The sequence below is a fragment of the Muscardinus avellanarius genome (genome assembly GCF_963383645.1).
Source record: "Muscardinus avellanarius genome assembly, chromosome: 1".
In the NCBI taxonomy this organism is placed as follows: domain Eukaryota; kingdom Metazoa; phylum Chordata; class Mammalia; order Rodentia; family Gliridae; genus Muscardinus; species Muscardinus avellanarius.
Window position 1 is genome coordinate 82,454,552 of NC_137786.1, and position 72,089 is coordinate 82,526,640.

The window sequence follows — 72,089 nt, forward strand, 5'->3', positions numbered from 1 at the left end:
AGCTCTCTGGGGTAACTCGTCTCATAGCACTAAAAATCAAGAGCCAACTGAAGGTGTGCATGCACATTTAAGGCTCCTGCTTGCATCATGTCTGCTAATATTCCATGAGCCAAAGGAAAGCATATGGTTAAATCCAATATCAGTAATTCAGGAAAGTAAAGTCGATTCACAATGCAGAGAGAGCAAAGTGAATAATCCAAATTATCACGTATATTAATACTACAGTCTTATAAATTGTGAGGTAGTTAGAAAAACATTGCTCTCCTTCCTTATGGACTTAAATTTGTATTTTTAAGAACTAATGTTTGTTTGGGGGATATGTATATGTATTTGTACTTGTACTCACAGCCTGGAGATGGCTACTCCTATTTTGCTAAATGAACATTTGAAAGAAATAGGTAGAAAACAGACATATCTCCAGCCCATCTTGGTGGGAAGACTGGAAAGACATGGACACAATTAAACTGGAGCAGTCTCCTGTCCATGTACAATTGATAAAGAAATTGTGAGATATTGTGATATACATGCATAATATAAATCATGGTGTGTGTGTGTGTGTGTGTGTGTGTGTGTGTGTGTGTGTGAGACAGAGAGAGAGAGAGAGAGAGAGAGAGAGAGAGAGAGAGAGAAGAGAAAGAAAGAGAGAATATTATATTATTGAGGCTTACTTAAAAGTGAAGGAGGAGATCCTACCATTTGAAATAGCATAAATGAAACTGGAGGACATGATGATAAATTAAATAAGCCAGTTACAGAAAGAAAAATACTGTATGATCTCACACCTGCAAATGGATCCCAGAAATTTGAGTCAGAAAGTGAGGGCCATATAGGATTATGACAAAAATGACTTTCACTGACTTTGTTGAACATTTAAGTAAGGGAGAGTAGAATGATGGTTACAGGATCAGAAAAAGGGGGAAGAAATAAAGAGATTTTGAGTCAAAGGGGTACAGAGCTACAGTAATGTAGGATGAATAAGTTTTAAAGTCTATTGTATTACGTGAGAACTACAGCTGATCATCTTGTATGCATTTGGGGAATTTTCCAAGGGGGCAGCATTTAGGTGCTCTTATTGCACATAATGAGGAGGAAGACGATGACTTAGATAAGGAGGTAAGAAAGTGAGGGGCAGACAAGTTAATTTTCTTGAATGCAATGATCACTTTTCTGTATATATTGGAACCTCATTTTGTGCCCCATAAATAAATAGATAATGGGGTGGGAACTGGATAAGGACTAATTAAGTGATGTGTGCATGTATGCCTCTACCATCTTGTACTCCACTAAGATGTATGACTACAATGCACCGATAAAAAGGAAAAAAAAATAAGCATCTCTCCTATCCATCCTGACAAAAAGACTTGGGAGATTTATGGACATATGGGAAAAAATCAGTGTGATCCTAGAACTCCTGAAAAAAAATTCTAATTCAACTAAATAACTATAACTTAAGAGAGAGGAATGCATTCTGAGGAAAGACCCATCCTCATGGGTAGTATGGTCAGATTCTGTGTTGGTGAATAGAAATTCCAGGGATGGAGGCCTGAAGCCTGAAGACTGGCCTGAGGACACATTACTGCTGGGAATCAGGGCTTCTGATGAGAGGACCTCTGGGAAGGATTTGATGCTCAGTTTTTCTACTCTGGCCTATAAATGAAGTCATGTTTACTGAACTGTTGCAAATTACTTTTCTTACATTCAGGAAGTCTCTCTAGTTTTGTTTGCTTTTTCCCCCCCTCAAAATTTTTTATAATATATATTTTTATTAGTGCATTGTATTTATACATCATAATGGGGTAAAAAATTTGTGTAGACATAAATGCACACATCACCCAGCCAGCCCCCACCAAGTCCCCACCTCACTCTCTCCCCATCCCTCCCTTCCATGCTTGGTTTAGTGGGTGACTTTGATATGAATAAGTATATTATGCACTTTAAAGAGTTTCCTTCTCCACCCCTCCCATCCCCACAGTTAGGTTGCCTTATTTGCTCCTCTATAGAATCTTCCTTTTCACCTGGAGTTCCTCCTATGATCCCTTTCACCCTAGCATTCACATATTAGGAAAAGTATCTAATTCCTTACTTTTTGCAACTGACTAATCTCACTTAGCATTATGTCCTCAAGATCCATCCATTTCCCTGTGAATACCGCAATTGTATTTTTTTAATGACTGAGTAAAATTCCATTGTGTACAAATCCCACAGTTTTGTAAACCATTCATGTGTTGATGGACATCTTGGCTGGTTCCATAGTTTGGCTATGGCGAATTGTGCAGCTATGAACATAGATCCACATGCATTAGTTTGGTAGTTTGGTTTCCTTTCTTTTGGGTAGATACCCAGTTCAAGATGGATCAAAGATTTGAAAATTAGATCAGAGACCTTGAGGCTCCTTGAAGAGGGCATAGATCCAATACCGCCACACATAGGCACAGATAAAAACTTTCTCAACAAGACCCAAAAGGCACAACAAACTAAAAGGTGAATCAATACATGGGATTGCATGAAATTGAAGAGCTTCTGTTCAGCAAAGGAAACTCTCAAGAACCTCAGTCGAGAGCCACAAAAGTGGGAGGAGATTTTTGCCAACTACCCTTCCAATAGAGGACTAATGTCTAGAATATACAGAGAACTCAAGAAATTAAATTATCATTTCAATTAAAGCTCATCATTTCAATTAAAGCTCAGTTGTACAACTTTGTGTGTCATCTAGAAAGTGAAATCTTGGTTAGTAAGGAAAATGAAACACGACTTATTCAAATAGATTCTTGATTTGCCTCCTAGAAAACTTGTTTTCCTAAAAAGAAATTAACTTTTAATATAAACTTTCAATTTTTTTTAATATTCTATTTGGGAAGTACAGAAAGAGGAGTTCCTGTGTTTCGTTGGAAAAATGAGCTTTTACCTTTTTTGCTTAGTGAGAAACCATTTATTCTTCTGATTTATATATTTTACATATTCTGGTTAATACATCAGGTATATAATGTGGGAGCTCCCTTAAGAATGATACAACACATGTTAAACTCAAGTTATACATCAAATTAGGATATAAGACAAATGTCACTTTTAATATCACAATACATACATATCATACTTTTTTCATTGACAGAGAAACATGCCTTTCAAAAATATTTTATTGGATTAATGTTTCTTATGCTCAGGAAAACTTTTGGTTTTTTAATATAATTTATTATGCTTTTTTAAAATTCTGCTCAATAAAAGCATTGGTACGTTATAAATGCCTGTAAAGAAAATATAGCTTAAAATTCCAAGGGAAATATTATATAATTTTCCTCTTTAACATTTTCACAAAAATTCACGCAGGCACTAAGAAAGACTGACAAAAATATTTTATGTCTAAATAACATACTCCAGGTTGGAAACATTCAAACAGACTTTAATCTAAATATTAAAGCTTCTCTAGAGTGAACCTTTGGCTATAATCAAATGAGTTGATTGGGGTTTTAACCAGGAAAAGAGACTGTGAAGAAGAATTAAAAGAAAGTTTCAAACATTTAGCAATAGATTAGAAATGCAGAAAGGATGAGTTTTAACTCCAGTGCTTTCTTTTATTAATATTCATCATTGAACCTTAGTTTTTTGTTTTGAAGATGAAACTTAATCTAATAATTCTCAGAACCTTTTCACTTTAATGCTTTTTTGCATATTGAAAATTCTACCTAACACTTTGTAGCAAACAACATGTGAAACCTCCAAGGACAAGGGTATCATAGACATTGTTCTGAAAATAACCTTATTCTGCACAAATTCAAATATTTGAAGAAGGGGGATAAAATCCTGTCTTACCAACCATACTTCAAGCCAAAGCAAATAAATTGTTTTCTTGAGCTAGTGTGACATTATGGGTGGCCTTACAATGTTCAGACTTGGAGAAGAGTTTCAAACAGCTACTCAGTGGGAAACTACCAGCATTGTAGGTGACTGGAGCCTTTGGGAGCATATCAAGAGGGGGAGCCTAGGAGGTGGCAATTAGTGAACAATAGAAATGAACATCCAGGTGATGAGATTAAATGAATATATCAAACTAGTTTTCAGAGGTGTTTTCAGGATCCAAATTACCTCTTTTTAACCCATAAATATAATTTGAATGAATTAAATCACAGCAAACTCATAATTGATCATGATGTCGCTTGCCCGAAAGAAGTTGAGGGGAGAGCTTGTTCCCCACTTGATGCATTTATCCTTTGACAAAAATCATTTCGTGGAGGAGTGAGAAAAATCAAATGCTATTGGACCCTCACCAGTATTGAATCAGGTGGATATTGTACGTAGTGTGCAGCAGGCCAGAGGGTCTGGACCTCAGCTCTGCCTGAGCAGCTGCTAACCAGCTGTTGCCAGGAGAGAAGATGGGTCTGTAAATGAGGTTTTATGTAAAATACCATGTTTTCAATAATCCCTCTCATTTTTAAAACATTCTGTTTACCAAACAAAATCTATCAGAGGGACAAATGAAATCTGTGGATGGCCAGTGTGTATTTGCTGATTTGAAGCATGGAAAGAACATGGTGAAAATTTGGGTACTACTAGCTTGTAGATCTTGTTGTGTTCGGGAATGAACACTCAGTTTTGATAGACCAGAACAACTTGTTCTAATGAACACAATTTAAAGAAAGAAACAAAATCTCTCATTGGTTCTCTTATAAATATTTTCTTGCTATTATATTGGTTCTCCATGTTATGAGAGATAGTCCGTTATTAAACAAATTGCTTACGAGTAGGAATTTGCTCAGCCCTCAATGTAGATTTGTTCTGAGAAAAATGGTATAAATTACCTCTTTCAATATTGAGTTTGTGCCTGAGAAAGAAAACTGATAAGGAAAACTTGGAGAAGGGGAAAGAGGAAGATCGGGCCATGTAGCAGGAGTCACTGCCACGTTTAGATCCATGGAGGCCTCTGCGTGGCACACTAAGCAAAGAGAAATATTCTAGAATTTCTTTCACTAGCTAACACAGATTCCAATGTCTGTTGTTAGATCTACATCATACACTCTTTATACAAAATGTTGAAATTGTCACTTCTGAAATTTGTAATGCCATGGAGAAAAAAAGTCCTAAGGTATGTGTCTAATCGTGAAATCTTTTATAAGATACTTTTCAGATACTTGTTTGGCATCACAATTTAAAGAATCAAGTGGCAAAGATACAAACATTTGCTCCCTTCTTCATCTCTGCAAGTTACTTTTTTAAATTAATGGGTTCCCCAGGTTTTGCTTTTTCTTGCAAAGGAATGAAATGGGTGTTCTCAAGGCAGCATTCTAACATGGCATGGGGCCGTGAGTTACTGAGACTCTAGAAGAAACACAACACTTCACTTGTGCAGGCAGAGAAGACATATTTGGAAAGAGCTATAATCAATTCTGGAAGCTGGATATTTTCTATTTGAGCTCATCCCCTTCAAATGTACAGTTTGGGGAGAAAAAGGAAAGAGTACTACAAAGGATATTATAAGCATAGGAATCAATAACAAAACAACCACTTTAGACACAGGCAAAATCTAAGGGAAAGGAAGATGCGTGAATATTTCCAACTTTCAACCACACTAATTTTAATTTTCTTCATTCAGAATGTCCACCAGCGCTTGCAGCAGCCGATCATCTCTGTGCTTGTAAGGTTTTGTGTTATAGAAAACATCCACATAGTCGTTGTATAGACTGTCCTCAGAGTCTTTAAGCTGGGCAGGTTTGTTCAGCTTTTCCAGGGCTTCATAGAAATTTTCATAAGGGATACTGAGCTTGGCACTAGGAGACTTCTTTGGTGACAGTTTTGGAGGTGGGTTTTTGCTGAAAGCACTCTGCAGGAGTCGCAGCATGGCCTCAGAAGGGGTCCCCTCTGCCAGCTCATTCCCTCTTACTTCCACACTGCTGCTGCTGGGGCTTTTGGACACCAGGGGATTCTCGTTGGGGTTCTTTTGTGTGGGCTGCTCCTAAAACACAGAATGCCACCAACAAAGGAAATAAAGCTCATTATTTACAGCCAGGCCACCTAGTCACCGCCTTAGCACCAGCCTACTGCATGTTCCTTGAGAATCTGAGAAGCTAAGAGAACACAAGTCTTGCAGTCACATGGACATGGACTTCAACCCTCAGCTTCCCACTTATTGGTGTACACTTGGCAATCTTTCAAACCTCCCTGAACTTCACCTGCATACTATGATTAAGAGTGTTTCCATTTCTGGTGGTTTAAAGATTGAATAATATAGTAGGTACTCAGTATGTATTGATTTCCATCACTAGCATGTTATAGTAGAATGCATTTTGGAGAGAAGATGATATTAAATACTTTAAAACTCATTTGAAAGGCATCGACCAATTTCTGTAATGTAAGGTCAGATTCTTGCTCTGTCAGAAGCTATCAAGTTATAAGGGAGAGGGGTTCAGGGAGATTGAGGAAGTAGAGTAGCAAGGAGGGAATGGGAAAGATCAGGGAAGCAGCTCTTTGTTAACCATTGTGGAAGTACAATTGTCCTCAGGATCTTCCATGGATACCAGAATCCATGGATGCTTAAGTCCTTTATGTAAGATGTCATAATATTTGCATATAACATATATATATATATATATATATATATATTCATATATACTATCATCTCTAGATTGCCTATAAAATGGAATACAGTGTATATGCTATGTAAATAATTGTTTACTGCATTTTTAGGGAATAATGACAAAAATTTACATATGTCTGGTACAGACACAATTTTTTTCAAAATTTTTTTATCCATAGTTGCTTGAATCCAAGGATGCTGAATCTGTAGATATGGAGGGCTGGCTGTATTTCAGTATCTTAAAAATGGAAGGGTCATGTTAATACTTTTTATGGAATCTCAGAAGAAAAAACACTGAAAAGGTTAATGTGCTTCAGATTATGTGAGGAAGAGGCCCCTGGGACTCAGGTCCTAGAGTGAAGTTGCTTAGCAGAATACAAAAAGGAGCCAGAATCCAGGCTGAAGCTTTCACACAGATAGTTTATAGGTTTCTTGAGCCAATTCTATGTTTCTCTATCTTGAAAAAGACCCAGCACAGTACTGCACCTGTTAAGGCAAGTTATTATGAAAATTAAAAAAAAAACTATGTACTATTCCTGAGGCACTTACGCTAGCTGCTCAGCAGATTAAAAAAAAAAAAAGTGGAACTTCCAGGAAGATGGCGACCGAGAAAAGCGGGGCTTAAGAGCCCCACTAACAATCAATCTCCATTACCACAAAATCAGTGCCTTTCATAGCCAGAAAACACCATCACCAGAGAAACAAAAAAATCACCAGGCTCCAGAGAGAAAGCAGACTGAGAACAGAGCCACAGACGTGGCAGCAGCGCTTTACTGCCGGCGGCAGCGGGGAGTTCACCGGACGGCTACAGCAAGCCGAGGTGAGCCACTGCGGAACAGCCAGGCGGGATTACTCGGCGCAGAGAGCATCTAAAGCTCCCAGTGGCTGAGCTCAGCACACGCTGCAGGGATTAAGAGTGGAAATCAAAACCAAGAAGAAAAACACCAGCCCCACGGCTGAGGATGTAGCAGCGGCGCCATATTGCCACCGGTGGCAACAGCATCGAATTCAGCGAAGCCAGTACAGCTACATCTGTGTACTCAAGAACAGTGAGTCAAATTGCGGGCCACAGAGGAGAAATCCCAGTACTGTACTCCCTGGGACTTGACCCAGTGGAGGAGGGGCGGTGGCAGAGATATCACACCATAGGAGAACTTGCAACCTGGCACCCCCCACAGTCTAAAGCAGCCTCTATCGACTCTCTGGGTCAGAGACTCTGTGATACAACCCAGTAAAGGAGTAGTGGGGTCTGAGATACTACAGACTCGAGATCCAGAACACCTTAAGTGAAGTCATAGTGACCCAAGGGAAGAACCCAGAGAAGGCACAAACTTCCGAAATCATGGGAAAGAGGAATAATACTGGAGCAATGAGTGCCACAACCCCACAACATCAGAACTCAATAAAACAGAAAATCAGAGATTTCTATAAGAGCAAATCAGGAAAATAACTGTAGAAATAATAGAGGTGCTTCAAAAAGAACTCAGAGAGAGCCAAAAGGAGATAAAGGATGCAATTAATGAAGTAAAGGCCTCAATTCAAAGCACAAACAACCGATTAGACCACATGGAGAACAGAATCTTGCTCTTAGAAGATGATCATTCCAAAAATGAATGCATAGTTTCTAATCTAGAAAAAAATATCCAACAGCAGGAATCTGACATTGAAGAAATATGGGCCCATTTTAAGAGAGCTAACCTAAGAATAATTGGAATAGAGGAGGGAAAAGAAAGTGAAACCAAAGGAATCAACAATCTCTTCAAGGAAGTAATAGCAGAAAATTTTCCAGACATAAAGCAAGAGGTTGATACACAGGTCCAGGAAACTTATAGAACTCCCTTTAGAGAGGATCGGAGAAGAGGATCCCCACGCCACATAATTGTCAAAATGACCAATGTGGAAGCCAAGCAGAGAATCTTAAAGGCAACAAAAGCAAAGGGCCAAGTGACATTCAGAGGCAAACCAATTAGAATCACTCAAGACTTCCCAAACCAAGTTATGAGAGCCAGAAGATCTTGGAGTAACATATTCCAAACTCTGAAAGAAAACAACTTCTAGCCAAAAATTTCCTACCCAGCAAAACTTTCTATCAAATTAGATGGAGAAATAAGAAGCTTCCATGACAAACAGAAACTGAAGGAATTTATGTCTTCAAAACCAGCACTAGAGAAAATACTCAAAGAGATTAACTACAAAGAAGAAATAGGTAACATACACCAGAACTAGAGAAACAAGATTTTCCATCCAACAGACAACTAAGATTGGTTATCTGTGGAGATTCATTATTTATGTTAGTCTTTTACCTATCTCTAAAGGGTATTGTTTGCCTTTATTGTTGTTAATTTTTAGGATTTCTAGTTGGAATATTAATATACCTTCAGATACAGCATTTGTGAAATATTTTATCCCATTCTATTAGTAACTGTTAACTCTGTTTACATTGTCTTTGGATATACAATATTTTTTAGGGAGTTTGTATACTCTTCTGTTGCCTGTGCCATTGAAATCATATCCAAGAAATCACTGCCAATTTCAATGTTGTGAGGTTTTATGACCCAGATTTTCTCCTAAAAGTTTATAGTCTTAAGATTTATATTTAGGTCTTTTATCTATTTTGAGTTAATATTTGTATATGGGATTAGGTAAGGGTCCAATTTTATTCTTTTCCATGTAATTATTATTTTTCAACAATATTTAGTTAAAAGATTATTTTTTCCACCACCAAATGTTCGTGGAAACCTTGTCAAAAATAACTTGACAATATAGGGAAGAATTTAGCTCTAGGCTTTTATTTAACTCCAAAGGTTTATATATCTGCCTTTAGAATAGTACTACACTGTTTCAATTATTGTAGCTTTATATGGTTTGAAATCAGAAAATATATATCTTCTAGCTTTGTTCTTTTTCAAGATAGTTTTGGGTATCTAGAGTCCATATTCTATATTAGGATAGATTTTTTTTCCTGAAAAATAAATATATAAATATATGATAGTTTCACCTAAAAAAATAGAAAGAAATATTCTCTGGTAAGAAAGAAAGTAAAAAGAAATATTGAAATGTTATCTTTAAGTCATCAAAAGCTTGGTATCAGACAAATGAAACTGTTATGTGAGATTATCATTTTTAATTTTGGATAAATTGCTATAATACTAGATGTCAACCACTAAGCCAAGCATGGGAGGGAGGGATGGGGAGGGAATGGGGTGGGGATCGGGTGGGGGCTGACTGGGCGATGTGTGCATGTATGTCTACAAAAGTTTGTATCCCACTATGATGTATGAATACAGTGCACCAATAAAAAAAAAGGAAAAAAAAGTGGTTTATGCCCACAGCTGCTAAAAGAGAAGCCAGCAGCTTTGAGACCCAGGAGTGTGAATGACTTCCTTAAGTTATCCTCTGAAAATTTCTGAGAGAGACTATGATTTTAAATCTCCCCTTTTGTTGCCAAAATGTATCCATTAAGTGTCAGTTACTAAATATGGATTAGTAAAAAGAAGCTTACATAAGTGATTTGGCCACCTGGGCCTTGCTATTCTTTCTGCAAAATGGACATACTAATGTCCATCCTTCCTAGGCTACTAGGATTACAGGTTAAAATGAAACAATATGGAAAATGCCTAAAAATGAAGTCTAATACTGTTATAAACACAGAATGTCCCCTGAAAAGCTAATTTATTGGTGTTCAGAGTTAATGTAATTGAGTCACAGGGTTGTAATCTGATCAGCGGCTAAGTCCATCGTAATAGATTTTACTGGATGGTAGGGTGTGGCTGGAGAAGATGGTCTCTTAGGGCATGTCCATAGGAATTGTGCTCTTCTCTTTGAATCCTCTTGCTTCCTTCCTCTCTCTTGCTTTTGGCTTCCATAACGCGAGAGCACACCCTTGCTTGTTCCCTCTTTTTCCTTCCCACCACACCTTGAGCTTCAGACCCAGGCCTTCCATGGACTGAACCCACAATCTCCAGAAAACTGTGAGCAAATAAATCTTCCTTCCTTTAAGTTGCATGGTCAATCATTTTGGATTATATCGGTGACATTGTTGACTGAGATAAAGACAAATATTAGGTATTGTGATACATAAAGACAGCTTTCCTTATAATATGCTATCTGTCATAAATAGATAACATGTCAGGGAATTTAATAACTATTTAGAATTCATGGACCATAATTAATAAATTCAAGATAAAATAACAAAATAAAAAATAAGTTTTCTTCCATCTATTGGGAAATAAACTGCTTATCACTACCACTCCCATCCTCCCTATGCACATCTAACTTACTCCCTCCTTCAAAATAAAGGAAGCTTTGCTCACTGCATTGTCTACTACTGTCCAAAAGAACATAGCAAGAACAGAGCCACACCCACCTCCTGCACATCCACCATTTTCTCCACCCCTCTCCTGTCATTTTGAACGGTGTTGTAGGAGGTGTACACTCGAGGCTGTTTCATGTGCTCTGGTTGAGAAGTGGTCCCATGCAAAATCAGCTTCCAGTTCACAATTCTTCCTTCATTTTGTGTTCTTCCAGACTGGAGGATAAGCATATACATATACATATTTTAGGCTATATTTTGAATAATCAAAGAAATCACTCAAAATATTTTAAAAAGGATTTCATAGTTATAATCTAATTTTAAGATTTTGTGCATTCCATGTTCAGGCAAGGCTCTATTTTAAAAGAAACCATTGGATCCATGCTTGGTATAAACATTGACACAATTTTAACCACTTAAAATTGATTAAATGCCTCAAAATTAAGCATCTAATTTAAAAAGCAAAGATCTTTGTATACATTTTATTTTCCATATTGGTTATGTTCTTAAAAAATTGACTGTACCCGAAATCTTAAATATTAAAAAAACTAAATATGTAAGGTCAAATTTTACAAACTTCAAACTTGATATAAAATAGCCCAAACAGCCTATACTGGTAAATATTTTTCTTAGTTTCCCGATAGTAAAACTCAGTTAAAGAACTGAGAACAAATCAAGAACAGGATGAGCAGTTGGGAACATTTTCTTCTTTCCTTATAGGGACAGAACTTTTTACAACATTTATTTATTTATTTATTTATTTATTTATTTATTTATTTATTTATTTATTTTTGGTGGTACTGGGGTTCCTGGAAGCCCTTCTACCTCCAGGCTACACTCCCAGACCTATTTCTTTTTATACTTTTGTATTTGGAAACAGGGTCTCTTAAGCCAGCATGGTTGGCTTCGAACCGCGATCTTCCTGTCTCTGCCTCCCACGTGCGGGAATTACAAGCATGCGCTACCACGCCCGGCTTACAACTTTTATTTTTAAAGCACAACTTCAGCAATGTTTAGAAGAAAGCCATTCTCAGAGGGGTAAAAAGCAACAACTATATCATTTCTATTAACTTAATTGACATCTTTAACAATTTCTTTTTAAAGAGACCCTGTTTCCAAATTAAAAAAAAAAAAAAAAAAGAGTTATTTAGGTGCCGGGCGTGGTGGCACACACTTGTAATCCCCGTGCTTGGGAGGTGGAGACAGGAGGATCGCGCAGGTTCTAAGCCATTCACACTGTCTTAAGAGACCCTGTTTCCAAATAAAAATATAAAAAATAGGTCTGGGAGTGTATCCCAGAGGTAGAAGGGCTTCCAGGAACCCCAGTACCACCAAAAAAAAAAAAAAAAGTTATTTAGGCACTTATATCTACACTATTGATACTGATTACAGTTTTTTCTCAGAAGAACTTAGAGCTGAAATAGAGGTCATTTATATTCTCATCTATGGAGAATGTTGGAGAAATGATGCATAAGTAAACAATTCAGTAGCATTTAGCTTTCTATTAGACAGTTTATCTGTCCTTTCATTTCTGTGACTGTGTTAAAATTACAGAACAATGTCAACAAGTGTTAGTACAGGTTGTGTATCCCTTATCTGAATTGCTTGGAACCAGAAGAGTTTCAGATTTCAGTTTTTCAGATTTTTGAACATTTGTACAGGCTTGAACAGTTGAGCATACCCAATCCCCAAATCTAAAATCTGAAGGGCTCCAAAATTCAAAAAATTTTAAGTATCATATCAATTCAAAAAATACCATAAAATGCTTTTTTTAAATGACTGAAACTGGAAAAAGTCATGTCAAATAAGGTATTATGCCTAACATGAAGCTACTTCCCAACAGACACTTCAGGATGCTTGTAATAAAGCTTTTATGTACTCCAGAAGAGTGTCAGAGCAAAGTGTATCTGAGTATTTAACTCTTTGCGAATAAGGCCAATTCTAATAGCCACAGGCACATGACTGGTTACTCTCAGACATGGGAACACTGGCATTTGTTTCCTAGTCATTTAGCAGTTTGTCATCACTTGTTATTGATGTATCTTTTCTCTTATAGTGTGGCTGGAACCTAATCCTCTTGGGGAAAAGGGAGATGGGAGAAGGAGCCAGGGGAAAGCCCACCAAGAGCTGTGTGTCTGTATGTCACTATCAATATGATTTATGTTATTTTTTAAATTTTAACATTTTCATTTGCTTTTCCTGTAACTGATGAAATGGATGATTTATATTATGATGTAAAACTATATAATGCACCAAATAATAAAATAGTAAAATAGTAAAAATAAAACATTAAAATGATAAAATATTAAAATAATATTGAAATATTATCTATAACACCAAGTGGGAAGGGTTTGAAACACTACAGGCTTTCCCTGATTAGTGATGAGTCAACCTTTGAAGTGCTTCAAAGTATTTAGAAGTGACCTTGTGTTTCCTTGTCCTCTCATTCACACTTACCATATCTGTAATTCTCAAAGTCCAGGTGCCTACAGGATTCTCTCCCCATGTGTGAACAGACATGAAGTCCCAATTCTTGAAGCCATTGGGGGATGTGTCCCGCTCTCTTTCAGCCAACAACACAGTGCTAGTCCCTATTTTCATGCAACAAACACAAGTGAATTAATGTTCTAGCCACCCTGATAGTTGGATACACTGTCATATTTGATAAATAAAAATAAAATCTGGGAAAAATTAGTCCTAATTTGCCCTCTTATTATAAGATCAGGATAGAGACATTCACAGAAAAAAAATGATGTTTTTACTCATAATTCTTATCATATAATCTGTTATATAATAGTTTTTCAATTTTATATGAAAATAATTATATATGTTGACTAAGGCTTGTTTGAATAAGAACTTAGAGAGCTATACCTATGAATTGGCCTAAGGAAGAGTGTCAAATAACTGAAATATATTTTAGTGAAACTATCATATTAACATGTAAAAGGAAGCTGGGCGTGGTGGCGCACGCTTATAATCCCAGCATTTGGGAGGCTGAGACTGGAGAATCACGGTTTGAAGACAGCCTCAGCTACTTAGTGAGGCTCTCAGCAACTCAGTGAGACCCGGTTTCAAAATAAAGAATAAAAAAATAGGGGGTATAGCTCAGAGGTCGAATGCCCCAGGGTTTCATACCCAGACCTGCAAAAAAAAAAAAAAAAAAAAAAAAAAATATATATATATATATATATATATATATATATATATATATGTAAAAGGAAGAATTGAAATTGAAATTTTAGTAGGTGCTTGAGTCTGAGTCTATAATCTGTTGTAGACATAAAATTAACTTAACCATTAACTTACAATTTATTAATTGCTACTAATTATTTAACTAATAGAGGGATATCTTAATAATGTTCTATCACATAGAAAACTACTACTAGGTGTAACTCTAAACCTTGAAGTCCAACCTTGCTATTGATCAATAAATAGTATTTTATTCTATGTAAAAGGATTTCATGAACTACAAACCCATCAATAAAAATAAGCATTCCACCAATATTTGAGGCTGAATACAAAATATCTAGAAATCATAAGACTAAAATTCACAGAGCCTACTCCAAACCTCAAGAAATTCATATTCTAGAAGGAATCATAGAGGTAGCTTATATTTCATCTATCACCTATAGAAATTAAATTTAGTCAGCTGAATCCTACTAAAATATGAAACTGTAGTGCATCAACTTTTTGGATTGTGGTTTATTGTTCACCAGTTCTCAGCTCATCTGAATTAAGACCCTCTGAGAAAAAGGAAAAAAGTGTAAATAATATATCATGTAGACTTTACATATTACTATGAAAATTATGTTTCATAGTAATATAACATCTTCTCAACCTTCTCTTATGGATCAGAACTTCAAAATTTTCAACTTATTCCTTGAATGTTTCAGATCTATCTGTATTCATTATCAGAACAGCTTTTACTAAGATGATACCTGAGAAACAAGAATGGTAAGTCAGTAACATGGGAAAGTAAAAATAGTTTGAAAACAAATATCTTCAGGAAAGTTTATTAATTATTATTCATTTGAATTATTTGAATTTATTAATAATTTAAATAGGCCATGTTATTTGCATATCTAAGGACCAACTGGAATGAGTAGGACAGAGAAATTCTAACAACAACAAAAAAAACAAGCATGTTTTTAAGACTTGAAACTCCTATAAAGAGACTTAGTTCTATTAAAAACAAACAGCAATTCATTGATTTAAAATGGTTTCATTTGCACTTGAAATTGTAAACAAATGGTTTGAAAAGGTTTTTTGTTTTGTTTTGCTTTTTGTTGTTTTTGTTTGTTTGTAGTTTACCAGCAGCAGAAGTGAGTGTGACATGAAGGTCTCCTCTCCGGGAATACTCAATGGTGGCTTCAAATTGCACGTGCTCCAGTGACTTGATAGCATTTTCTTGTCCTTCACAAGCTCTTGTTGGAATTTCAATGATAACTTCTCCATTAGCTTTCAGGGCCCTAAGTACATTAAAGAATCAGCCTCAAACAAAGTTGCTCTTTTCGTTCATGCATTTTATGCATAAGTGTACATATCTGTTCTCACCAGATACTTATCTAGGCTTATTGTACTCCCTATTATGAGTAATACTCAATTCAAGTTTAACTATAATGAATTTAATAAATAAGGAAATGGTAAGGAACATATATACTTAAATACCACACTACTTGTTATAGAATCAAATTTTAGTAAGTCTGTCTTGAATCCATCAAAAGTGGTCCATTACCACAATATCAGAAAGGCCCTCTTATAAAAAAAGCAATGATATCTATAATGGCTTCTTAAGACATGTTCCCAAGCCTCTTGTGCTTGGATATTTTGTGGGGGTGGGTTGAGTACTATTATGGTTGCTTTGATAGAAATAAAAAACATTCATAGCAGATGGTCACTGCTTCTGTGCTAAGACATAGTGAGTCAGAGGTGGTCTATGTAAAAGCAGCATGATAAAGATCCTACATGAAAAAAAGTCTTGAATCACATAGCTCTGTGGCTGTTTTGAAAGTAGGTTTTAGGTAATACTGGTTGAAAAGTACTGCCTTTCATCAATTTTCAGATGCATTTTTTTATCATCTTTGTGTTTAGAATGAAGCTTCAAAACAATGAGTAATTGATCATAATTTAACTGACAATGTCTTCTCTTATTAATACATAAAACAGGGGTGCATGTTAGACTTAATGCTATGTGGTAGGTGGTCTACAAGCAGAAAATGAAAATATGCTAACATGATTTATACACCTCAGTGATTCCTCTTGGAGAGACACATAGAACAATAAAAAACCCCATTTCCACATACATTAGAAGGGTAGGTGTTAGAAAAGAATTAGGGAGAGTGACAAACACTTTAATTAAGTTATACCAAACACTTAAACATGTTTGCTTAAAATTCCTGGACTCACCTGGGCTCAAAGTCATTGTCTTTTACAACACATTCTTTCTTCTCAGGCACACTGCTCCAGGTCCTGGGATCAGCTAAGTCCACCAGAGCCTTGGCATTTAGCAGGCCAAATCCAAATCGGCTGTTCACCATCAAGCCTGCTCCATTCTTTTTCCATCCTGGGTTATTGGCCAATGGGTCATATTCAGAGGTCCAGACAACCAAATGCTGCATATCTCTCCAGGTGAGATTTGAGCTGGAAGGAAAAGGACCCAAAGCATCTTTAGGGACTAAATGAACTTTCCTTGCCAAAGCAAGCTAAAAAAAAATAAGCTTCTCCATTCAAATATTATGAAGTATCTTAGGGTAATTGCATTCATATTATTCTACTGTATATTTGTGTACTGTGTTATTTGCAACTCAAAAAGAAGTGCTGAAAACCCATAACATGTTAAGCTCTTCCTACAAGTAAAATTCAATGCTCTGCATTGAAGAAATATAAAACTTTTTTCTTGATTGCTAATTATTTACATGTAACTGGAGCTAAACTCTTAACTTATATCTGTCCCATACATGAAACCAGATTACCTCTAGTTTCCTGAGCATGGAAGAGGCAGTGAGGAGTACTGAGCTAGTGACTAGGGCTGTGAGTGGCATAAAAGAGAGATTACATGTTATCCTTTGGGCAGTGGGAAGTAATTCCAATAATTTTTTTTCTTTTTTTTTTTTTGCGGGTCTGGGGATGGAACCCAGGGGCATTTGACCTCCGAGCTACACCCTCTGCCCTATTTTTTATTCTTTATTTTGAAACCGGGTCTCACTGAGTTGCAGAGTGCCTAACTGAGTAGCTGAGGCTGTTCGCAAACCGTGATCCTCCAAGTCTCAACCTCCCAAATGCTGGGATTACAAGCATGCGCCACCACGCCAGGCTTCAAGAATTTTTGAGCAAGGGCATGTTTACATCAGAAGCCTTAGTAAGATCAATTTATCAACAATATAAAGATAAATTGAAGATGCAAAGGATTGTTGTATTTATTATGATAAAAAAATTTTATGACCCTGTTTACAATTTTAATCCTCCCCATATGCTCCTGAGCACTTATCCTGCTATACTTCTTTATTTTCCATAATATTTAATCACTTTATAATGGGAAACTTATCTGTTTTTTCTGTTTTGTCTATTTTAATGTCTGTTCCCTTAGCTAGAATTTAAAGAGAAGAGGCAAGATCTTTATCTATCTTGTTCCCTGATCCAGAAGAATGAAATGGAGGTACCATTCCAATCCTTTAAAAGGAGTTTAAGAAAAAGCCTTTTATCAAGGTGGTCAATAGACAACACACCAATTTCCCATTTGGAACTCTGTGTGTGTGTGTGTGTGTGTGTGTGTGTGTGTGTGTGTGTGTGTATTTAAGGTGATTATGTGGAAAGGTACCAAGGAGACATGGTGGCCAGGAGCTGATAAACATAATAACAATAGATAAAGCACAGACTTTCTGTATTTCATTTTTTTATATATACTTTTATTTGAGGTATTATAATTACATAATATACTGGAGTTTCCAATGATAGAAACATACATGCCCATATTTCTATTCTAGGGAATTTATTTTATATTTAGTTTTGATTCTTAATGTTTTTTAAAACTTTTTCTATCTAGTCTTTGAAAAATACTTAAGGAGCTTCATTGTCATGCAATTAGGAAAGTTAAACCTATTTCCCTACAGAATTATTCCTCACTTATGCAGTTACAAAATGAAAGTGAAAAGAAGCTGCTTATTTCTGACAGTCTTTGTCAATTAGCACTCAACAGCACCCACACTAATTAAAATTTTAAAAACTGCATTGTGTTGCAATTAAAAGATATGTTTACTGAAAATAATGGTTATGGAATTAAACAGTGAAATGAAGCACTGTTTCTTAGAAAAGAAGTAAAGAAAGTAGTTGAAGACAAAATTCTCAAGAGAAAATTCTTAGGGGCTACCTAGTTTAGTCCCTCATCACACATGGGTGATCTCAGATGTTGCAGATTTTCTGATTTGCACTTTTCAATATTTTACAACCCACAAATATTTTGTTGTTGTGATTTTAAGCAGATTTTGTGAAGCATTGAAAGTTTATTGCTCCAAACTTTAATAAAAATAGAAGACTGTTCTCCTGTTTAACACCTCCAAAGCTGTGAAGGGATTCAGTGGTTCTCTTCAGTGTCTTTCTCCCCTATTAAAAATTATTCTGGTTCTTTTGATGGTTGCTCTGAAGACTAAGGCTGCTGTCTGCCAGCTTTCTTGTGTATATTCATTACATGGTAATAATGGTGTCAGAGGCATTTATGCAAGGAATTTATTTCTCTCAGCATATTTATCTCCAGGATATGCCTACTAAGTACCCTAATGGGCATCTTCCCAGACACAACCAGGTAACATCGTAGAAAACAGTCCTTTATAGCAGTTATTTCTCAAAGTTTGGTTAAGCTACTACAAACATTAAAATTGTCTGAGATGCTTGCTAAAAGAGAGACTCCTGAGCCACATTGTAGAAACTTCCGAATCTTCATTGCCAGCCATAGGATCTGGGAATCTGCATGTTAAATAAATTCCCCAGGTGATACCTATGTATGGGGTGTTGAAGAAACATTTGTAGGATTTTTTGGTGGTGAGTTTCTTGAGTTATCTGTATAGTCTAGATATTAGTTTTCTATCAAAATAATAGCTGACAAAAATATTCTCCCATTCTGTGGGCTCTCCAATGTGGTTCTTGATAGTTTCCTTTGCGGCACGGAAGCTCTTCAATTTAGCGCAATCCCATGTACAGGGCCTCATTTTATTTCTTATGCCTTTGGGGGTCTTGTTGAGGAAGTTCTTGCCCATCCCAATGTGCTAGAGTGTTTGTTCTATGTCCTCTTCAAGTAGCTGCATGGTCTCTGGTCTAATTTCCAGGTCTTTGATCTTGAATTGACTCATATGCAGGGTCAGAAAGTGAGGGTTTTTTTTTTTCATTTTTCTGCAGATTCTACCAGTTTTGCCAAACACCATTTGTTAAGGAGGCTATCTTCTTTCCAAGTATGTTTTTGGCCTCTTTGTTAAAAATCAATTGGTTGTAAGTGTGTGGATTTGTTTCTGAGTCTTCTATTCTGCTCCATTGGTCTATGTGTCTGTTTTTGTGCCAATACCATGTTGTTTTTATTACAATGGCTTTGTAGTACAGTTTAAAGTCAGGTGTTATGATTCTTCCTGCATGGTTCTTGCTACTGAGAACTACTTTGGCTCTTCTGGGTTTTGGTTGTTCCAAATTAATTTAAGGACTGATTTTTCTGTATCTGTTAAGAATGACCTTGTCATTTTAATGGGTACTGCATGAATCTGTAGATCACTTTGGGAAGAATGGCAATTTTGATGATATTTACTCTGCCTATTCAGGACTATGGGAGGTCCTTCATCTTCTAAGATCTTCTTCTATTTCTTTTTTCGTTGTTTTATAATTTTCCTTGTAGAGGTCTTTTGACTCCTTGGTTAGTTTTATTTTTAAGTAATTTATTGTTTGGGGGATATCATGAGTGGAAATGTTTCCTAAATTTCTTTTTCAGTGGATTTATGGTTGGAACCAGTTGAGATGTCCATCAACAGATGAATGGGTTACAAAACTATGGGATATGTATACAATGGAATTTTACTCAGTCATAAAGAAGATTAAAATTATATCATCTGCAGGGAAATAGATGGAACTGGAGAACATTATGTTAAGTGAGATTAATGAGTCACAAAAAGTGAAAAGTCATATGTTCTCCCTAACATGTGAAATTTAGGGAGAAAATGGACATAGGAGGGACTTTAAGCAAAGATGAGTAAAGAGCAGGATCTAACTGAGGGAGATGGGAGTTGGAAAGGGAGAAAGAGCTCAGTGAACATGCTGTACATACACAAACTTGTCAGTCAATCGCTGTGTTGAGCATAGGAAGAAGGGGAGAAGGAGGGAATGAGGGGCTGGGGAAGGAGCTAGCGGAGGGCTCAATGAATACTGTGTGCCTGTGTGCTTCTGTTACCCTGAACTTCATCAAGATATATGATTGCAATACACCAGTTAAAAAAAAGCACCCATTGCTGTAGATTCCCTGTTCATACTTCAGCCAGAAGGTATTCTTTCCCCCTTTCCCTAATCTCATTCCCCTAGATGCATCAAATTTAATGCAACTAATGCATATTTCATGTAAATAGTTTGCTTGTCACAAGAAATTGAGGAGGAAATAATAATTACCTGCTCACCTATACCAGCCTCAGTCTTCCTAATCCTCCTTTATTTTATTTATTTTAATTTTGACACTGAGAATTAAACCCAGGGATATTCTACCTCTGAGCTTGACCCCCAACCCTATATTTTCTTTTTAAATGGGATTTTGCTAAGTTTCTGAGGCTGTACTTGAACGTATGATCCTCCCATCTCAGTCCCCCTAGCACTGGGATTATAGGTACATGCCACTACACTATCCTGACTCTCTTTTATTTTGTGGGATGATGATAAGTTTCCACTCAGTACTGTTCTCTCCAGCAGACCTAGGGAGGCATCATATGTAGTTTCTCAATCACTCTAAGCATTAATTTCTTAATTTCTAAAATATAACTAATAGTTTGTGTTAAAAGAGTATTACAAGGATTTGAATTAATATTGCATGCAAAAGATTAGCACAAGCATTTGGCCTCTAGTAAGAACCTGATTACCAAGCTTGGCCAAGAGTTCTTTATCAGTCTCTGTAGCTCTTGCTGAGGGATAGTGAATGTTTAAATCAGTCTCTCAGTCTTAATTGTCTAGGGATAAAGCTTGATCTCACATCTAGAAATTCTGGCATTTGGATTTTCTGATATAATATTTGTTGTATAGGCAATTAAATGGAGTTTAAAAACTGTCCAGTTGAGGACAGATATCTCAATAATCTTTACAGACTTTGGAAGAAAGGACATAAATATTAAGATTAATCATGTCCATCTTACTGTTGAATCAAATGAAGGGAATTAAATTTTATGATATTCACCTGGGAAATCATAGTCACTTTGTCTCTTAAGTTATGAACACTATGAGAATGTGCTTCTAAGCAATTCTGCATTTAGTTGCAAAGAGATTTGTAGACCCTAGAAACCTACCCATGTATTTCATAGCAACAAAGCCCTTGGTTTAGAAAGTCTCAGCAGAGACTAATGAGATTAATGAGGCTAGAACATTTTCAAATACTTTTCTCCACATATAGAAAAAGAAAGTTTGAAGTTTTAGGAACCAAGGATTATACTTTTAAATTTTCTATTTTTATGTGAAATTAACATTAACATAACCATTCCGCTAGATAAATATTTCTATTATATTGGTTACTAGATTAAAATGTGTGAGGCTTGGTTAGGTACATTTACATGCATCTGATAGGTGTTGGGTAGAGAAGAAAGATTCTGAACTTAAAATTTTAAGGATCGCTTTCTCTTAACAGCTCCCAGGGAATTAAAAATCTGTATTGTGGGATCACAAATATTGTAAGCCTGTTTCATATTTTCTTAAAATCCAGAGCCTTCAACACCAACACCAACAATTCATATAGGATTATCTCTATATACCCTCATCTTCTACTTCAAATCTGAGAACATTATAAAAGGGTAAAATTTCTGAAAAAGATATTTCTCTCATCCACATTTGTTTTCTCTCATATGTGGAAGCTAAAGAGAAAATATGAAACAAAAGAGATTTAAAATAAATGAAGAGAGAGACCAGTAAAATAATGGATGGGGTTGGGGAAGGGAGGTGGAGAGGGGGAAAGAATTGAGGGAAGAAATAGTTCAAATAATGTTATGTCCATATATGAAAGCATCAATCTTCAATCTCACTAACATGTACAGAGAGGGAGGGATACAAAGGGAAATGCACCAAATGCTATGTGCATATACGACTACATCACTTTGAATCTCTGACGTATAATTACAATGCACCAATAAAAGTATAAAAACAACTGAAACGGTATGATCTGCCCCTTTCATTTTGCCAATGGAAAGGTGGAGCCCCTGCATATAAATGAACTTGCACAAGGCCACATAGCCAATGGTATAGCTGGAACTAGAAGCCAGGTGTTCCCTGCATGTTTCACTGTTTGGACTATATTTTTCCTCAAAATTGAATTGAATCTTCTGATACCAGTCTTAGCTTCTGTTCAGAGATATTGTCCTGTTAATCTCCTTCCTATTACAAAAGTCAGATTCTAAACATAGTTTTTCTGTTGGGCCCCAAATCTGCCTCTGCTTGAGCACCTGAATCTGCTTCTTTGTCATGCATCTCCCCAGTCCTTCCACAGAGTTAGTCTCTTGGTAAGAAACGTGGCAGATTGTCTTGCTTAGCCACTGTGGCCATCTTGTTGCTGAGGTACCCAGAAACTATACCACATCTCTTCAGGGAGCTCTGAGGTCCTTAGAGCTACACTGGACTCTTCTGGACAAAGCTCAGAAACTTTAAGGCTTTTTAAGTTGTGACAAAAGCCAAGATGTTCTGCTCTTCTGCTCCAGGGAAACTAGTCCATTGAACAGGATAAGAGGGGGTTGCTTTGTTTTCTCTCCAGATAATATGCACCCTCTGGTAGGACAACCCCTTTATTAGGAAGGTAAGACATACAACATCAGAAAGTAGGAATAAGGAGAAAGAAAAAGGTGTAGATGTGTAGTATAAGACAGTTTTTTTTTCTTCTGTATTAAATATTGGACTATTGAGTAACTATTAGAAAGAGGAAATATTGTTAAATCTTTTTTTAGAATCCTATACTAGAACAGATTCTAGGAGGACTTAGAATCTGAATATGGTAAACGTGCCATAATAAATGATATAAGTAAATGTTAATCTAAATTTGGGCTGTGAAGATTTTTCTGAGCACAGAAACAAAGCAAGACAGTTTAAAGAAACTGACTGGCAACCGTATCTACATATATCAACCATATTATCTTCATTACATAAAAATCACCTATAAACGAAATTAAAAAGTAAATGCCAAACTGATAAAGTATTAATGGATTTTCTGAACCAAGGCCATAAAATAAAATTAAGGCCATAAAGAAACAGTCATACAAGGCAAATGGACACATGACATAAAATATTGAGCTTCATTAGTCATTAAATAAAAGCATATTAAAATGCATTTAAAAAGCACAAGAAAAGCATATCACCTATCAAAATAGCAAACATTTAAAAGATAAAAAAAAAAGTAGTTTGGAACTGGCCATGTGGCGCACACCTGTAATCCCAGTCATTACTTAGAGGCTGAGACAGGAGTCTGCTGGACCAGCCTGGCAACTTAGCAAAGCTCTTTGCAACTTAGTGAGACCTTGTTTCAAAATAAAAAATAAAACAGGGCTCTGGTTGTAACTCAGAGGTAGAACAGCACTGGGTTCAATCCCCAGTACCAAATAAAAATAATAAATTAAATAAAATAGAACTAGGCAATATAACTCTGAGGTAGAAAGCCACTAGGTTCAATCACCAGTAACACACACACACACACACACACACACACACACACACACACACTAGTTTTGGCAGGGGTTTTGAAAACTGGCCCATTTATACATACATTCCTGGTGAATAAAAAGTGATATAATTTTTCAAAGTGGCAACTTGACAACATACATCAAGTCATTAATATATGTCTGTTTTTTGCCTCAGAAATTTTAGTTCTGAGTGTTCAGCCTGAGAAAGTTATCAGAGATGGCAACTAATATTTGTGGGTAAGAGTGTTTATCTATACATGATTAAATGGCTTCAATTAAATTTGTTACTTACACAATGAATAAAAGATAAAAATAGAAAAGATAAAAATTCCTGTCTCTAATTCTGACATCTTCTGACATGGGTATATAAGCTCCAGTATTAGATGTATATAGTCTGAAGAAAGGATGTTTTATAAGCTTTTAGTTACAATACTACCCACAAAAAATTATTTGGCCAAAATTCTGCCTGACAGAAATAAGGCCTTGGAGCTGCATGGGAAGAGAACTTGGGGGAAATACGTGAATTTTTAAAGGTTGGGGAACATAGATGTAGTCCTTTTAATATATTAGAAGGTGGATTATAAAAATGATTACAAAATAATGTGCATATTAAGACACCAATTTTGTAAGCTATATATGTGCATTAAATCTACATGGAGATATTAACAATAGTTACTTCAAAGTGGCAGGACGAGAGCTTATCTTTATTAAGATCACCTTTTTATGTTGTTTTCCAAAATTTCTACTTTAGTCATGTATAGGAAGCAACAAAAGCTACTAAAATGAAGCAGCAGCCCCAATAGAGGTGATGAGAAGATTTCTGGGCCTTACTTTGCTTCCAAGGCCAGAGCGAAGATGCCAGCAGCCAGGGGTGCAGAGGCCGAGGTGCCCGTGTGGGTCTCCGTGCAGTCGTTGTGAAGGTCAGCGCTTGTCTGGATGGCCCCGGGGAGGAGAAAAGGATGGAGACATGTGAGGTGTGAGACGGGGCAACCGCACCAAGGTCTGCATCTGCTGTGACCAGGAAACTCAGCTGATTCGATTCACTACTTCCTCCTCTAAGCTACCAGCGGATGTTTGCCATCTGCTGATATTTTAATTCGCTCTCCTCTATGTGCAACTTGTCTATAATTCTGGCAGCAAGATGCCTTTTCTGGGGATAAAGTACTCCCACTATGAATATTTTCTCTTCTGAGATTCCCAAACGAAATGCTGTCTATATAAAAGGAACACTTTGGACATCACTGTGAATCACGCCGGCCCATTAATCATCAGGTCCATTGTGTTTGGTCATGCATATTTAGAAATTCTGCCTCATACTAAATTCCCTTTGGCCTTCAGATTAACATTTGACTGTCTCTTCAGCACAAGGATGGAGAGTCCTCCTGATCTTAGCCACTTCAACTACTTGTGCAAGAATTTTTTAGTGTGTCGTTTGCACTCCCTGTTGACCAGATTTGATGTTCCTGAGTTATTGTCCACATTTACACTTTATGAAAAGAATGGGCTTATAAAATCAAAAGCGTGCTGGGTTTAGTTCTGGGTTCAAATTGTAGAACTTCTACTTATTAGATATGTTCCATGGGCTTCTCACTTGGTCTCTCTAGCTGTAAAATTATATTTACATTTCCTGACTCATATTCTGTAGCCTAAGTGAGATCCTGCCTTTGGCAGTATTTTTACACAATATTTTCCCATGTCAGGACTTACATAGGCTAACTATAGGGTAATGGAGAGGTTACTGAGACAAAGAGAAGAAGTTACAGAGTCAAAGGCAGACAAAAAATACAAATTTCTAATCAGTCTGTTTTAAGAACCTCAGTGATGCTGGCTGAACAAGTGGGGCCAAAATATTACTAACAAGACACCCACCCAGGCTCCAGCTCTGTAGTTCTTAGCTAGGGATTTCAATGTGTAGGAGGAAGGTGTAAAAAAATAATTGGTTCTATTATCACCTCCTTTGGCTTCCTACTTGGAGACACTAGATTTTTCGTCATGGTGGCTCCACTCCTCAGAGAACTGCAGAAGCAAATGTTGCCCTTTTTACCTGTTGACGCAAATGAACCCCCAGAGATGACTGTGCCAAGGAAGAGGTTTGCGTAAGAGAAAGGATGCGCTGCTGCGACTGTCTCAAATAGAATCCACCAGCTGTCTCTGCTAGGGCTGGTTTAGAGGAGGCATCTTTACAAAGGTGGAAAACCTGCCCCCTCCTTCAAGTGCAGGGTCGCTCAGATGAGGGGCTGTCTACGAAATGGTGTTTCTAAAATGCGTAACAGCCCAATTTTCTAAAGGCATCTCTGGACGCCCAGGGACATGGCAATAGCCCACAGCTCTGAACACAAGTGGGGCAGATGTCTGATATGCTCCTTTCAAAGGCTATAAAGTATGTCTGCCATAAAGAACCCTTGGGTGGAATGTCACTGTCTATTATTCAGGTATCTAAAGATACGGCATGAGAGAGAGGCCAATGCTTTTAAGTGGAGACCACACAGCTTTACTGCCTAAACTAGGTTGCAGAAACAGGCAGAGTTACGAAACAGTGACCCTGTCTGAAGAAGACATTAATGCTGACAATTGGGTTGAGATGCCACTGATGGGAGCAGTGGCCACATTCCAAGGTAATTATAGTGGGGCTCACCCACCATCTAATTGGATCATGACCTGCTATTTTATTGCGATTGGGATCTGCATACTTTAGTTAGTTCTTTCTGCATCCAGAGTTAAATCCAAAGCTTAGAATTTTTAAATTAAAAGTGCCTCTCTTTGTTCTCTCAACCCACGAATGGCCCTTCATCATCATGCCCTTGAAGGGAAATCCAATAATTGCCCCTGGCAGTCTGACTCATGAGAGAGAAGGCTCAGGCGAGCGTGGGCTGGAGGAGCTCTGGGCTTCCACCCTCCCTGAGCTGCTCCCCAGATGCCGGGGGAGTTCACCTTCAGGGGAAACTGACAATGATTTTCCTGCCGGTCATCTGTTCTTAAGACACATTGCCGGTACAGACTCAGTATTTTTATCATTTGCTAAAGGGCAAGTCAGGCTATATCCCTGCTATTAACGGATCAGCAAGTACAAGGGTGATAAAGTCCTACAAACCCTGAAATCTCCTTTTAGGCTATTTCCAGAGAGGCATCAGACAAGCAGAAAAGACATTTGGAGAGTCTCGGCTATACATAATGGCAGGTTTGGTGGCTTCTCGGGGCTAAGTTTAAAAATGACAGAGAGGGAAGATCAGCTTGGCAGAAATGCCATTATCCCTGGAGAGAAAACATCCCCATAGTGCTAGTTTTTCCAGTGAGTGAGCAGGAGTCTCCCAGACTGGTCAGTCAGGAGGATCTTTCTGAGTGCGAGCCCAGTCTGAGTTAGACCTCCGAGTTAGACAAAGGAAACATACGATTCGCTGGTCGGTGTAATCCCCGCTGCTGTAAGAGGTGGCCAGCGTGGAGGAGCACTTCTCAGCGTACCAGGGCGACAGGCCTTGCTGGGAGGCACTGCTGATGGAGATGGTGTAGATGCTGTCCGTGTAGCCGTCGCAGTCACAGTTATCACCCTGCCGCCCCCCGTTCCCAGAAGCCCAGACGAAGATGGAGCCCTTCCCTTGTCTCCCCTAAAGAAAAAGCCAGAATATTATCACCTACTGGGGTAACTGTCAAATGTCAATACAATTCCTAACAAATACATGTTTGAAGTTCTCACAGGCAATTATTTGGGTCTATCTTCAACTCCAGGCCCTTCAGGAGCCAGGGTGGAAATCTCGTGAGGAGACTAGGCCACTAGACTCAGGCCCTGACAGCCGCCTGTCATCTGGGGCTCCCGTGGGATAGGACCAATCAAAGGCTTTCTTTCTTTCTTTTCACTATCATGCAGATTGATAATCTAGACTTTAACAGTGGTGGTTAATTTTTTCAGTCTTCTCTCCCTTTCTTTCCGCCTCAATCTTCTGGGTGACTGATAGAATGACAAAATCAGGCATTATTCAGATCTGCCGTGCAGCTGCATTAAAAGGGACTCTTCAATTGAATGGAACTCATCAAGGCCACCCTTTCTATGACTTTTCAATATGTGCTCTCCAAAGTTTCTACTTTTGTCTCATCCTGTGGAGAGCAAGGCCTTGGGATCTGGGCATGAATGCAGTAAACCTGGTGTAGACCTTACAGGAGGCTCAGGTACCGCCCAGGCCTGTGCAGAGCAGAAGGCAGCAGGGTGTTGTGTTCAGGAATGCATTTTCAGGGCAATTCAGAGAAGTCTGGGCACTAGAATACCTAGTGCAAAAACCTCAAAGCAGCAGGAAAATGAAGAAAGAGGAAAAATGCCCAGATGCATTTTTATTTTTTGTTACTGGAGATTGAACTCAAGGGAGGTTCTACTACTGAGATATATCCCTACCTCTTTTTATTTATTTATTTTTTGGGGTTTTTTTGTGTTTTTTGTTTGTTTGTTTTTGTTTTTGGTGGTACTGGGGTTCTTAGAAGCCCTTCTTCCTCCGGGCTATACTCCCAGACCTATTTCATACTTTTTTATTTTTTGGAAACAGGATCTCTTAAGCCAGCGCAGCTGGCTTCGAACCTGCACGATCTTCCTGTCTCCGCCTCCCAAGCGTGGGGATTACAAGCATGCGCCACCATGCCCAGCCTACCTCTTTTTACTTTGAAAAAGGGTCTTGGTAACTTACCATGCTTTGGCATCCAACCTTTGGTCCTCCTGTCCCAGCCTCCCAATATTGGGATTACAGGCAGGGATCACCACATGGGGCTCCAGAAATATTTTTAAAGTAAATATCCTAAAAGTTACTGTTAGATGTAAAATCCAAACAGGAAAAACTATCTTAACCATGAACTTCCATCTTTCTGAGGAATGAGGGTTGGCTTTCTAAGTGCATTTAAAATTGTGGAAATTCTTGTCAAGAAATTCATCACCATTTTTTTTTTCATATAACCTAAGTGTTCTCACATTCTCATATACCAGTGGTCAGAGTTTCATGGTTTCATCTCATGTGAGTCTGTGTTAAGTATCTCACCTGCTTGACACCATATTCAAAAGCCTTCTGGGCAAGTCGACCAGGCCCCTCCACAGTTTTCCCATCATCATTAGGGCCCCAGCTGGCACTGTAAATATCCACATGCCCAGGGTTGAATCCGATTGAACTGGCCTCAATAGCATCAGTCACAATGCCATCCAGCATTCTTATGCCTGAGCAGGAAACAAACACACCCAAAGGTTGATGTCACCATGTACTGAGAGGAAAACACAATGGTCTTAATATTCATGTTTTAAAAGACTCTCAAAAGAGTCAAAAACAGGGTAACCACTACCATCTCCAACATCTGCGGCCCAGCTACTGAAAGCACAGAAGGAAGGGACAGGTCAGTGCTCCTGTAAACTTTCTTGGCTGCCCTTTAGATATAATACTGTGCACTGTAAAGCAGCTGTGGTTTTTTCCTCCTATTGTAGGCTCTGTTCCCAGAAATGCCCCTGAGGTTGAAAGAGAGTAGCATCCTTGGATGAGAGGAAATGGCCATGGTTGCAGTCAATTACAAATGTCTCCTTTCCCACCTCCACCCCCGACAAAATGAAGCACAGCTTTCAGAAAAAAAAGCCATCAAATCGCCCTCCCTCAATGCACCTGCTCATGTCTGTACCCTGTATAGCTGTGGCCCAGTCTGTGCTATACAAAGGACCCCTTAAGGGAAACCGCAGCCTGAAAAGATCCATCATAATAGGAAACTAACAAATAGGGAAAGAACTCTTGTTTCTAAGCACTGATTAAAAATAACCTAGAGGCCATTCTTTTATGTGTTTACTAAGAAATGTTTTCAAGGAACATGCCTCCTTTTCTTCCAAATCATCTCAAGGATGAAATCATTGCCATAGATTTCACTCCTGGGGTGGGGGGATCATTTTTCATCAGGGGAAGGCAGACATGGCAGCTCTTTGTTCTTTCCAACGGCCTGTCGCCTATCATCAGACTCATGCATTTGAGAGCCAGGAAGGGAAAAGCAATTTGGACAGTACAGCCTGGTTATTCCTGGCTTCCAGCTAATCACATGATGGCTTACAGCTTTAGTTTTTCACACTGTTATTTACTATGGAGCTAAGGTGAAAGAATGTGTAATTGACATGATCAGTGAAGCTCATATCTGGAAAAAAAAAAAGAAACTTGTTTAAAATGCATCTGGAAGAAAAAACAATTCCCAGCTCGGCTTTATCATAACCGTGTAATCTTGAGCGAGATACCTCCCTGTGCCTCAGTTTCTTTAGCTGTAAAATGTGGCTGATAGCAACAGCTCACATGCATTGAAATTATTTTATATCAGTAACCATTCCATGGCATTATACATATGAACTTATCTCTTCTTACAGCTGCCACCTGAATTACAGTGGGTACTGTAATTCTCTACATTTTTTCAATGAAGAGACTGAGGTTACAGAGACACAATGGTTTATCCAAGAGCTCACAGCTTAAAAGTGGGGAGCCTAGATTTGAACCCTAAAATAATTCTGGCACCAAAATCTACCCTGTTAGCCACAGGATACACTGCCTATAATGTAGCATAGGCTAAGTAATTGACATATAGTGGGTACCTTTTTTTTTTTTTGCAGTACTGGGGTTTGAACCCAGGAGCATTCTATCTCTGAGCTCCACCCCCAGCCCTAATTTTTATTCTTTATTTTGAAACAGGGTCTCATTGAATCGTAAAGGGCCTCACTGAGGCTGTCCACAAACCTGTCTCAGCCTCCCAAATGCTGGGATTACAAACGTGCACCACCACGCCCAACTGATCCTTTTTAAAATGATAGTTATTTTTCAAATTAGGGCTAGACACTGAAAGTGTAGAATAATAAAAAGAAACCAGTGAGCTTGAGATCAGAAGTATTATTTCATTTCTCTACTGCCATAGGGTAACTTTTCTACTTTAAAGCCCCGGCTTGCAATTCTTTCTCCAGAGAATAAAGAATCAGATGGTTCTCTCACAAATGATAGCTGTTCAGTTCATCAGAATTTAAAATGTAAGTTTTTTTTCTAGTTGATTATGTAATTTGTGCTTCTGCCTTCATTTTCTTTAAATTAGCACAGTGCTCTGAAAATGATAGTACAAAAGGAATTAGGAATGATACCTAAAATTAGATAGTGTATATAACACATATATATATTATTATATACAGTGTACATAAATGCCAATCTGTATTTGTTTGTTTTCTTAAAGGAAATTCAAAACCAAACTCAAGGTATGCAGTGATGCTCTGCAAGTGATCTTTTTGTGTGTGCTTGTGGTTATACTTTGTTAAACCAAACTAAGTTCAAAGCTTATTGCAAAGCTGTGAAAGCCTGAGGAAGAGAATTGTTGCCTTCTTCGGTTTTTGCATATCCTCTCTCCACCCTTCTCCACTGAGACATGGACTGTGTCAAAGATCTCTGTTGATTTCCCTCTGGGTTCAGCCACTTAAGACTCCAGCAGGAGGGTGAGGCTAGGAGAGTGGAGCCTATTCCCCTGTCGTCCTGCCCCAGTATAGCTTTCAAGTATGCAAGGCCATGCCTGGCTCCTGGCCATTGGCTCTCTTTGTGGCTACTACTTTCTTTTCCTACTTGCCCCTGACCACCCCTTCCCTCGTTCCTTTGGCCTAGAGGGGATAGCATGTGCCTTTGTTTGTTAGTCCTTTGTTGCTTTCCTCTAACTCATATAAGTAATTTCTTTATTAAATGTCCTCAATTACCCTAGTGGAACTTTCCCCATGAGAACACTTACTAAAACAACTAGAGATTCTACATTCTTGCCATCAAAGGTAACCTTTGGCTACTTAATATAACAAGTATGTACTTTAAAATTTTTTTGAAGCTCTTCTTTGCTCAGAAATGAAGAACTTGCTAGATGTGGCAGTGCATGCCTCAAATCCCAGTACTTGGAAAACAGAGGCAGAAATATTATAGGTTCGAGGCCAGTCTCAGAAACATAGGGAGACCCTCAACAATTTAGTGAGAACTTGTTTCAAAATTTTACAAAAAGGGGGCCAGGAGTATAGTTTAGAGGTAGAATGCTCCAGAGTTTAACTCCCAGTACTTAACTCCCAGTACCAAAAATAAAATAAAACAAAGGAATAAAGAACTCCTACAGAATTAAGAGGCAAGGTAAGACTGCTTAAATTTACCTCCTCCTTCTGTTCCCTTAGCAAGTATTCAATAACAATCTCTCCTAAATCAGGCCACAGATTTTGTTCACATGCTTAGCTGTCTAGGCTATACTCAGCGATCTATTTCCTAGAAACAAAGATTCATTGATTTGCTTGCAAGTCACACTCAAGTCCTGCAGCAGATTTTGCATGGAACTCATTTCTGCCTCTGGTTGTTGACCTGGCTCCTCTCCCTGTGTACAACAGAGGATACGAGCCTCAACATAAAGTGCCAAGCTACAGAAACAGTCTTCACATTTCTGGTTCACTTAGCCTAAGCATTTAGTAAAAAGTCGAGTTTCTTAGAGCTATGTTAATTGAGAGTTAGGCTAAAAGGGCTTTTACCTCCAACTTTGGAATTATATGCAACTCCAACCCCACACTTGTGATTATTTGCTTGCATGGCAATTTCTCCTGCACATCTGGTCCCATGTCTGAGAATTAAAGGATAAGAATTATAAATCACAAGTAAGTACAAACATTTGTTTTGCAAATGAATCCATGTTACACAGATATCTTAAATTTTTGTATGTTCTATTATTATTTTTTTACTATTAGTATTAAAATTTATGTTCAGATGAAGTCACGGGTATACTAGAGCCAAATGTGTATTCAAATTCTGGCTTTTGCCACTAACCAGTGTTGTGACTTGGGTCAGTTACTTGTCTTCAAAGGGTTGTTGTGAAGATCACATGAGATATTTGTGTCTCGCAGTTGAGCACTTAGACAGTGGCTGGCATAAATTAAAAACCCAATCCAAGAACTACAGTAACTTATGCATATCCATGCATATCCATGTTCATGGCAGTACAATTCACAATAACCAAAAATATGGAACCAACCTAGGCATCCATCAACAGATGAATGGGTTACAAAATTGTGAGAAATATACACAGTAGAATTCTACTCAGCAATAAAAACAAAATTATGTCTTTCATAAGAAGATGGAAAGATCTGGAGAATATTATGTTAAGTGAGATTAGCCAAGTACAGAAAGAGAAGGGACATATGTTTTCTCTAATATGCTCATGCTAGGGAGTATTAAGGATACCAGAGGAACTCCAAACAATGAGGGGGAAACCTCAGCAAAGCCAGGGAGGAAGGGTAGGGGAGGAAAAAGGCTGAGGTTCATTGATGAAAAAGCTACATTTGACTAAGTGATGTGAATGTAACATTGTTAACCTGGTTATTCAGTGTTGGGAGGGAGGTAAATGGGGAAGCAGGGATGGGGGGAAACCAAGTACTGTGTGAATATATGCCATTGTCAACATGATCCACATTATGATGTGAGACTATAATGCACCAATAAAAAAAATTAAAAAGCCCAAAGAGTGTTCACTTCTCTGACACTCTTGTGAGAAAGCTAACACTCAGGAGCTATGTTACAGACACAGCTTATTTTTTACTTATTTATTTATTTATTTATTTATTTTTTTTTGGTGGTACTGGGGTTCCTGGAAACCCTTCTACCTCCAGGCTACACTCCCAGACCTATTTTATACTTTTTTTTATTTGGAAACAGGGTCTCTTAAGCCAGCGCAGCTGGCTTTGAACCTGCGCGATCCTCCTGTCTCCACCTCCCAAGTGCGGGGATTACAAGCGTGCGCCACCACGCCCAGCTAGACACAGCTTTTGCTTGGAAAGATTTCATTGGGAAGGAAGCTAAGTGGAGGCATGTAGCACTACATGGGAACAGTGGTTGGTGTCCTGAGTTCATATTATTTGAGCTCATGGATCTTGCAACATCTGAAGCTGCAACATCCCTTGAATAAATATGTTTAAGTCTTCATTTTATTTAATCTTTCCATTATAATTCTTTCACTTGCAACCGAAGCTGTTCTGACTATTCTGCAAAACAATTGTGCACATCAGACACACAGACAGAGGATGCCTAATGTTTTGTTGATGGGTTTGTTCCTGTTGTGTTTGAAGCTGTTATCCTCAGTGCTTCCAGAAGTCACCATTGCCTATATTTCCATTTATACAGGATGGAAGTCAGTTCCAGAGTAGTAAAAGCATCCAGTGCAAGTCTCTAGTTTGAGCTGACATTTTAACTAAACCTATTGACAAATGGCCCCAACATGAGCCAGTCTGGGAAAAAAAGTAATATGACACCACCTATTATTTATTACTCTTTGTGCATTGAGAACTGAGTTTTCTAGTAAAAGTGGCAAGAGGATCATGGTGAATATATGGCTTGCTTTTTTTCCTCCTCTTTTCTTTATTTCCTATCTCCATGCACTGAGAGAAAGGGAAGATCTCATCAAAGTGTGTCTACGTCATTCTTCATAGACCTGCAGTCCTTTATCTTTTTTTAAGTCAGGAGCCAAGATAAAAACCCTGTATTAACTTAGAACAATGGTGGTAACTGGCATCTAAGCAAACTGATTTTTAAAAATACTATTTCACAAGATAGTTCGAAGACTACTATTATTCTGGTTAAAATATCCTTGTCACACGTTATTTAACTAGAAAAATAATCTGTAATTGGTGTTGAAATACTGAATACAGATTCATGCCAGCTTAATAGTAAAAGCTACCTGTACTTTTCTGATTTCATTATTTAGTGATTCCGCTTTTGATTTGCAGGGGAGCATTCAAATGTGGCTTCTATTAGTCTCATTTACATAGTAATAAAGAACATCAACAAGAGAGATAGTTTGGGGAGATAATGTCCTTGGAATTGGGAGATAGCAGGTCTCCAATTGCTATAAAGGCTAAAAAAAATGGGACCATTCATTTTACAAATTGAGGGAATTTATGTCTGACAACATGCTAGAAGGAGAACTCTATCTTTTTATTATATCTTCTGATAAATGATAGGAATGCTCTCCATTTGGTTGATAGTCAAGAGGACTCAGAGACATAGTTGCTCATTGTATCATTTCCAATAACAGATTCTGAATTGGCTTTGTCTCTGAAAATTGACTTGTTTTTCCATTTACTCCTATTAATGATAATATATTTCTCACTGAAATTAGGTCTACTTCAGTTACTATATGAGAAATGTTGATGGTCATTGTCATCATCATCATTATCTCAGCAAACATTTATTTGACAAATATATGTACCAGGCAATGTAAGTATATATACATACGTACGTACATACATACTAATGCGATCTCAATAATAACACAATTAAGTAGATATCCCTTCTCAAAACATGTTAAAACTAAGCACAAAGATGTTAAGTCATTTGTTCAAGGTCACTCACCTACTGAGTGAAAGATCTAAGATTTGATATAAATCTGGCTCCAAAGTCTGTTCTCAACTGTTGGGCTATCCCATGCTAACTTTATGCCATGTACAGGGTCCAAAGCAGAGAATGCTCTGGAAGCTCAGAGTTTTCAGGCACAAAATAAGTAACCTTAAATGGGACTTTGGAGCTCCCTGACTTGGAGAAAAATAAATCTATTATAAATGCTGTACTGTGAGATTTCTCTTTTTGGGAGGAGAGAAAAAGAAGATCTAGAATGTTTCCCAAAGGTCCATGTGTGAAAGATTTGTCCCCTGGCTTGGTGCTACTGGAAGGTGGTAGAACTTTTAAAAGAAGGTGGGAGGCAATTGTGGGTGTACCCTCAAAATGGAGTGTGGGACCCCGGGTCTCTTCCTCTCTCTTTGCTTCTTCCATCCATGAAGTGAGCAACTTACTCCGCCATATGCTTCCTGCTGTGATGAACTGTCTTGACACAGGTCCACAAGCATCAGGGCCAACTGGCCATGGGATGAAACCTCCAAAACGGATCCAAAGGAAGCCTTCCTTCTTTTTAAATTGATTGATTTTGGGTATTTGTAACAGTAATGTCAAGCTGACTAACTCGAGGACTGAATCCCACTTCTCATGACCAGGGAAACTGCAGAGAATAGCTTTTCACCAAGTATCTGGTTGCTGTACAGCCACTATACAAGTTTCATCCCAATTCGATTCTGGGGCCAGACCTAGATCTGCCAAGTAAGAAAGAACAATGACTAGGAGAGAGGCTGCCACCTCTAACTGTCTCCTCAGCTGGATCCATGTGGCTGCACACATATTTCCCTCTTAATATTTTGAGAGTAAAATAAAAGCTGTTGCTTTAGCCCATCCTAAGAGGGCTGTTCCTGTCTTCTAAGTATTATCATTTCTTTGAGGAGCTCCTTTCAGGGAGCCAGCAACTTATCACCTATTTTAGAGGACAAAAAAGAAAGTAAACGTAAAGAGGTGACTTCTCTCTACACTGGTAAGATCACCCTCTGGTGATTGGTAAAGACATAACTATCAGCCAGGCTAATATTACAAGTCTGGGATCCAGAAGAGCACATGTTCCTGCTGACCCTCACTACCCTGACTCAGAAATATGGCTAAAACTTCATCCAGGGGACTGCTGTCATTCCTGAGACACTCAAATTCTCCTTTAAGGTGCTCCACCAGGAGAAAAGGGAAGTACTTCAAAATACATGTAACAATGACAAAGAGCTTATTGGTTGCCCCCCCCCCCACTTACAGCAACCAGCTCCAAGTATGACCTTGGCTTTGATCTACTTTGATGGAAATCCCTTCAATATGGAGAAAATGAAGAGGTATTTGAATGTTTCCTTAAAGTCTATAAGAGATATCAACATAAACAAATATGAGTTCTCCCATGGGGATGGATACTTCAAGGCCACATGCCTAGAGGATGAAGTTTGTTCGCAGGGAGAAGGAAAGGTTCAAAGTGTCTCCTTTGGGGTCTTTCTTTTGCCTTTTCTTCAAAAGGACTGGCTCTGGCCCTCCCTAATTACCATGGCTACAATGGAAAGATGTTAATCTAGGAGTCAGATGTGGTTCTTTCTCCTTTCAACCAGCAGAACCTCTGCACCAGGTCACTACCTCAATGACCTGGAGACAGTGTTGGACTTGGGGATAAGCCTCAGCTGTATTTCTTCTGTCATGTGTCTAACCATGTCCTTTTTGGAGAAATGATGAAAGTTCTTTTCACCACCATGGAAAATTGTGTGGATTTATTTACATGTGTTTTTTAAATGTATTATTTTTATATATTTCTCTTCATGACTAAAATCAAGCATATTACTAATAGTAAAAGATTCAGAGAAGAATCTCTAGGGAGAAGAACTCAACTGGTGTAACTTCATGTACGAAACATTCTTCTTAAAGCTATGAATATTCAGTAACATTTGAGAGAATTTCATAATATAAGGAGGATTTTATAATATACAAAGTGTAATTAAAATATGGTTATATAAGCTGAAAGAAATATAAAAACAGAAGCTTTGATTTGCTTCAAAAGCAACAGAATATTTCAGTACACATGGTGCACACTAACATTTCCTAAAAGCTAAAATGTGGACCACATTTATAGTGTATTATTTCACACAGGATAAAAACATTTTAAAGTACTTTAGTCCCCCCAAATGCACATTTACTCACTTGTTCTCATTTGTGGAATCATACCGGGGAAATGGATCATGATCATTATCATTAAAATCATAGCTAGCCTCTGGATCCTAAAAAGACAACAATAACAAACAAAAAACAAACTGTAGCATCTTTAAAAAAAAACAGTATTTCTTCTTCTATCATCAGAAATATCAATCTTTACAGATAGCTCAGAAGTCTGCATTTCTGAGTTCTAGCATAGTCACTGAACATTTATTATACTTCCAAAACAGCTAGCAATGAGCCCATTAAAGTGACCCAACAACGAATTCTCATAGATGCCCATAGCTAATAGATGCCCACTGAGCTGTAAGTGCAATCATCTAATTTTCCAGATGAGAAGAGTGAGATCCAAATGAGTTCAATTATTTAACTAATTCCATAGGGCAAACTAATGACATTTTTACACTTATTCCTTTCATGACTATGGATGCAAATAGGTGGCATTGGGGTGGCACTTAGTCTAAAATAATGTCCTTTCATCTCCCTCAATACACTAAAAAGATGAGATTTAATTGAAGAGATTTTGCTTCAGGGTCCTACCCATTTTTCTGACTAAATTATTGCATTTAAATATCACCCACACAGGTACTCTATCACCATCATTTCCGATTCTCAACGTTTCCCATATCTTCCAATAATTCCTCATTTTTACCTCATGATAGTCTTTTTCATCTTTTTTTCCCTTTCCTTTCCCTTTGCTCCTTAGCTTTGAGCTATGGCTAAGGAATGATGAATGTTTGAAAATAATGAGAGACAAAAGTCAGTCTTAGAGATGAAATGTCCACCACCCTGAAATAGCAACCAAAGATAAGCCTGGTGGTAGTGCACACTTATAATCACAGTACTTGGGTGGCTGAGACAGGACGATCGAGGGTTCAAAGCTAGCCTCAGCAATTTAGCAAGACTGTTTCAAAATAAAAACAAAAGAAAAGGATTGGGGGTATAGCTCAGATGTAAAATGCTCCTGGGTTCAATCCCCAGTTCTAAATAAATAAATAAACAAACAACAGACTTAAGATATAGAGTCAAGTTATACCGTGAATATGAAAGATAAATGGCTAACTCCATCAACCAGGCAACAATGATGACTAGTTGATTTATTTTCCCAATTTCAGTAAAGTTTTCCTTTCAAAGTTGGGAATTTTCACACTGTGAATTTTTATGGAAGGAGTCACATTCACATAGCTTCACATCAGGGATACTGACCCAATCAGGAAATGAGAAGACTGTGAAAATGATCTCAGACATTAGGCTTGGTTTGACTGTTTTATTTCCCCCAAAACAATAGGTAGCTCACAATTGGAAGAGTTTCTAATAATTTAATTGGTGTAGATCCCTTTCCAACACACATAGTTTGTACAATGGTTGATACCACTGAATTTTTTCCATCTATTTGCACTTGAATGCACTTGATTTGCACACTGGTATAAAACTAGTGCATGTGGGCTGTAAAGAGGGTGAAGAAAGGGCAAAGCCTTGGTCCCCCATCCCAGGGGCTGACATCAGAGCAGCATCTCTTTTAAGGGAAGGGAAACCCCGTGTGTCTGTACAGACAGCATCCTCAGTCACAGACACTGGATGGCCCACACTCACATAATTGGTATAAATGTCTGTGTGATTCCACTCCAAGCCATCATCTAGCACAGTGATCACAACTCCTTTTCCTGTAATGCCTTTTTGCCAAACAGGTATCACATGAAGATCCAGCTTGGGCAAGGCTGCAGTCATCCTGGTATCTTGCTGGTAATGAAGAACACAGACACATTGGTAAAAATCATGATTTGCCTTCTATAAAATGGGAACTTAAGTCGCAACCTGAAGATCCCTCTTTCTTTTTCCTTGGGCCCCTCTCCTCTTTAGAAGAAGACAATTATCCAGTTGTGGTGGTGCACACTTGTAACCCCAGCATTTGGGAGGCTGGGACAGGAGGATTGCAGTTTGCGGACAGCCTCAGCTACTACTTAGTGAGGCCCTTTGCAACTCAGTGAGACCCTGTTTCAAAATAAAGAATAAAAAACGGGGATGGGGTGTATCTCAGAGGTAGAATGCCCCTGGGTTCCATCCCCAGTACCACAAAGAAGGAGGAGGAGGAGGAGGAGGAGGAGGAGGAGGAGGAGGAGGAGGAGGAGGAGGAGGCGGCGGCAGCAATTAAGTGAAAGGAACAATGAAGATGAAGGGTAGGGCCAAGTGAGTCTTCAGTGTGTTCCTCTTCTGTTAGCTGTCCCAGTGAAAAAAAATCACTTAAAAGGATGAATCACCCTCAGCCCGTTGTCTTTGAACTACATGGATTCAAAGAAGTTTGTCTCTAGGTTTCTTTCTTTTATAATAACATGCTTAAGCTTTTCATCTACTAAAGATTTATTTGATGACCTATGTTTCCATTTGCTCCAAAGTCCTGCACCTCCACTGCTACATGGAACTCTCATTATATTGTCTGATGTAAAGTCATTTGTGGATGTTTTAGAACCTTTCATCTAGAAGAAAAATCATAATGTGAGTGTCTGGAAGTCTGTAGTCTCTACCAGGAAATTGCCTATTTCCATGTATAAGTGATTTGGGAGGAGATTTGAGAATATCTATGGGAGGAGATTTGAGAATATCCTTTTCAGGTAAGTTTTCTGTGATGGTGTGTGGACTATTTGGGAGAAGATCTGTACCACAAGGGACCACACACCTAAGCACTTTTCCAAGCATGTTAGTTACACAGTAGAAGACGGCCCAGTACCTGGTGAAGGGAGCCAGTGAGAAATATATAAGTAACAATAATCAGAAGAATTAGTGCACAGATTGTCACCCTGTTGATGGTTCTCATAAAGAGGTGGTAGGGATGGGCAAGAATATACCAGGCTACCGTGAAGCTGAATCACAGGAGATTGGAACCACACAGAAACTATTGTCTGAAGTGAGAGGAGCAGGCCTCTGTATCAATTGCAGGATCAGTTCCAGAGTGTGGTTGTTAAAAGTATGGCCTTTGGGGCCATAAGTCATGGCCCTGCCACTAGTAGTCATGTGATTTCAGCAAATTATTCAACTTGCCAATATCTGTTTCTTCACTTGGTGAGTATAATTGCTATTTTTATAACATAAGGTAACTATGAAGACTAAATGAGTTAATTTGTATTAAACACCCACTATTTGGCACATAGTAAATGTATTAGCTAAAAGTGTCTTATGCTGCAATGAGCAAGTATTGCTTAGTCTAAGACAATGGCAAGAGAATGGAATACCCTCCCTACCCCTGCTCATTATGAAACAAAAGTATCTAAGCCTTTGGTCATGGTTGTTGTGAAAATTATCTATTATAACACTATAAGCAACAAATCCTCCTATTGACATGTCTTACCTCTATAGAGGCTTAATATTAAAACAGAAGAGAGAACACCCTGGAGTTACACAATGGCGCTTATAATTTCTCCACTCAACAAAAAGGATTTGGCCAATATCTTAAAGTAGAATGGTCTTCAGGTCTAGACATTCACAAATAGACTTTCCTTATGTTATTCCTTTAGTCTGGTTCAGAGAGTCTCACCTGTACCATGTAGGAATTGCCATCCCATGTTGTATTTATCTACCATGTTCAAGGTATTCCATGAATGATTTAGAGGACTCTCAAGAAGAATATTAACCAAAGGGGGATTTTTTACTATGAGCTATGAGTACTATTTTGAGGACCCTTACCCTGGCAACACATAATTCTTCTGCATAAGCTTAGGAAGACAAAAAGATGACAAGTTTCCCTTTCCTAATAGAAGAAGATTGGTTCAGACACCCTCACCTAGCAATACAGAGAATTCTGATCAAGAAGGTCCCATAGCTATAATTGCTAGATGAGATACCATAGTTCCATCTCACACATGAGAGAGGGGGGGGTTGTGCATCTGATATAATAATATAAAGAATGCTGGTCCCAAGCTGTCTGGTACTTACCAAGTACCACTGCTGATTCCACATTGGATCGTTGAAAAGATTTAGTGCAGAGTCTCTTAAAACTGACCGTTTACTTCTCTCTTTTTCATACTGTTGTTCAGCCCATATCACCTATAAGGATTTTTACAGCAAGAAAATAAAAATTAAATTAACTATCTCTGTGCAGTCATCGTTCCTCTACCCCTAGAACTCTTCCCATTAGAATTCAGGCATCACTACAATGACTTTGTTTGACCATGGATCAAATTAGCCGCTCAGTGAGAAGAAAGGCTTGCCCACTGTGGAGATGCACTTTTACTCTATTACGGAAAAGTGTATCTTTAGGGGGAGGAGAAGCAGTGAAGTGTTGATTTCCTCAAATTATTTACACTGTGGTTACAATGGAAGTAAAAGTTCTGCCTGCTTTCATCAGAAAATGGGCCATAATACCTATTTTTATATTGAAGTTCCAGGCTCTGCAGCTGAAAATTTGTCCATTTTCATAGAATGACTCAACAAGCTAAGGAACTACAGAGACTGCTACTCTGGTCTTCTTGGAACTTAATTTCTTTCTTTACATGCAGAAGGTTGAAATTACAAATGTTATACAAGACAAGAAAGGTGCTGTCTTTGCAAATTTGAAACTCTGGTTTCTCTTTGCTTTAACCTGCTGCCTAAGAGTATTTAGTATGAGAAACAGATCAAGGTAATGAATGAGCTTTACAGACCAGGCACACTTGCCATTAATTCAGTCTCATGTATTATGCAAAGAGATCTGACAATACAAAAATCACCTGGCCCACATATGTGGCCTAATCCTATTATGCTCGAGACCCCAAGAGAGTGAGGAGCTGCTTTATGAGATAATGTTACACTCTTATTTTGCTGGGCAACATGACTATTCCCTACCACAAATACTGCTTCTCTGTTGTGTACACAAAGACAGTCCAGTATGTGGTGGAATATTGTCAATGTGAGAGTCTTCATGAGTCAGATCCAAAAATAAAAACTGAAAAACAACTTGCAGTTAAAGGATAAAACCATCCGCTAAGACTGTCCTGAATTTTCAATTAGGAAATATACTGAAAACCTATTATAAACACTGGGAGGGACTTGGGAGCTAGAAATTAGTCACTATAATTTATTTTTAAAGTGCTTGTAATTTCGAGCTTAATTGTTTTGGCTTAAAATACCCCAATGGTTGGAATGCTCTGCCTGTCATGTAAGTCAGTCTTCGGGAGCTGGCTGCTAGGGAACAAGTAGTAATCTTTGTGGGAGAGGGTCATTCACAGTTGGAGATTTCATTAGCAGATTTATAAAGATAGACCGTTGCTGCATTTCACAGGACTGATTTGAAAGAATATCATCACCCATCCAAAAAGCGCAATAAAATGAAAATCAAAGGCAATTTTTAAAAAGTGGAATATAAAGAGAGGCACTCTGCCGTCTGATCAGATAAACATCCAATTGTAGGAAACAGTGTTATGATTAATGTCATTAAATCAGAACAGCATACTAATCTCTAGAAAATCAAACTAACTGGTATAGAGAAACCGGTAGTGTCATATTATTATGTATATAATAGGCATCATGTGCTTCATTATAAATAATACTTTTGATCTGGAAAAAAAAAAAAAAACCTCAAGATCATACAGTCCAAACTTCTACTACAAGGCTCTATGGTTCCAGGATTTTTCCTAAAATAAAATTATTCTGGAGATAATTTTCATAGGATTATATAAACTTATTTTATAAAGTTATGCTAAGAAGTAAATTTTTTTTTAATGATGCCTTGGGATCCCCCTCAAAATTAACTATCACAAAGATAAATAAAAAGTAAAACTGGGCCATCTGTACATTTTCATGGGCTACTTTGAGTAAGGATAATAGCTAAGTCCACTCTACTTTGTCCAATTTTCCCTACAAAGCTAAGAAGAGGGGTCAGTTTGACTTTCTTGTATATTTATGCCAGGCACACATTTAGGCACAGAGGAAAATCTCTGTGTTACTTTGCACAAGGACTAAGCCTAGTCAGGAAGGCGTCTTGCTTTTCACAGCTCATGTACAATGAGCCACCTGCTTTGGGGTGACTAAGGGATGACCTCATTGAACAAGAAAATTTTTGCCAGGAGGTTTCGGTGCATAAATGGACAAAAAGAGTTAGCAAGGGGCATACAAAAGCTGTACACAGTGGCTTTGCTGTCCATGGTCCTGACACAGCAATGCTTGTAAGTGGTTTGTTCTTTTACATTTGAACACTGGTGATCAAGGCCCAATCATTTGCTATGTTCATAATTTGTCTTATTTAATAAAAAAAAACAAGCCAGGCGTGGTGGTGCATGCTTGTAATCCCAGCATTTGGGAGGCCGAGACAGGAGGATCACAGTTTGGGGACAGCCTCAGCTACTTAGTGAGGCCCTTTGCAACTCAGTGAGACCCGGTTTTAAAATAAAGAATAAAAAATAGAGCTGGGAGTGTAGCTCGGAGGTAGAATGCCCCTGGGTTCCATCCCCAGTACTGCAAAAAAAAAATGTATCAGTTGCAAAACAAGTAAAATGACAAATTATTTCTCAGGCTTCATGAATTTTATGTCAACTGTTCTATCACCTCTTTTGTCACTTGGCCTACCCTCCCCTCAGGGGAAGTTGAGAGAATGTTTTGTATTCCTCAATATTATTCTTCAGGGTGTCCTAGGCAACAGGAAGGATGTGCATGGATATAGGCCAATCAGGACAAACTTCTCCCGGTATGGCACAGTCTTGAAAAAAGACAACAATGTGTATGCAAATTTCAACTCTCCTACTATAGTCAACATTTCTATGGATATATTTCCAGCCTGCAAAGTCAATACATATATTAAATATGCATTCAAATTGTACCTACCCTAATTTAAATTCATTCTAGATAATTACTGATGTTATTTTATCATGAGATGATAAGGATGAAAAAGACAAAATGGTTTAGATCAAATAATATAATATTTGTGGAAATGTTTACCTCATAAAGACATGGATTTAGAGCTTCCTCATAAACACTAGTATCGTTCCATAGTGGAAATGATGGAATGTTTTTCAGTTATACTGAAACATTATTGATACCAAGGATTATATATTTCTTTGATATCTTCACATTGCTATTAAAGCTCTTGTTACATAACAAGTATATATTAAAGTTGGTTGATTGCACAGTCAAAATTTTTCATTGGTGCTGTCAGTATTCAAAAATCAAAATTTTAGCCATGAATGTATTATTAATATATGTTAATTAATTTTACTTAGCTCAACTAATACATTAAAAATGCATATACTTAATGTTACTTATGTCAACCAATTCAATACAACCTTATTACCTTTATGTGCAATTATAACCCCTTGAAGAGAAATAGAAGCATTATAGATAAGCAATCAGGATAACAATAAAAGAATCACATTTACAAATGCTTTTGTTCTTATTGGAAATTATAAAGACAGCAGATGAAGCAAGGTATTGGTTTGAAGAAAAATGCACAACACTTACACGATCGTCATCAGATAATCTCTTAGTGATATGAACTGCACTTCTTCGAGACCTTCGAGGATGAGTTTTATGTTTGAATAAGTAATGATGTTCCAATGACCCAATCTATTGAAAAATAAAATAAAAATCTATTTTCACAAACAAATATAAATGGACTAGTTCACAGAACAACTAATTTAGAGACAGTTAACTTTAGTAAGCCCCATTCCTCATCCCTTGAATTAAATTTTTTCTATGAGGAAGACTCTTAGAGAGGTTTTGGGATGACCCTCAGGATATATTGCTTGGGTTCATAGTGTACTTGGGGATTAGTGATGCTTCTGTTTCACAGGTTTTAGAAAACTACCTTTTGTGTGTGTGGATTGAATCCTGGGGTGTTTTTTGCCTCTGAGATATACCTCTAGTACTTTTAATTTCTTATTTTGAAACAAAGTCTTGCTAAGTTACTCTGTAGTGGCCTCAAACCTGTGATCGTTCTGTTTCAATCTCCCAAGTACTGAGATTATAGGTGTGCACCACTGGGCCTGGCAGAACACTGTGTGTGTGTGTGTGTGTGTGTGTGTGTGTGTGTGTGTGTGTGAAAATATTGTGCAGGTACATGTTTCTCAGAAAATACCCACTTAATAAAGTGTATCCTGTTAAAAAACAATTACTTAAGAAAGGCAAGCAAACTCCTTTGGTACTGTCTGTGGCCAGTGCCACATTGAGCTAAAATAAGTCACTGTTGGTATAAAATATAGCCATTGAATCTATAGTAATAATTGTTATCAGCCACTATTTGTGATATTTGATTTTTCCACTAGTTCAAGGCACTCAAGAAAGAACATGCCATATTTAGGATACATGTTCTACCATAGAGTGTATATATTTCTCTGGGTGGTTACCCTTGTTACATTTAGAACTGTATTCATTATTCTTTTTAGTTAGTGTCCCTTCAAACAAATCGGCACTAATTTTGAAACTCCAAATCCTCTAGACTCCCCACATATTTAATTAAGAGACAAACAATTGACAACACTTTATTTCAGAAAAAGCATGCTCTTTTAATTGGAATAGGTGGCTTTCATCACCTAGAGTTGTTTTTTTGGGGGGTGGGGGTGGGGATGCCTAAGCCCAGCTCAAAGACTGAACATTATGCAATCTATCTGCTATCAACTACAGAATTGGCAAGAGAGATGAGAACTCATAAGAAAACATTATAGATGTTTGGCTCTGTGCTGCCAAATCTTTGTTTGTTTGTTTTTTTTTGTCTTTACCTTAATACTGATTTTATCTTGAGGCCATAATATTTTAGGATAATAATGCTAAGTTACTATAATTTTAGTAGTGCTATAAAAGGGGAAATAAGCAGAACTGAAAAAAGATCAGTTTTGTGCAAAATATTAAAATTTTAAAAATTTTGTTAGCAATTCCATTTAAACTAGAAATGGCTAGAGGAAAGATAGCATTGTAAACCATTAGCAAATATAGGTGATTTCCCCTCACTATTTTAAAATTATTTTGTGACTATGCTACCCTTATCCTAAAGGTTTTACCAAGATCATTGCATTATTGTTGTTTACTTTTTGGGTTCATGTTTATTCATTTTGAGAAGCAAATCTCATATTGAATGATCCAGGTTTTGAATAGAGCTAACAGGTGAGAAAACGATGTATTTATTTATTGCTTTCTTTGCAATCTCCTTTTCTGTAGTTGCCAAAAGGATAAAAGATTAAATCCTCAGTTTTTATATTTCCATAGGATATACAAGATTTCCATGGTGCCCATAGTACTCACTAGTATAGTTCTATCTGCCTCCCCCCACCCCAATTCCCAACAGTTGCCTTCATTTACCAGACTTGCTAAGCTGCCTTCAGCATCCCTGTTTCACACAGCTGTGCTCTATGTCTAGAGTTGCCTTCTCCAATCTCACAATCTCGTGTTCCCCAGGTGGCTCTGACTCTTCTTCCTAATCTCTGCACAAATGTTTCCTCCTTTGAGCAATCTTTTATCGCCTCTCAAATTCCCTTTCACCTTCTTTCCTCCAATCAACCAAGACTGCATGGAAACTCCAAGCACAACTTCTATTACTACATAAATTGCACTCGGTTGCAATCATTTGTTTCTAAGCCAGTCTCTTTTAGATTCTGGATTCCTGGAGAGCATTTCTTTCCCTCCTATTACCTCTCACAACCTAACATGGAACCTGGCACAGAGCAAAGAGTCGGAAAGGTAAACGGCTCAGTTGCTGATGGGACCCTGGGACGTCAATCTGGGCATCTACTTTCCTGCCAGGCATTTCAAAGACAGTTTGGCTCACAAAGTTGGGGAATTAAGCCTCTAGCAAGAGAAGGCGTATTCCCCAGTGGATTCGATCTGTGGAATCGCCAACGCCCACGCGGATTACTCATCTGTGACTTCAGCTGCGTCTCAATTACCACTTCCAGAAAAGAAAAAAAAAAAAATCGGCGCCAAAATGTTTTACAACTCCCTCCTCCCCCGCTTCAATGCGGACCAACTTCCAAGGCAAGAGCTTGATTCTGAGTCCAGGAAAAGAAAGGAAGGCTCCAGAGATCAGGTTCCCCAAAGTCCCCTTGGAATCGCTCAGCTATCCAGGCTCCTTCTTCATCCTCCCACGCTCCCTCCCTCCCCTGTATCTAATAACCCACCCTCCACTTGCACTGGCAACAATTTCCCTCGTAAATCGCCCCCCCCCATTCCAGGGAAAGGGTTTTGCACTTGGCTGAGGAACAAGAAAGAAATTGATCCTTTCTCCAGGATCCCTCCAAAAGCTCGACCCTACAGGGACACTGACTGAGCAAACTTCCAAAGCTCGGACTTTGCAAGTTCCCAGAGAAACCCGGGGGGCTTCCTGGAGAGACCAAGAGATGCCCTCCTGCCTTTCACCCACCTGCTCTTTCGCCAGCTTCCGGGTCTACTCCGCTGCGCCCCCCAACCTCGGAAAATCACTAGTCCCGGCAGCTGGCGCTTTCTTAATGCTCTGGTCGTGCCCCGAAACGCTGTCGGCGGACATCCCCAACCCTGCCGGGCCCCTTGCATCAGGACCTGGATCGGATGCTGCCATATTGAAAGACTGAAGCTCCTGACGCAGACCGCCCAGAGTCCCAGCGGGCAGAGCGCACAGCCTCTCGCAGGGGCGCTTGGATGGGGAGGGAGCCTGTGTGCATCTCAAGTTCTCTGAACAAGCGTGGAGTCATTTTTCTTCCAAACCGCGCGGGAACGGATTTCAATTTCAGAGCTGACAGCAGTTAAGAATAAGCTCTACCCAGCTGCAGCGGCTTCCTTCTGCCTGCCTGCGCCCAGCCCAAACATAAATAATGCCAGCCTTCTCCGTCTTCCAGCGCGCTAGGAACAAGAGCTAAAGAAGCTTATTTCCTCCCTTTGCCACACTGGGCGCAGGAGAGTTCCGGGCTCCCACTTGAGAGACTGCGCTCCATTCCCACCAGTCCCCTAAAAACCCACAAAGTTTCTTAAAAGTGCAAACTCTTACCTGACCCAAAAGGTCATAGCCCAGCTCCTCGGCGATGGCTGAGGCAGCCTCGGGGCCCCCGGGGATCTCTGCCGCCCATTCATTGACAAATTGCCTCTTCGCTTTTGCACCGTTCAATGCACACCAAGCGCAAAAGAGGGCGAAGGCAGTGCCCTGCAGAGTCCAGGCTCTTCGTTCCATGGCTCACACACTTACTCCACTCAAGTGGGGAGGAGGTTGGGAGGGGAAAGAAGCAGGGTAGGGGGAAAGCCAGGCAGACTCGACCTTCCCACCCTTGGGCTCTGAACCACTCCGGGCTCCCAGTAGCTCTGGGAAGAGCTAGGAGGCGCGCGAGCAGAGGCTGGGCGGCGGCGGGGCGCCCACTGAGGCGCTTCAGTCTCCTGGCTGAGCGGAGCCCCAGCCCTTCCCAGCCAGAATGGAAATGAGTGTTTACACGTCAAATCTACGAAAGCCATCTCTTGACGTCAGATCTACCTGGACTAAGATCTGGATGGTATTCCCGGCGGGGTGGAGAAGTGGCTAAAATAAGCAGCGAGGGATTAAGAAAAGGAAAGAACCGTTTGCTGGGATTGGTCAGTGCTGCTCCCTGCCTGCCCATAAATTCTGTATGAGAAGTATTTCTCATTTCTCAAAGAGAAGTGCTCCCATTTGAAAGTAACTACCGAGAGCCAAGGGCTGGAAGTGCAGCTCACTTCTCCTCCCTGCCATCTAGTTTTCCTTATATTTCTTATGTTGTATGCCTGGTGTGTGGGGGTGGGGGGGACTGGGTGTAGGATTCTTATCATGGTCCTTTGGGTATCACGACCTAGTACAAAAAAAATAAAAACTCTTAAAAGCTTTCAAATTGGACCGAGTCTGGGAAAGGAGAGAAGAGGGGAAACTGTTTTTGCCCAACTTCTGCTCTAAATCACCGAAGAAAATTAGTGTCTCCAAGACAATGTTAAAGCATTTTTCTTTACTTTAAAGCAAGACTTTTTAAAATAAAATTTTAACCATTCAAACCACCTTAGTTTACTAGTTTACTTCCTTCTCTATTTCATAACCTCGGCAAGGCAGTACTACAATTCTATTCCTGACAGTGCAGAGCTTACCACCACCACCACCACCACCACCATTAATTAGAAAAAAATATATATGACTAATCACACACCTTTTTACAAAAAAGCAGAAAGTTATTTTAAAATGTATTAACGGGGGGGACTAGGGTCCCAAATGGTATTGTATTGACTGAGCAGGCGGGAGCAGGTTTCATTAACGCTGAACTTTTCATCGTCCACTCATTAGAGCTCTGTTCTTTGGTGCTATTACTTTCCCACAAAATGCACAATATGTCTTTGTGAGCGTTTTTCCATGAAAAGAGAACAGAAGAATGTTTGCATGAACTCCCCCCCGCCCACCCGAGAGACTTGAGTTCAGTCCACCATAGAGGTAGTGTTCGGACCCTGAGGGATGGAACCCAGCTGGAGCTACCCTGCGTCTAGTCTTCAGCACCGAGCTCTGGACAGCGACACGGGCACAGCTGTGGTGGCGGCCACTGCCTGAGCTGCTTTTCCTTCTGAGCAAAGATCTGGGTTCTTCTGTAGCTGGCCAGCTCCAAACTGTTTTCCTCTTGACCAGTGTTTTCCCTTCCTTTGAAAAGCAAAATTGGAAATTGGTCGCAGCGGGAAGTGTGGCTAGGTTCACGATCGTGATTATTTCCATCTTGGTCGCGGGAACGCGTTGGACTCAGTCCAAAAGTAAAATTACAGGCAGAAGAAAGTGAGTGAGTGTGTTGCGTCTCAGAAATATTTTTTTTTCTTTTTTAAAAAAAAATACACTCCTAACCGCCGGAGGGCGCAATCTAGTCTAGAGAAAAGAAAAAAAAAAAAAAAAAAGAAAAGAAAAGGGAACAGATTAAAAAGAAGACAGTAAGGTTGCCCGGAGAAAGGAAGCAAGAATCGTCGATTACAAGAAGCACAGAGACAAGACTTGGGGAAAGAAGGGGCTCCTCAGTACCGTGAATTCTTCACTTCCACCTTGTTGACGGAAATGTGGACTAGATTCATAATTTCATTAAACATATATCTTTACAAAAGCAAATGCCAACGCTATAGGATGTCTGATGCAGCCAACTACTTTACAATAATGTAACTGTCATGAGCGATGTGAGGGCCCAGACTGAATTTCCTGTTGTCTGTTCTGTACGTCCACATGTGTGAATGCTGATGGCCATGGTCTGTCTTCTCTTTTCCTCACCACCTCAGCTCCCTAGGGTGTTTCATTCTAACTGCAGACAGATGCAAATCGTGCACTAGCAAGTCAAGGGAAACCGGTGGCAAATGTTTACCAATGGTAGATCCGATCAAAGGAGAACACGATCTTCCTTTTCTTCTTATTATTCAAGTAAATCAGCTTGACAGAGTGTTGGCAAGAAGGTCAGTTTCTCATTAATGAAGCATGTGTCTTAGAGTACTATGAAAGCCTGGAATAAATATCTAGTTGACACACTCAATAGAACAAATGAAATTCTCACAGAAAGAAGGCAATATCCCTAGCCACAAATACATATCCATAATTTATTCTGAAATTGATTTTTACCCAATAGATCCTGCTTTCCATGGCTTCTTGGATGTAGAAGAAATTAATTTTTGTCAAGGCTAGCAGTATTCATATATTTAAAATCCATCATAACTTTTCATATTTATGACTAGATATATGTAGATATATGTTGTTTTTTGGACTCGGGCCCATCCATGTTATATTTTACATGAATCAGAAAAGCAAACAATCACTCTTAAGTTACTCTTATAACATTTTTGGACCGGATTAATTATTGTAGAAAGCAAGATAGTTCTGAACTTCTATTATATATTATCCAATGAGTGCCATTCGTGTGTGTGTGTGTGTGTGTGTGTGTGTGTGTGTGTGCTGCTCCCAACTGCTCAGAGATTCAGTTAATAATTCATTAGGTTTTCTTGAAGAGTAATAAAAGCAAGGCTAGTATGAGCAGGAAGTAAGAACATGTTCCTATAGAATGTCATATCTTTTTAGTCTTAGAAAACACATTATTTAAATCTGTTGTTACTGTGGAATAAACTATGTACCCTCTTATATGCTAAACAATATGATTAATAATTTATTGCAAAGTGAACATGTCAACATTCAGGTCAAGAAAAAGAACATTTGTGGCCCTGCATGATTACAACTGAAAATTTTCTAGATGCATTAAAGAAGGGGTAAGAGTCCAGGCATGGTGGTGTGCTCCTATGGTCCCAAATAGTTGGGAGGTAGAGTCAGGAGTATCACTTGAGCCCAGGAGTTTGAGGCCAGCCAGGGCAACAGAGCAAGACCCGTGTTCGAAATAATAAATGGGAAGGTGTGAAGAAATACCTTAGTTTAACATTATCCAGTTGTCAAATAGAGTAGTAGCAATATACATTAAGTCAAATGTGCAACCAATTAGTCTGAATTAAAGTAGAAGACATTTTGTAACAGGATATATTATAGAGGCAAAATTATCTAGAGCAGTGTTTCCCAATAAAGAAAATAACAATACTTGTATAACATACTGGGATGTACTGGAGGAAATGTGCAGACTTGATATATAGGACTTGGTGACATTTTATTTTTATGGTACAATTATGATAAGAAAGTAAAATACATTATTTGGGGCAATATATTAAAGTGAAATGTAGATATCTTTAAAGTCAGAAGTCAAAATATGTCCTCGTCAGTGCTCAAAGGGGCCACATACCATTTCTAATCAAAGCATTTTTGATAACAAATTATCTTTTTCAACTTCTTGAACTACTCTCTAATCAGTTGACAATTTATAGCATTGATTATTTTATTTTAAACAATATTTCAATGCTTCATTTTATTTTCTTGTCAAATTTACCAGTGTAATTTCATATGAAGATGCATATTGATTCAGAATCTACCCACATTTTATATGTCACGTATTACAAAGTAATGTTAAAATTCTAAATTAGAAAATATTCCCTTTAGAGAAGTTACCAGGCACCAGCTTTAGCACAAATGTATGGAAGCATTTAGTCTATGGAAAGACTGATTCTAGGGATGGCATGTAAAGATACACCTGACAGAAGTACCTGACTTGCTTTCACATTCTCTTTTTTCCCAGGATAAAATGTTGTTGGGGATGCTGTACAAATTACCATATAAACTATTAAGTCCTCTACCAGATCCTTGGACCCTTTCCACATATTGGAAACAAGTTTGCTTGCTGCAGGTTGCAGATGCAGATACTGGTGTGGGAGACATTCTGCTTGGTTGAGTTGCAAGAGCTCAGCCTCAAGCTGCTTGCCTGGCCTTCCCTAGGGATGAGGAGACCAAATATATTGAGCAGCATCTTTAGCTCTGTTAGTTGGGATGCTCTGATCTACAAAATGGAGGGAAGAGAATAATAAAGCTGAGACTGTACATTGAAAGTCTCAAATGTGTGAATAATTATGAAGGATTTTTGCCAAATAAATTATACAAACACTTAAAATCTTGAATTTAATATAGAATTAAATTATTAAAATTGAAGCAATGAGCTGAGTTCAGTGGCATATTTCTATAATCTCAGTACCTGGGAGACTGAGACAGGAGGATCATAGATTTGAAGCCAGTGCATAGTAATTTAGAAAGACCCTGTTTCAAAATAAAAAATAAAAATAAAAAAGTACTGGGGGTGTAGTTCAGAAATAGAATGCCCCTGAGTTCAATCCTTGATAACACACACACACACACACACACACACACACACACACACACACACATTGAAGCAAGGAGTACTGTCAACTCCAGTTGCTGAAAATGAGTGGTATTTTCTAATTAAAATAATTAATTTAGTCATATAGAAGTATTTAGTAACCATTTTCTTGAATAGATTCTTTAAATATTTGCATTTCCTGGTTGAATGTTAGAGTATCACTGCTTATCATTCCAGGCAATGCTTATGCTTTCTCGATGCTCCCAAACACTGCTGCCTTCACATGAAAAATTTAGTACACGTGTTCTTTTTCTGCTCAAGAATTATATTTTAATGAGAATTTTAGACTCTCTGTATTGAAAAATGATTTCGAATGTTAGCTACCTTCTTGCTTCTCAAGGTGTGGATCATTCAACAGCACTATAGGCATTACTAGGGAGTAATAAGAAATTTCAGGCCTCAACTCCCACCCTTGAAACCACTTAATCTGAACCTACATTTTTAATGAGTCCTTGGTGATTTATATGCAATTAAAGTTTGAGAAGCACTGATTTAGTTAGCACCCTTTTATATATGCCACTTCTCTGTGATACGCCTAGCAAGTTGTTAGATAATTCATGGTCTCCCAAAGCAACCCACTCTTTGGTTTGGACTGGTTCGAATGGTAACAAAGTCCTTCCTTGTAATGACATAATCTTTCTTCATTACCAACCTCCACTCTAGCATGCTAATTTTGCCCTATTGTACCACACAGACAAGTCTCAATCTCTTTTCTGCAAGACAGCTCTAGCTTTTCGTATTTCAAAGACAGATTATGTCCCGATACTTTTTTTCTACTCTAGGTTAAATCCTCTAATTAAAAAAAAAAATTTGCATCCTGATTGTTCATGTCTGAATAGAATTTTTACCATAATTTTAAAAATATAGTGCCAGGAATGAAATGGAGTAGACATAGTTGGCCATATCTTTGCTGATTCAAGTAGGAATGGCTCCTCTAGTTTGTATCTTTGAGCCAAATTGCCTAAAATAGAATTAGCTTTATTTTGTTCTTTTTGAACTAATAGTTTACTGAAATCTTTTTGTATTCACATGTTCTTGCATTAAGTCACATGACCAACCTGACTTATATAGATTTTTGTTTTCAACCTGTGTGGGAGGGGAGGGGTATTTAACCTATTAAGGGTGAAAGCAGATTTTTTTTTTCCTATTGGGTTTCATTCTCTCAGGATGTTTGGAATTTTGATATCATTAGCCAGTGATTTACTCCTAGCTTTGCATTACATAAAAAATAGGAGTAATTCATAGGCATCTTTGTTTAGGGTATTAATAAAAAGGTTTAGAAAGGTAGGACAAAAATATACCCACCAAAAAATCTCCCACAAATTAAAGATAATCTAGTAATAATTACTCTTTTGAAATGGTCACTAATTTACTTCACCAGCTAACAGAAAGAGCTTATCACATGATATGAAGAGTCCAGATATATAATAGTCATAGGACTGACTGTGCTTGAATTAGCTTGATTTTTGCTTTATCATGTGAGGTGCGAGTGACCAACATTCTTTTGTGAGTAACACAAACCAAGTTCTTAGTTTGTTTTGAAATTGGTGGTCATCTACTGTTCAAGTTCATGGAACTTACCCTCTTTTCCCGTTTGAAAAGAAGAATATCTAGCCTTTGAGCACTTATTCTATGTTCTAGTACTTTTCAGTGGTCTCTGATGCTATTTCAGATGTCTCTCTTTTAGAATAAATATATTCTTTTATTGCAACTTAACTCATGCTACCTTTACTCTTTTCTGGAATCAGGCTCAAGTAGTAGCAATATGAATAATATCATCTGATAACATTTTTTTTCTTTCAGAACAGAATTCTGGGCTGGGGGTGTAGTTCAATGGTAGAGTGTCTCCTTTGCAAGTGTGAGGCCTGGGGTTCAATCCCCAGTGCCTCTTATCTCCCACCCCAAAAAAGAAAAATTACCTTTAGCCATACTACCTGGAAGGGGAAAACAAATGTACAAAAGCAGAATCAAGAATCCGTATATAGCACAATACTTTAAAAATTCTAAATTAGTTTCTACTATGAAAACTAAATAGGTGTATCATAAAAAAATCTGGTTTTCTGGCTTTGTTTTAAAACTGGAAAATGCAGGTCTGGAAATAGCAGTCCCCATTATTCTCAGATTGTAAAACAAAGCATCAATTTTTGCAGTTATGTTTATTCCACCATTTTCCTCTCATAGTGATGTTCAGAAATGTTAACTCTATCAAAGGTTGGAGGAAAATAGCAGAGAGAAGTAGAGTGACAATTTTCTCCTTTGTCTGATTTACCCCCTCCAGTTATGGTGCCTCCTGTTTCCTGTGAGCATCTGTGTCTGCAACCCTTCCTCTAGCATAGAGTCCCAAACTCATTTGACTTGCCCTCTCTTTTTTAGAAAAAGAAAAATACTCAGCACTGCCTGGAAGGGGGGCATCTCTCACTTTGGAAATCTATGCTACAGACTCCTGTGGACTACACTGTGCGAAATGGCCATGCTGTATGTAGCCATAGCTTTATTTAAGGCAGAAACAAAGTGAGGCAAAGACCAGCGGGTACTCCCTCTCAAGCAAACATGTCAGCCAATTTTGAGTTGTATCCAATGGAAAAAGTTTATTCCCAGGCCATGAATTTAGGGGGAAAATGCATTTTAGGTAGAGGTGGGAGAGATGGTGGCAGAAGTCAGGTTAAAGCTACCCAAGTCTTAATGTTCCAGTCTCAATTACTCACATATCTAAGGTGAAGCTACACACTACATGTGGTAAAAATGTAGGGATTTGACATTGAGAAAGCTGGGAAAGAAATAGGGAAAGAAATAGGGTGAGAAAGTATATTATGGGGTACAATGGCTGATGATCCAGCTTCTCCTTTCCTAATTTTCTGTTGATGGACAAAGCAGAAGCAGTGGCTTTAATTTTATATGCAAACTAGTTGAGGTTTGATAGGAAAACTCATGCCATTTAGTGAACTGCTCAAACTCTAGGTGAACAGTTTCAAAACCAAGGAGGTAATAGCAGACTCACGATGGATCTAAATACAGCTCTGTCACTTACTAGCTGGAGATATCTGGACCTGTTTTCAAGACTTCTTTACTTTTGTTTTATAATTTATAAAGTGAAGTATAATTGTGATTTACCTGATGGAGTTATTATATAGAGCATACTTATAACACTAGCTAGTAAAAGTACATGATAGTTATTTCTACTGAGAAAAAGCTCTCTCTTTGCATCATAAGTGTTTTTCAATTCGCTGGAAAAGAGGTTATGTGTTTGGGGAGGCAGGTTGGGTGGGGGTTGGGGGAAGATAATTTCAAAGTATAAATCTGCCCAGCTTGGCACAAAATTCTCACATCTCTCTCTCTCTTCTTTTCCTGCCCACTAACTTCCTGTGTGCTCCTCTTCATCTTTTCTTTCTTCCTCTCATAGTCCTGCAGAACGTTCTTAAACTGATTTTCCCCATAAGCCTGTTGAGAGAGGCAGCAGAGATTTTATTAATTCCAGTTCACTAAAGTGCAGAGCACGAAGTAACTGACTCATGGCTTATGCCCTTGACTTCATACATCTGACTTGGGTACCAGATATTTCCTCTGTGAGCACTTAGCACTTGATTTCATGGTGGAGAATAAAGCAGAGATGAATTAAAGGTACTTGGAAAACCTAGACGGGTGCTTTCTTTAAACATGTTCTCCAAAAATGGCACCTCATAAAAATCATAATGCTATCCTGTTGACATTATGTTGTTAATTATGTGTTCAACATTCAATATCAGTAGTGATCCGATCATTAGACATGCAACTTTTTTTTCTGTGCATTACTTTCTTGATACTAGAACAAGCCTGCCTATGATCCTGTCAGTGTATGATTGAATAGTAACACAATTATTCCATTTTCATTTTCTAAATTCATGTGGGAAAGTTCAGCTCACATGAGCTAAAATTATGGAAGCATAATGACAACTAGTATTGTTATGGTACCTTATAATTTTCACAAGGACTTTTATCTAATGGCTTCTCATCCCATTATTCCCATTCCTATTATATAAAGAAGTAAATTAAGGCACAGGCAGGCAAGGCCACCCAAGCTTTTATAGTTGATCTGACAGAGCTACAACGAGAATTCAGGTGCGCAGGCTTCTACCTTCCATTTAGATGGACTAGTTTACTGTTCGTGTGGTTTATTTATTTATATGCAAGTGTGGACAAATACCCTCCAAGATTGTAAGAAATGCTATGAAAGGCCCTGAACATTATCATATTTGTTCCTACCTGGCTTCAGCGCCTGCTGCTTCTCTTCTTCCTTCCCTTTTCCATCAAGACCTCTCTCTCCATCTTCTCCTCCATCTCCTCTTTTCTTTCTCCTTTTATTTTTAAAACCATTTCAATAGACTGTCTGAGGTTATTTTCCACTATTAGGCCAGCTCTATTATTAGCTCTTTAGAGAAAATGCCACTGAACTTAGAGGGGAAGAAACCAGAATAATTACTCAAAGGGAAAATATATGTATAACTTCCTTGGAACCAATTAGGAGGATACTTATTAAGTTGAAGGGACTACTTCCTCACACATCACTGTAGAACTCTGACTGTTTTGCAAAGAGTAAAATAGCCCATGATTGTTTCTGGAGTTAACCAATGTTGGGCCCATATTTAATGCTCTGATGATAGGTTTTAAAGTCTTTCCTATGAAGGTACATAACCTAGATGCAATAGAAATCTTACTTATGTTGAACATTTTCTTCAAGCTATCCAGGCACCCCCAAAATGATGTTACATGTCCCCACTTCTTACTCCAACTGCCAACATACTCTGCCCAAATGCTTGGAAACTAGATAAAATAATCCAAGGGCCAAATATGAAAAACTAACCAAGTGCAGTCACTAGTTTAGACATTATATCTAGATAGCTTCAAAGAAAGTATGCATTTTACAATTACCTTTTTATTCATTTTTGTTTTGTTTTGGGTACTGAAAATTGAACCTAGGGATATTCTGCCTCTGTACTACACCCCAGCTCTTTATATTTTATTTTTTTGTTTTGAAACAGGGTCTAGGTTGCTGAGGGACTCTCTAAGATGCTGAAGCTAGTCTTGAACCTGTGATCCTTTTGTCTTAGCCTCCCAAGTATTAGGATTACAGGAATGAACCACTACTCCTGGCTTGTAATTACCAGTTGTTAGAGAAATATAAAAAGCCAATCTAAATCACTTCAGCATATTTTAACCTAAATTATGTATTTGATTATCAGTGGTTCTTCCTCCCTCTCCCTCTCCCTCTCCCTCTCCCCTCCCCCCCTCTACACTACAATCATTTAGAAGCTTTTAAATACTGATGCCCTGGCTCTAAATTCCAAGGATTTGCATTAATTTGTGTGGAATGGAACATGCTAGGTGACTCTATTGGGTGTCATGGATGCCTATTAATATACACGAATCAACTTGCCTGGTGATCCTTGGTTGTGAACCACATTTAAGAATGAGGAGAGAAAGGCTGTGATGGTTTAAAATGGACTGACAGCTGGATTTGCTGCAGGGTAATCTTCTGGGTGAACAAGTGGAGAAAACTCCAGTAGCAGTGTGTTTAAGGCTTTCTTTTTGGCTCAGTTAGACCCCGGAAAGGATCTGGAACAAGAGGGGCTGGCTACCAGAGGGAGACACAAGAATCCTGATAACTCTGCATCCCTTGTGCCCCACTTAGATCCATGTCTCCAAGTAACTCCCCCAGCTTTAGCCAAGCCTTATGATGCTGTTGAATCTGCTTTATTATCTGGGGAAGAGACCTTCAGTTTCTCACTAGGGTGACAGAGGCTTAGTGTCCTGGCAACTGAGAATGATAAGGGAAGCATGGGTATGCTGCTTCTGGAACAAACTTTCAACTGCTGTTTTATGTTTAAGCAACTCTCTTCATATCAACTTCTAGAGCTATTTGATGCCTGCCAATTCCTAAGCCCTTAGGAATTCTGAGGTGTAAAAAGGGTTAGTTTGTGTATTTTTCTGCTACTGAGTCAGCACTTACTTTTCTCAAGTCTGCTAATTATTTGTTTTTCTGCCCTCATAATCTTATTGTATTATTTTATTTAATGAGATCGTGTCTTTAAAATATCCTTCATTGTAGTTTTGAGGAATTTTAGGAGAGAATGAAAGCAGACATATGTATTTAACCAATAAACTTTACCCAGAAGTATAATAGCCATACCAATAGCTAACCACCCAAAAGACCTCTGATATTTGAAAAGTAATAAACTATAGGACACCCATACAGTGGAAATTTATGCAACCATTGAAATCATACCAATTTATATTTATGCATATGGAAATGTCGTGATAGATTAATGTTGTTAAAAATAGTAGCAAACTAAGCAATTTCTCTGTCCTTACTCTTCTGTTAAGAATCTCACATTGATTTGATCTCACACACACAAAAAATATCTATAAGAGTGCTACTAAACATTTAGTGGGGAAACTGAGACTGAGGAAGACTGAACAATTTGCCCAAGGTCTTTAGTCTTTGGCCCAGATTGCAGAAAACTATCACTGAATTCTAAATGAGGGAAATAGAACTTGCAGTCAATAATGAGTTTTAGTCTTACACTGCATGAAGCATGGGAAGGATGAAGAACAGGACTGATAGGGACGCATTTGCCTGAGCATGGCCTCCTGGGTTCCTCTTTTTCCCCAAGGAAGAGATGCTGGGCAGCAGCTTGAGCAGATGAGAAATTTGACAGGCCTGAGAAGCCCAGGGCAAAGAGTGGACAGGCTTGATTTCCTTACTATTTCCAGGCTGTTTCATTGCCCAGGAAAACCTTCCCCTGCCATGTAAGATAATAATTCTGTGACTCAGCAATTCTGACGTCTAGGTTTTTGTCTGAGTTCTGGTCCAGAGGTTTTTATTGTGACACACTTGTGTGACTTGTTTTATTTTGTGCCTTAATTGTAGAAACTTTCTCTTTTTATACATCTAGTGGCCCCTCATAACCATGTCTGTTACAGTGTATTTTACACAATTAATAAGTGAAGTTTATAGTATATGATGCAACCGATGCAAAATAAAAAGAAACATATTTCTATGATCATATGAAGTTTTTTCTTTGACAGCTCAAGATATGTGTCCCTAGCTATCTTTGGTATGTGTGCAAGAGCACAGGACACTGTTATTAGCCTATACCTACCATAGCTATGTGGTCTGGCACTTACAGGCCTACTTTCCATGATGAAAATATTCACCAAAGCCCATGAAGGACAGAAACTCTCCCCTTTCTTTTTTAAGAGACACCTTGGGTACTGATCCCCAGACAGGGCATGCAAATAGACTTCTGGTGGTAAGTTCAAAATGTGCAGAGTGAGACAGTGAGGGTTGAAAAGTACAGGTTCTGTGTAGCACCTTGTCTTCTCACCATGTAGGAGAAAGCTGACCCCGTTGCCCAGACACTTGATGAGTCCCTTTGGAATGTTCTCTGGATCTCCAGGGGCTGCCGGTTTAAGTGTTTTTCTGGCCTCACCTCTGTTTATTTCTTCTTACAGTCTATCTATCATTATCTCTCTATTTTAGGAACATTTCACCTTTTACTCTAGAATCCTATAAATTCCTATTTTGGTTTTACCTTGTAAAATTTGTTTCTCTTTTCTTTCTTTCTCCCTCCCTTCCTTCCTTCCTTTACTTCTTTTTCTTTCTTTCAAAATTCTGCCAGTTCCTAAGGCCTGAGGATTTCTGAGGTATAGAAAGGGTTAGTTCTTGGCTTTTCCTGCTGCTGATTCAATGCTTACTTTTCTCAATTCTGATAATTATTTGTTTTTCTGCTCTTCTGCTTTTTTATGCTGGGTTCTGAGCAAAGCTGAATTCCAGGTCTCATTGTTATATAAAGATCTTGATAGAGTGTCGGAGCCAGCCGGCTAGAGTACGGCTTCTGAAGTGAGGCATGAGGATGTAGAATTTTAAATTTTAACATGGGGGAACCACCAGCTTACTATCTTTACTGGTCGACCCCTGTTATGGGTCAATATTTCCTACGGGTCAACGACTATGCCTGGGTCAGTATTTTCTATTGCGCCGACACTCCTGGCCAACGCAACTTCTGGGTCAATCTCATCTTTATTGCACCAACGCCAGGCTTGTTTTTCCAGAGGTATTTATACACAGCTACAGGTCAATCAACATTCTCGTGCTACCACCACCAGAATACAATAAGACTAATACAAAACACATACATTACAGATAGGCCTATCTGTACCCTCGTGTCATCGCCACCTGATCCTCTCTCAGACCTCTTTGAGCTTTCCATAACCCCAAACCTTGTTGACTCTGGGCGAAGGGCAGTCAACTGAGTCAGAGACACTAATCTAGGGGAAGGCCTTAATAGCTACCAACAATAGAGGTGGTTGGGGTGAGAGGTGGAGGGGAGAGAGGAAATCAACCATGGTGAAGTGTTCTATTTGGTATTGCAAAATAATTTTTAAGCACGCAATATTAGATAACTTCAAGGATTTTCTTTTCTTTGAAATTCTTCACTTGTCTGCATAAGAAACTCATATTTCAATTGCTATTATAGTACAAAAACTACGCATAACTGTTGTACTACAAAATGCTCTACTATTTAGATGACATTGAAGGCTACCATGCCAATAAGTCTCTATAGTTTTTGAACTTTCTTCTGTGTTTTCAGAAGGCAATGACTGGATAGGCCCCTTGCTCACATTTGTGTGGAAGGATGACATTTTGAGATATGAACCATGGTTCCCAAAGCTCCTCCCCTATTCAGTCAGCAGCAGGCATTGCTTCTTAGAGGATGCAAGATTTTATGCCAGGAACACAAAAAGGAAATCAGCAGTCAGTGCTCAGCTTTTGAATCTCTAAAAATAAAATGTAAACCTCACTGCAGACATGTAAAGTCAAGGGTATTGACATTCAAGATTCAGTTTCTTTTGAGCTACAAGAGGCCAAGCCCCAAAGGAAGTCAGGCATAAAGTGTGTGTCACAGACAATAGAACGGAAAGAGACTAGATGGAGAACTAGACTTCTGTATCCTAGAGACTAGATAACGGTTGCCTTGGCTAGGAGGAAAACAGTCACCTTTAAGAAAAAGCAACTGAGAAATATAAGTGTGCAATTTTTCTCCTTTCCTCAGTGTCTAGAGAAGAGAACAAGGACAGAGCTTCCTGTCATTTGGGGGACTGGGGAGGACAGGAGAGTCCTATATATTTAACAACCAGAAAATTGCAACCAATTAGAAGAGCTATCCAGTTAATCCAAATGACCATTTTGGTGCATGTTAGTAAAATAACAGACCTGAAGAGAAGGAACTATGGCCTTCTTCCCATTTGAGAATTCAGTGAGGTGGTGAGCTTGCCTGTGTGCTTTACAGCACAGCTGAAGGAGAGAATAAAATAAACCCAGATATGAGAAAGCATGAAAGACTGCTCAGCATCTTTCTTAGACTTCCAAGTAATAGGGTGACTGGCGCAAAGTATGCAGTTCTGCAGAGACTCAGAATTGGCAGAGAGATTGCCAGAGGACTTGAAGAAGTTTGAACCCAAGTTAAGACTTCAGGTAGCAGCACAGAAGCTAAGTACAAAGGCTAATTTCCAAAAGGTGGTGAGACAGTTTAAAGCAACTAAGGCCAGAAAGAAACAAAGCATGCATACTGACCAAGTTTAGGTAAATCCAGCACACACACACACACACACACACACACACACACACACACACACACTCATGCACATTCTCTCACGATACTCCACACACTGCATACTCTCTTTGGAATCTCAGTGTTGTGTGGCAAGAGCATAGAGAAAAGAAAAATGTTAAGATTACCAGAGATTAAAACTAAGACAGCAGCAATAATTTGACTGTGTTTACTTAAAATAACTTGATCAGGTTTTCTACTTTTACAAGTAAATGTGGAATTATGACAAACAATAGTGCATTTGTTAACAGAGAGATGAAATTTTATCCATTGATACTCAGTGTGTGTATGTAGTTGTGTGTGTGTGTGTGTGTGTGTGTGTGTGTGTGTGTGTGTGTGCATATGCACGCAGGTGCATGCTGAGGTACCTTATCTTTGAGATTCTAATTAAACTAGCTCAAATGCTAACCAGTGTGTGACAAGACCCTACATCCTTTCTGATCTCTGGAAAACATAACAAAAAATTAAAATACTACTCTGCTAGGATAGCGCTTTACTACATTGATAGATTTTCAGTGATTTTAATTGGTAGATATTTCATTTTGGCTGGAATCCCCATATGTAAAGAAAAACAATAACTAGGTGAGCAGAGAAGAGGGACTGGAGGCAGTACAGAGCATCTTATTTGGAACACCTTTATGGAACTGCAGTGCCTTTTGGAAGCTTTTGCTTTACTCATTGCTATATCCAGCATAATAAAGTATATTAACCCACATGTGAGCCTATAGTCCTAAAGTCCTAAGTGTGATTTCCAATAGAATGAGAAATTTGTTCATAAAATGATTCTAATTATGTCCCTTGGGATTTTGACACTAATTCTTTGCTATTCTGGATGTAAAGGAGAAGTGACAGCAAGCGACCAAATGTTTTGCTCTGGCATATGGAGACATCCCGCCTGCTGTCCAAAAAGGCAGCTAGCTATATTTCATTCATTCATTCATTCATTCATTCATTCATTTGTTCATTCAATGAGTGTTTATTTTCCTTTTAACAAGTACTTGGCACAATATTGGCTGTTGTGGACACAGTGTACTCAACCTCTATTGACTGCTTTATCTTCACATGAAAGCTTTGACATGTAGATGCTTCTATGGTTTACTACCTTTTCAGATCAGAACAAACTGAATGTGTGTCATGTGTTTATGTCAGTGCTTACATTCTTGAAGCTCTTGGTGGGTTTATTCCCTTTCAAAAAGATCAATGCAGAAACTTTAAATATGTATAGCTTGCTTGCGTTTCTTAAATCAACACCAAGAAGGAGTCTAGTCTTCCACATGGGGCCACAAGAATCACAGCACTGATCAAAAACTGTAGTCAAGCGGAGATCTTTAAAGGCACTGCTGTTTGCCACTTAATTGATTCATGTGCCATTTAAAAAATGCAAACATTCCTTAAACTTAGAGAAATGGTGAAGAAAAATCTTATCCTTAAAAACATTTGGTGCTTTATTTGGATTATATTTATACACATAATTAGATCAATTACTTCTTTTTTATCTTTTATTTATTTTTTATTGGTGCACTGTATTCATACATCATAATTGTATAAAGAAAATATTTTTGTAGACATACATGCATGCATTGCCCAGTTAGCCCCTACCTGATCCCCACCCCATTCCCTCCCCGTCCCTCCTTCCCATGCTTGGCTTAGTGGTTGACATCTAGTTTTATAGCAATTTATCCAATATTAACGATGATAATCTCACATAACAGTTTCATTTGTCTGATACCAAGCTTTTGATGACTTAAAGATAACATTTCAATATTTATTTTTGCTTTTTTTCCTACCAGAGAATATTTTTTTAGGTGAAACTATCATACACTTATTTATTTATTTTTCAGAAAAAATCCATCCTGATATGGAATATGGACTCTAGATACCCAAAACAATCTCGAAGAAGAACAAAGCTAGAAGATGTATGTTTTCTGATTTCAAACCATATAAAGCTACAATAATTGAAACAGTGTAGTACTGTTCTAAAGGCAGATATATAAACCATTGGAGTTAAATAAAAGCCTAGAGATAAATTCTTCCATATATTGTCAAGTTATTTTTGACAAGGTTTCCACAAACATTTGGTGGAGGAAATACTAATCTTTTAACTAAATATTGTAGAAAAATAATAATTACATGAAAAATAATAAAATTGGACCCTTCCCTAACACATATACAAATATTAACTCAAACTAGATAAAAGACCTAAATATAAATCTTAAGACTATAAACTTTTAGAAGAATATCTGGGTCATAAAACCTCACGACATTGAAATTGGCAGTGATTTCTTGGATATGATTTCAATGGCACAGGCAACAAAAGGGTAAACAAACTCCCTAAAAAATAAAAAAAAAAATTGTATATCCAAAGACAATGTAAACAGACTTAAAAGTTACTGATAGAATGGGATAAAATATTTCCAAATGCTATATCTGAAGGTATATTAATATTCCAACTAGAAATACTAAAAATTAGGAACAATAAAAGCAAACAATACAATTTAGAGATAGGTAAAAGACTAACAAATAATGAATCTCCACAGATAATGAATCTTAGTTGTCTGTTGGATGGAAAATCTTGTTTCTCTGATTCTGGTGTGTGTTACCTATTTCTTCTTTGTAGTTAATCTTTATGAGTATTTTCTCTAGCGCTGGTTTTAAAGACATAAATTCCTTCAGTTTCTGTTTGTTGTGGAAGCTTCTTATTTCCCCATCTAATTTGATAGAAAGTTTTGCTGAGTAGGAAATTTTTGGCTGGAAGTTGTTTTCTTTCAGAGTTTGGAATATGTTACTCCAAGCCCTTCTGGCTCTCATGACTTGGTTTGGGAAGTCTGGAATGATTCTAATTGGTTTGCCTCTGAATGTCACTTGGCCCTTTGTTTTTGTTGCCTTTAAGATTCTCTGCTTGGCTTCCACATTGGTCATTTTGACAATTATGTGGCGTGGGGATCCTCTTCTCTGATCCTCTCTAAAGGGAGTTCTATAAGTTTCCTGGACCTGTGTATCGACCTCTTGTTCTATGTTTGGAAAATTTTCTGCTATTACTTCCTTGAAAAGATTGTTGATCCCTTTGGTTTCACCTTCTTTTCCCTCCTCTATTCCAATTATTCTTAGGTTAGCTCTCTTAAAATGGACCCATATTTCTTCAATGTCATATTCCTGCTGTCGGATTTTTTTTTCTAAATTAGAAACTATGCATTCATTTTTTGAATGATCATCTTCTAAGAGTGAGATTCTATTCTCCATGTGGTGTAATCGGTTGTTTGTACTTTGAATTGAGGACTTTACTTCATTAATTGCATCCTTTATCTCTCTTTGGCTCTCTCTGAATTCTTTTCGAAACACCTCTATTATTTCTACAGTTATTTTCCTGATTTGATATTCTATAAATCTCTGAATTTCTGTTTTATCAGGTTCTGATGTTGTGGGGTTGTGGGCATTCATTGCTCCATTGTTATTTCTGTTTCCCATGATTTTGGAAGTTTGTGCCTTCTCTGGGTTCTTCCCTTGGGTCACTACGACTTTGCTTAAGGTGCTCTGGATCTCGAGTCTGTGGTATCTCGGTCTCCACTACTCCTTTACTGGGTTGTATTGCAGAGTCTCAGACCCTGGGAGTCAATCGAGGCTGCTCTAGACCATGGGGGGTGCCAGGTTGGGCGTTCTCCTATGGTGTGATATCTCTGCCACCACCACTCCTCCACTGGGTCAAGTCCCTGGGAGTACAGTACTGGGATTTCTCCTTTAGGGGCCACAATTTGACTCACTGTTGTTGAGTGCACAGATGGAGCTGTAGTGGACTCGTTGAATTTGCTGCTGCTGCCGCCGGTGGCAATATGACGCTGCTGCCATGCCCTCAGCCGTGAGGCTGGCATATTTCTTTTCTGTTTTTGAGCTCTGCTCTGAGTCCCTGCAGGGTGTGCTGAGCCCAGCCTCTGGGAGCTTTAGATGCTCCCTGCGCCGAGAAATCTGCCGAATTCCACCCGGCTGATCCGCAGTGGCTAACCTCGGCTCACTGTCCACCGCTCCTCTCTGGAGCCTGGTGGGCTGTTGAGTCTAGATCAATTACTTCTGCTAGGCTTTTTATGAAGAACGGTTCTCTCTTTCTCCAATGTGCCCAATTTCTAGTTTCTTCAAAACAAAGTCTCCACTTTCTTAGCTTTCAGAATTTTACTTCCATCTCTCTAAATAATTTTCTTTCCCTTTCTCTATTTTTTTTCAGTTTTAGGCATTACGTAGCTGAAAGGCATCCGACTCTCCTTAACCACCACTGTACCCCTGCCAAACACAATAACTTCTGTCCCTTTAAAGCTGTATCACAATTCATTTCAGGCTCTGTGATGGCTTGATTAAGCTATATAAAACCTATTCATCCCTGAAGAATATCGCCCACTCCAATTGCTTTTTTCTTCTTATATACTGTGCCATGCTGAGTACTTGATGTTCTTTGATTAGTTTTTTATATACTTACCACCAATTCGTCCCTAAATTCTTACACATTTCTTAAAACTTTTCTTGCTAGATTCAAATGCATCAGATAATCTGTCAATGCCATCTTCCTGGGACTATTTTCCAGAGCCTTCTGACCTGGGCTGTCTGAACAAGATTCTCTTTATGCCTGGTGCACTTTGGTGGAAGGACCATTCATAGCCCTCAGGGAGTCTTCTTCACAATTCTCTTGAGTTGGAACCAATATGGTAGATCCCATATAGTCTGCCATATTAGTATTTTCCCTTGTTTTTATGGTGTAATTCTTTTAGCAGATTCTTAAAGAGTACATGTTTGAAAAATGCTTTAAGTGTACTACTTACCATCCCATACTTCCTCTGAAAACATAACCTAGTACATACCACTATCCTGTTCTGAATAAATGCCTCTAGAATGAATAAAAAATAAATGGAATGTAATTAGTAAGAAATCTGATGCCTTTTTAAAATGGCCCTGTCATAGACTTTCCAAGTAGCTAAGAAATGATTTCATCTAACGAACAAACATAACCCCCTTTCCAAAAAAAAAAAAAAAATGCTCATTTCAATTAAGGAAGAAACTACCCTGGAAAATTGGACTGAGTGTTATGAGAAAAAGTTTGTCCTCAAAATTAGTTTTCTGAGTCTCAAAACACAGTATAAACAGCTATCCAAAACTGTCAATTGAAAATTGGGGCATAGCTCATTGGTAGAACACTTCCTTAGCCTGTGTGAGGCTCTAAACTAGCTCTCCAAACCTGAAAAGAAGAATTTCAGCTAAATATTTGTTTTTCTATTTATTTTTGCAACTTTGTGTGACCATAAATTTAATTTTGAATCCTACTGGCATTGACTTAAGCAAAGTTATTCATTTTATTTAAGGAAATATAGAAGCAATAAGATTTATAACTAGTCTACAAAATTATTTCCAGATTAGTTTTATTTTACCCGTGTACCTATTTCACCAATTTGTGGTAACATTTCATATAATGCTTCTAGGAAATAGTAAAGAATATTGTTCATCTTAAGAGGATAATATTTCTTTATTATCAAGGTGGAAGAATGTAAAAAAGAAAATGGCAGTTCCAAGGTATATCACAATACTGTATCAATGAAGCCAAGGGAACATGCTGGGCATCACCATAAGGCACCATTGCAGGAGATCCATGATTATTTTCCCATGCACGATGACAGATCGGGCTCTCTCAGTGGGCAATGCTTAACTGAGCCTTCAGGTGGTAATTGCTTCCAAAGTGAGCATAAAATATAACTCATTGGTGCTTTTTAGGTAACTAGACACAATCAAAATCTTTAGTGTATTGATCTAATCAGAAGACATGCTTTTCCATCAATAAAAACCTTAAGTGTGAAAATAATACTTCCTCTAGGCATGATGGCACAAGCTTGTAATCCCAGTACTTTGAAAACTGACACAGGAGGTTTTCAGCCAGTCTCAATAACCCTGTGAGGCATAATCCAGACAATTGGGAGGCTAAGATTTTTGGCCAGAATCAACAATCCAGTGAGGCCCTCCACAACTTAGTGAAACCCTGTTTAAAATTAAAAAAAAAAAAATAGGGCTTGAAGGGTAGCTTAGAGGTAAAATGCCCCTGGGGTCCAATCTCCCATACCACATACAATAATAAGACTTCAATATGCAGAACATACTTGAGGCAAAAATGTGTGAAGTAGTATATCTACTCCTTTACAGTAGAGCTATTGCCACCCTAAAAAAAAGATAATTTAGGAAACCACCCAGATAATTCAAGACAACTAAAATAGCACAATACAAACTGGCCTTGGTCAGTCTGTGTGTGTGTGTGCGCGCGCGCGTGTGTGTGTGTGTGTGTGTGTGTGTGTGGTACTGGGGATGGAACCCAGGGGCACTGTACCTCCAAGCTACACCTCAGCCGTATTTTTCATTATTTAGTCTCGCTGAGTTGCAAAGGGCCACACTAAGTAGCTGAGGCTGGGCATGAACCGCGATCCTCAGCCTCCCAAATGCTGGGATTACAAGAGTGCACCACCACGCCCGGTCCTTGGTTAGTCTTAATGAGCAAGAATTTCCACCCGGGATACCTATTTTCATTAAGATTTCTTCTAATATATATCCATAGAAATGATTTTTGCCCATTTTTCCAAATATATTCAATTTTATTTCTCAACTATAATATGAGTCAAGGACTTTGAGCTAATATAGCCTATCTGTATTGTTCTCAAAAATTACTGAGACCCTTTGCTACGGCTCTATCATTTATGTTAACTTCATCAATCTTGGTAACCTTTCTATGAGAAAGGTGCTACCAAAACCATACTACGGACAAGAAGAAAACCAAAACCAGAGAGATTAAATAACTTGTTCAAGGCCTAAAACTAGTGAGTTCCTTAAACTGGACGTGAACCTAGATCCTAAGTTAATTCCCTTTGCCCTGATACACTACAGCAAGACACAGTAGGACTCACTTGTAGTCTCAGCTACTCCAGAGGCTGAGGCAGGAGGATCACAAGTTCCAAGTCAACCTGGCAAGTTAGGGAGATTCTGTCTCAGAACAAAAAAGAGGTAAGGGAATAAGTTCAGTGGTAGAGTACTTGCCTAGCATGCATAAAGTTGTGGATTCTATCCTCAGCACTGGAAGCAAAAAACAAAACTACATTGCTACGTTTGTGCCTTTATAATCCAACAGAAGTGTTAGCATTGACTGTCAATAGTCTCAGCAGTATGATTTTATTTACCAGGAGTTTGGTCATCTCACCATGTCCTAAGCCTTAGAATCAAAGGAAAGAATTTTGTGGATGTCTGCTGGAGGCAGGGATGCAGTCATGGCCACAAACATTGAGTTGGCAATTACTCAGTGTTTAACCTGTACCAGCTTGGGGCTGATTGTAATGGGACCTACAGTGCACTGGAAGATTCAGTCCCCTTTCTTGGAAAATTAAATTGAGCAGAGATTGCTACTTTTTAAAATTACTGTATTTCCCCAAGTGTTTTTACCAGTGGCAACTGAAACGCTTTAAGGTGGTCCACCAACTCTGAGTTAAATAATATTGAGTCTCAAAGAGAGATGTGGTGCCTTTTCTCTCCTTCCAATCCCAATAAGCATTGAGAAGAATGGCTGGGCTTGGTGCTAGTATGCTTTTAAACCTGCTACCAATATCTTTTGGTGACAATATGAAAGCATGCATTTGGCTCAGAGCCTTCAGCAAACAACAGAGTATTTATTTTATTAGTATCCTCTATTAATGACAATGCCAATTTTTCATTATTATAGTGATACAAATTTTCCTAAGTGGATTAATAATGAAAAGTTTGTAAATTAAAGTAAAATTTTAAATAATAATACAGACATATATCAGTAATGTGTATGAAAAAGAAATACAAGGAGATGGCAAGAAAGTCATTCTTGGAAGATGAATGACTTGAAATGCTACCAAAACAGAACAGGCAGGGTCACAGGCAGCCTTCCCACATTCTCCCATGGAACAGACTCAACCCCAGGTCAAGGGCAGGGAAAAGCTGTCTCTGGCTTATTCTGTGAATAATAAACAGAATTGAAAGATACTTTCCTATAGAACAGATATTGTGAACTAAAAAGTACTGGTGCAAGCCTCACTCACAGAAATTAGATGCTATCATAAATAAACAGATTGGCCAATAAGTGGTTTTCATTCCAGGCAAATTATAAATAACCTTTGTAAATAAGGCCAAATTGTTTCTACAAAGACACAGATAATGAACCTTGGCATCATGGTCCCGGTAATTAAGAGTTTCATTTAAAAAGATTAAACCAGAAAAAGCAGGTAATGCATTTGCTACTTAGTTACAAATACTAAGAAGGGTCATGCCTCTTAAACATGCTTTCTCCTTATAATGCAAATTCAGACAACATAAGGACAGCTCTCTTGCTCAAGAGTGGCTGAGAATATAAACTGCACATAAAACAAAAGGCCCAATAAATCCAAAGCTTTGTGATTTTTATCCTATCATCTAGGATACACCACTTGTGAGTGCTGATACTTCTATATCAGTTTCTATAGAGTGAACTCTTGTCTCTGATATTAGAACATGGGTAAGAAGTCCTTGAATATTTGTTTATTGAATTAATTGAGCTTTCACTTAGGCTCCTGAAATTAATTTTATGTAATAATTTCAGAAGGAAATCTTTCCATAATATTTCTTCACTCTTCCCCAAGTTCTAAAACAGACCCTAGAACATGACTCAGCACTGCCTCCATGTATCAGGGTCATGGTTATCAAAATTAACAAAAAGTTACACAGATCCTGACATCTATAGGTGCTAGAGAACCATGTGAAGTTGTTTCTCCATACCAATGGACTCAGGTTGATAAAAATATGCAAACTCGTTTGCATTCCCACCAACAGTGTAAACGAGTTCCTCTTTCCCCACATCCTCACCAACATTTGTTGTCATTTGATTTCCTTATGCTTGCCACTCTGATTGGGGTCAGATGGAATCTCAGCATCGTTTTGATTTGCATCTCCCTGACGGCTAATGATGTTGAACATCTTTTCATGTATCTATGGCCATTTTTATATCTTCTTTTGTGGTGAAGTGTCTATTCAGTTCAGTTGCCCATTTCTTCGTTGGGTTATTTGTTTTGCTAGTCTACAGTCTTTTGAGCTCTTTGTATATTCTGGATATTAGCCCTCTATCTGAGTGGTGGCTGGTAAAGATCTTTTCCCATTCTGTGGGTTTTCTCTTTAGGTTCTTGATGGTTTCCTTTGATGGAAGAAACTTTTTAGTTTGATGCCATCCCACTTGTTAATCATTGCTTTAATTTCCTGCGCTTTGGAGGTCTTGTTGAGAAAGTTACTGTCTGTGCCACTATGTTGGGGTGTTGAGACTCTGCCCTGCTCTAATAGCTTCACAGTCTCTGGCCTAATTTCTAAGTCTTTGATCTATCTTGAGTTGATTCCTGCACATGCTTAGAGGTAAGGATTTAGTTCTTTCTACAAATGGATA

General features: G+C 38.3%; 1 protein-coding gene across 1 annotated transcript; it reads right to left on the minus strand.

The window, feature by feature from the left end:
- Positions 1-5,566: 5,566 nt before the first annotated feature.
- PCSK1 (proprotein convertase subtilisin/kexin type 1) lies at positions 5,567-48,427 on the minus strand (the record flags this gene model as incomplete). The annotated part of the gene is made up of 14 exons (XM_080692740.1): positions 5,567-5,944; positions 10,932-11,093; positions 13,335-13,468; positions 15,189-15,346; positions 16,284-16,517; positions 24,590-24,690; positions 27,148-27,360; positions 28,771-28,943; positions 32,265-32,353; positions 37,324-37,400; positions 38,929-39,075; positions 41,263-41,373; positions 44,758-44,862; positions 48,248-48,427. 14 exons carry the CDS (start codon positions 48,425-48,427, stop codon positions 5,567-5,569), a joined length of 2,262 nt encoding a protein of 753 aa, XP_080548866.1.
- Between the last annotated feature and the right edge of the window lie 23,662 nt (positions 48,428-72,089).